The sequence below is a fragment of the Ptychodera flava genome, chromosome 15 (genome assembly GCF_041260155.1).
Source record: "Ptychodera flava strain L36383 chromosome 15, AS_Pfla_20210202, whole genome shotgun sequence".
Taxonomy (NCBI): domain Eukaryota; kingdom Metazoa; phylum Hemichordata; class Enteropneusta; family Ptychoderidae; genus Ptychodera; species Ptychodera flava.
The window spans coordinates 31,318,009-31,390,097 of NC_091942.1; the positions used below are offsets into that span (position 1 = coordinate 31,318,009).

Here is a 72,089-nt window from a genome sequence, read left to right on the forward strand (position 1 = left end):
AAACGCTTAGCAAATGAGTTAATTTTAATAAATACCAAGACTTAAGATCCATATCTATCAAATGTATAGTTCTCATGATGTTTGTAAAGAAATTTTAACATAAGTATCGATTACAAAATGACGATATCAAAATTATATCACTACATAATTTTCGAACTTTCTTCCTGTCGCTTTGAATGGTGTCATTTTGACCAAACTTGGCGAATAAAATCCTGACATAATACCATTAGTTTACACTTTTAATAAAATGGTGTCACCATGCTACTTTTTACAATATCTCCAGGTGAATGGGTAATATGCGCCATGTAAATGGGGGAGATATGTTAATTTTTCGCTCATATTGAATAAAAACCAGCTTCCTAGGGGGTCAAAATATGACAAGGTTATAGGTCACATGTATTTCTTAGAGACTGGGTCAGAAATTAGGTAAAGGCGCAATTTCAACAATGACAGGTGATGTTAAACATGCACTGCAAAATAACCCATTTACGGCAGACTGGAGTTAAATCTGCGCAGAAACGTTCTAAAGCACGTGCGCGTCCGAATTCCTCGCACTTTACCTTAAGTATATTCTTTTATATTCTTGTTATAATTGCAATTGGCAGTCAGTGTAGCCTCAAACCCTTGTCACGCTAATACAACATCATAACACAATACTGAATTGTCACAGCAAAAGAACAATAAATGATGAGTGGATCTTAGTGAAAGTAATAATGTATAGAATTAATATGGCACAAATAAGAGACAAAATTAGGCTGAAATGAAATAAAACCACCATTATCCAGATATGGGAGGAAATAATAAAATTAAATGATCATTCATATTTTAAATGCACTCTGCTTGATCGACCTCTGAAATGAAATGAAACCACCATTATCCAAATATGGGAGGAAATAATAAAATTAAATGATCATTCATATTGTAAATGCACTCTGCTTGATCGATCTCTGGTGATCTGTTCATTGCATGACTTAGGCAATCAATTAACATTCAGATTATTCATGTCAAAGTTCAACTGTAAACCAGTCTGCAATCACCATTGATAACAATTGGTTTGGGTAAAACAATGGTACTGTCGGAATTCCTCCACATGGCGAGGACAACTGATGACAAATAACCAACTCTGGACAACTACAGAAAAGCAAATTTAAAACACAACTTAGATCTGTACGTTTGATTAAAATTATCACCTTGTTACAAACAGCTTAAAGACTAAAAATTTTGCATTAAGCCGTTCATCCCATTTCCCTCTGTACAGGTCCATTTTACCATAGAAAACTGATTCAAACCATAATGGTAAAATGGTTAGAGTGAAAGCTTGACAGCTTGGTTCAGTGTTGTTTTCAATGAGTGAAAATTTTTCTTAGAATTTTGGCAAAGGTGCTTTGCTATTGCGGGAACTGAGCAAGTAATGTTGTAAAATATTACAGAGCAAGAATAGATCATGTTGTGTGGCAGGATGATGAAAAACATGGTCCCATGGGTAATGTAACATTTGTAATAAAGGACACAGATTTGAAAACAGCAATTGCAAGATATAGACCCAAAAACTTTCACATCTACTGAACTCCCTGAGTTAACAGGGATTTTTTTAACTTCTTTGAGTGAGCCCTCAGCACATGAAGTGTGTAAAATTGCTTGGGTATGCATACATTTCTTAAGTTGGCAGCATGTTAATTTAGTATACAAAGCGTACTGTTCCTAACACTCAAGCCAGTAAATCAGTCTGAATATTCTAAAGATCACAAATACAAGTGTAAATGGGAGCCTGAAATTGGCTTTTGACAAGCGGGACTTTTTCGCTGATATTCACCACATTTCAGCTAAATAATCCGCTCTTCTTCCACTTGAATGAAGAAAACAAAGTTCTGCCAAGTGAAAATTACAAAATAAGTTCCAATACGTCACAAACTCAACATATTGTACGCAGTTGTGAAAGCCGTCGTACGCAGTAACACGGGTATTGCCAGAGCAATAGCATTGCGTAAGCCACAGTCCTGCACAGTGTATTTTGGCCGATTGTTGTTGTGGATTTCGTGTATTTTGGCCGATTGTTGTTGTGTATCTTGCGTCATGAATCTTTCCTTTTAACTAGTCGGACATTATTTAAAGTCAATGATTTGTCAGGACTAGGTACTCATGAAAAATTACAAATTGATTTGGGCGAGTTGGTATTGGTTGAGTTGGTATCGGGTGAGTTGGTATCTGGCAAGTTGGAATCAGGTAAGTTTGTTCTGGGAGGGTTGGAAAAGGTGCCAGTTGACTGGTACCCTATTTGACCTTGGCCTACTGACAAAGGTGGGTTCGTCACTTTCATGTGCTGTATGTTGCACTACTCTAACCTATGCACAAAATCACAAGCCAACATATCAACAGACTTGAGCACTGATAATTTCCCTACAAAATCTTTCCTTCAAAAAGTTTCCAAAGTCATGAACCAGATTCTAAAGGCAACGGAGTATGATGCAAGTATCAGTAATCCTGAATAAAAATACAAAACACCAGTAATTCCATTCAAAATAACAATTATTTTATTTACTTATCAAAATCTCTGACAAGTGTGTATCGTTTCCATTTATTTGATGAAAGCTTCACAAGAACAAATATTGAAAAACGGCCAGGGCAGGGGCAATATGAGGCAGACACTACAGATAAACATTACATTACTTAGAAAGAACGCGACAAAGGGTTGCTACAGTAGCTTTGAAATAAACAATTAAAGTACATGAATAAAGTTTGTTAACTTGGTATGCAAAACTTGAAAGGCATATGAAGTGTATCAATGCAAGACAAAAGTCCATTATAAGACAGGTCACTATCAGATCATGCTGTTTGCAACAGAAATTACAGACTGGGAGAATGTAACATTTTGTAGTTACAGTGAATGGGTTTACACTTTTTTTATCTTTTTGTATATTTATTTAATTTTTTTGAGAAAAAAGTCAAAAAAAAGGAAGGGGGACAAAAAACCTTTCCTAAAGTACAGTATGCTTAAGAATGGCAAACAAAAGTAGATTCTTGTAGGCAGGATAAGAATGAATGCTGTCACATCTCAAAATCAACAGTCTCTATGGCACAGACAACAAACATATCGCATTGAGATGTCCAGGAAAACAGTTCATGGGTGGACTCATAGTGGACAGTAATATGAAAAGCACCAAACAAGCTAATTGAGCACTGCGTTCTTTAATTTCTCTGTCTTCCACTGTGTCCCTTGACGGTGCAATTCTTTCATTAAGCTTCAGTTGCCTGACATTCACAATTTAGTTTGACAAGCAACATGCTTGGAGAATGATATCTGGATATTTAAGGTTTTCAAAACATCTAACAATACCAGGTACACTTTTAATCAGTACTGCATAAACAATGACCCACAACTAGTGACCTTGAAATTACAATATGTTGTTTCTGATTATGATTGCTAATGGTTGAATCCTCAACATTGTTTGTCACCATCAAGGGCAAGGTCAAGACATTTTAAACAGACAGCAAAGACATAAAGCATTCTTCAGTGACAAGTGGAATTGTAAGAGTAATTTTTACGGAATTACATTCCCTTTATGAGTATTTAATTTCAACGAGGGCAGAATCTCTAATACTTCTATTGCCTTGACCTTCATAATGAAACATTTTCATTTTCATTGAAAACAATAGCCAATGTAATACAAAATATTCACTAAAAATATGGAATTATACTCAAGAGAAAGTTATTTTTCAAGCAAATTCACGTTCATAGTTCTATGCTCTGTTGTATTGCATGGAAGAACCTGCAAGTCCACTTCACATTACTGTATTTGTAAAATTTCTTCACCAAATGCAATGAATTAACAATTGTATCAACTGACTGAGATTCCTCACTGAAACTGGCAATCATTTATCATTCAAATTTCATTTGCATGAGTGGCTTCATGACCATTACATCGCTTGTACAAATTTGAGATTCAAATAAAAAGAGAAACAGTAAACAAGATTCTGTTTATTCTGGTTTTGACTAAATCACAAGAACACTACATGTGATGAATATGTCTATGTAGTGTTCAATATTTTGACAGTACAACCAAAGCTGTATCAGGTAATCCTCTTTGCTCCAACAATCAGATATCATGACAACTGGCAGTTTTTCATAATACTTTTGAACAAAAAAGGTATTCTCTCCTTTCAAAGGACATACCAAGCTTACAATTTCAGCACAAAATGAACAAAGCAAAATGTGGACTCCTGCCTTGTAACCAACAAAAGGGCTACAACTGAATTGAATACACTGTTGCACACTACTTTTTGCTCAAAAATATTCTGAGAAGTTGACCAGATTGAAACAAAAGGAAACCGTCTACCACTGTGTTGCTGGCTGTTTCTCTAGTGTTTATGCTGCAACGCTTAACAAAACAAAAGAGTTTTGACTTTTCTTGGGGGAAAGCGCCCTCACAGGTCCAATCTTCTAGAGTTCAAAGCACCCTTTACACACTGGCTACATCTACAGGTACAAGATCTCCACAAAAGAGAAAATATATTAAAGAATGCATATCCTTATGACAATAAACAATCAAAGCTATGGATGTTTGGGTATGTACAGGATTTTCAATAGTTTATATTCTTGCAACAAACAAACACCAACAACAATATTGGTTACGTGAAATGAACTCTGTTCTTATATACAGCTGCAGTATTGTACTTCATTCTTTAGACTCGGATAAAATATGCAAGAATGCTAAACTACTTGACTGCAGGCAACGCATTTGAAGCTGTCCCAGTCTTCAAATGTTCACTTTGCTTGAAGAAGGAAAAAGGCAATGAAACAAATGTGTAAACATGAAAGTAAATTACGAGGAACATGATTTCATATAGGGTTCTTTTGAATATGGGAAAACACGTTACATTGACTGGGCTTACTATCTTTTGCTACTGAGCGGCCACAGATACTGTTAAAATGAATATCTATTCCAATGTATCAGATCACTAAAAATTGACATACTTCTGAAAAATTGCCGCATTGTGATACTTGAGACAGCCTGATGTTGTGACCCTTTGCAGTGCTGTTTTGTTGACAATAATTACTATTACACAAAGCTGGGGATAAAATACTAACTCTGAAACAAAGAAGGACGTGTTTCAATCCTGAAATTGACAAAGCAAGATTGCCGAATTAATCTGCATTACATTCCAGAAACACGGAGACCCCCCTCCCCCAAAAGACATAACAAAGTTTTTGTTTTTTTTCCATGTTGTACAACCCAATCTTCATCACTTTGGCCATTTGATTCAATATCCGCCACGGTGACACACTATGTGTGTGGAGTGAACCTCTTCGCCTGCTCACGCACTCTTTTGTCATATTCTAAGCGATTTTGGCTGAAAGGGAACACCAAACAAAAACAATTAACATCTGAACAACTTTTCAAATGTGAGAGATTTCACTTTGGGTGCCTTAAAACAATTTAGCTAAACTTATTCAGAAACATGATACTATCCTATGGATTACCCCTTGACATCAAAACTTGCCTTTAGGCCTTTGTTAAAACATTGGAAGTTCGATGAGCACTAAATAAAGAGATTTCTTAAACACACAATATGATTGGACAATGTAATACGCTCATTTGAATACTACAGATCTAGTTCACCTGTAAATGGTAAATGCTTCAGCCTGAGCAGGATCTTGTATATTTGGTTCATTCAGGAGTTCTTGAATTCCCAGTAAAATCTGTAAAATGGAAAAGCATTTCGTTCAAGCCCACTGGCAGTTCTCAATGAGAAGAACAGTACCTTTGAAAAAGTACTGCACAGGGTCATGCAGTACACAGAACACTTACCTGAGTGAGAAATATTGAAAGATTGAAGAGTCCATTTGTAGAGTTAATGTTGTTAACAATATCACTCTACAGATCTGATACAAGAGCATTTACCTGTTTTATGGTGATGGCCGGTCTCCAGTCTTTTTCTTCTTCAAGGAGTGATAGGCAGACAGTCCCCGATGGATAAACATTTGGATGAAATAGAGGCGGCTCAAATTTACCTGCAAGAGCAAAGCATGTAGCCAAGTACAGGAAAATTTTCTCTTCAATATGAAGAAAAACTGAAAATGATTACTTAATAGGAAGGACAAGCTACTTTAGGTAACATATATTTACATGCACCTTTCCTTTAACATATTGCCTTCATATTTTGCACAATAAACAAGTGACAAATAAAATTGACTGGAGTCTATAGGTGAAGTGGCAACTTTGAAATCTGAACGTACAATGAACACTAATACATAACAACATACTATTACACATGTAACGACTGTATTCTGTTTTTGATAAATAGAAAATACAGCTGTTTATGTCTTGAATGCGGTATGATATGGTTTTCAAAACTAAGATGGTAAAAACCTAAACTTTTATCTAAATCACAACAGTCTGGAAAGCAAACGCAAATTTTCGGTTTAATCTGTCTCAATGAACTAATGGCCTCTCTTCTAAATTGTGCATAACTCCGCGTATGGTATAGTGAGATTTATTTATTGTGACAATCCTCTCACATATGATCGACATTACTTGAGTTGATAATTAACCCTTTCAAAATCATTTGGTATGACCCCCTTGGTTCTCAACTACATGGGTGCAACCATATGTGGGAATTTGAGATGCAACAGTAAGGGCATTGCATGACACGGAACACCAAAACGAGCATCTTGATCAGTTAAAAACCATCAAGGAGATACTGTATCCGGACATGGAAATGAATGCAAAGCTCATATCATGCTCATCACAGAAAATAAATGACACTCACTGACACTGCATTCACAGGACAACTGTACTTACATTTTGGCGGTGTTGAAGGATAGTCATCTTTGAACAACATTCTCAGTTTGTAAACCCCATTTTCCCAAGCTGTCTAAAGTTCAGAGGAGCAAAAATAAAACGAGAGTATTCAAAAAGAAAATTGGTTTATCTGTCACTGAACAAATATAAATCTCACACAAAGTTTTCATCACCGCAAAAGCTGTGCTGTGTACAAATTGATATTCATAATTGATTCATGTTTAGAGTATTTGCATATTTTTACACTGATGACATAAAACTGGTTTGAAAAGCTGTGCTGTTTACAAATTTTATAATATTATTACATTGAAAATATTTACTTTCAAAAGTACGCACATATCTAATTTAATTATCAAAATATCTATCATGACTGAATTTTTGTTTCTTTCCATGTATTTTCAATGACTGAAAGAAGAAGAGTAGCGTACCTGTTTTTTTCCTGGTATTGCTGTAAGAAAAGAGAAGGGAATACCTTTAGGAACACTACAGAAACACTGAATAAAATGTTCATATCTCATTAAATTTGAAGAAATAAGATTCCACTATCAATTAACTTCACAAGAATAAAATCATTTACTTTTGCTTGGACAAGTTTGTCAGTCTTTTTAGCTGTGGTATTTACACACCATCTATGTATGCAATGCAATACAATACAGTATAATGAACTACAGAAATGATGTACATATACAGTATACTGAACTACAGAAATGATGTACGTATACAGTATACTGAACTACAGAAATGATGTACGTATACAGTATACTGAACTACAGAAATGATGTACGTATACAGTATACTGAACTACAGAAATGATGTACATATACAGTATACTGAACTACAGAAATGATGTACGTATACAGTATACTGAACTACAGAAATGATGTACATATACAGTATACTGAACTACAGAAATGATGTACATATACAGTATACTGAACTACACAATGATATACATATACAGTATACTGAACTACAGAAATGATATACGTATACAGTATACTGAACTACAGAAATGATGTACATATACAGTATACGGAACTACACAAATGATATATGTATACAGTATACTGAACTACACAAATCATATACAAATGATATACGGGGGAAACATGTTCATCACATGATGAAGTCTTTCCCCTTTGCACATTTGTTTGGGACTTCCCCCCCTCAAGCCCAAATGCACAAAAAATATCAAGAAAGGTGAAGGAGTTCGTAAGAAAGAGCTCTCCTTATTTGCTTTAAGCAATTGTAAAATTATAAATACTGAAATGTAATCTTTGAATACAAAAGCTTGGTATACACTGGATGCTAAATCAATGTTACACATACCACACTCCCAGTTCATAAGATTCATTGTCCCATCTGGGTTTTTCACTGGTCTGGCAACAAAGCCCTATGATAGAAAGAAGTCAATATATGCGTGTGTAAGTCACTGTTACAGTTTGGAAAGAAAGTGAACAATGAATGTCACAAAATGTCTGCCTTGTGATCATTATTGTGTGGAAATTGCACAATAAATCCATCAGTCCATACTCTAGAGTCTTTGTGCAAAGTTTGAGCGGTATCAGTGAAATGCTGTCGCATATGCCAAAGCATGGACTTGAAACCAACTGGGGACCTTAAACGGACAAAGTCGGCCATTTTTCATGGATTTTGTTTGATACTAGATACTACTTATATTATTTGACATGTTGAAAGATACTGAATAAATGGGTGACCATGCATATATTTGACCCCGTTTTAGACAAGACACATGAAACCATCGCGAAAATGAATTAATGGTCATGACCATTAATTCATTCTCGCGATGGTTTCATTTAAATTGTCGAAAACCGGGGCTGAATATATGCATAGTCACCCATTCATTATCTTTCAACATGTCAAACAATATAAGTAGTATCTTGTATCAAACAAAATTCATGAAAAATGGCCGACTTTGTCCCTTTACAAAGATATATGAACAAACTTTATACAACTTAAATTAAAACCAATTACATTGCAATATGTACTATTACAGGCACAGTTAATGACTGACTTACTCTACTTTGACTTTGTGTTATTAGTAACAAACTAAAAAACCATTTAATAACATATGAGCCTTGGTCAGTAGTGCTGGTGGTGGACAGAATTGTCCCGAGGCTGTCTTTCGTCCAGTTAAGCGATGTATTTACTGGTCTGATAAAGTTTGTGCGCAATTGTGATAGTGAGTATGTTAGTGCCAGTGATTCATTAACTCTGCGGCGTCTGGAGGGGTCACAGTCAGAATAATTGTAACAGCTTAGCTCAGTTATTGAACCACACTTTTTAGGGGTGGGGATTTGGCCGAGGGGTATGACTGTGATGTCTTTGCCAGGTGACTGGGTGCATATGTTGTGAGTTTGAATTCAATCAAAAAGCTACAGACTTTCATATGCATACTTACAAATGGATGGTCCCTTCTCCATGCCTTCCTCTCTTCGGCTAATCGAGCAATTGCAATGCCAGACATATTAGCATGCTATGCTGAAGACAAAGTCAAGATAAGCCCTGGGATCTGTTCATGGGAAAAATGCAGAAAGTTGCTTTGGTGTTAGTGTTTGCCATTATTACCTCTACAACAGAACTATCTGAAATTTTGGCATATGCAGCTGTTTGATGAACACCATTTTGATAAACAAACGAGCAGCAGCTGATTTTGTACAGGCTCATTTTATCTATAACGAAAATCTCATACAAAGCAAAACTGCCGACTCCTGATTTAAATGATGTTAAATTCCTGAAGAACTGGGAGCAGACAGCCACAAACAATTTATCATTCTTCTATCAACAGCGAAAAATATCAATAATTTCTCTAGTTCGATGGTACCTACATGGTGGTGGGTTGTAAATTGGAAGGCAACTGAGTAAACCAAAACACAAGACACAGCCAAAACACAAAGCAGCCTTACCTATGCTCAAAAGCTTGAAACTGCTACATAAATGTTTGAACATCATAAGCATACTTATCACAACGTATACTCAGTCATCATGACTATATTAGCTGGTTATTGGTGATATTTTTGCAGATTCCCTTGGGCATGCCACGTAAGTGTGCATGAAGAACGTAAATTACAGTTCTTCTTAACCTTTTACAATAATGTTTGTTCAAACAAAACTGCTTTTCTGCAATTCACAAATTTGATTTTGACGTTGGTATACTTTAGGAAGTATTTCAAATTCTATGACACTTGAAACTCTCCTAATACAAGAACTTATGTTGATTTTGATACTTTTACGGCCGACCAGTCGATTTCTGGGGACACTTCACAAAATGCTCAGAGCTGAATGAATAGCGGCATATGAATGAATAGTCCACAAGCACAAGAGGACCAGTTTCGCTTAGACTTCGCTTCGCAGAACAAAATCCAAAAACAAGTTTGAGTACTGCTACTGTATACTTTGATTCTACGCTTTTGATTTCGTATATCATGCCTGTATCGATATGATGGGCAAACCGCTCATGCCAATAACGGTCTCTCTTTTGTTTAACATATGCAGATTTCGACTTTACATCATCGTACAGAAACACATGGTGCGAAAAGGAGAAATATCCGGAAGTGGCATAAAGACAGACTGCGTTTCTGCGCGATATACGGTTTAGTTTTGTAATTTTGCACCTTACTGGAAGTTTCTCTATAAACGATAAGACGGCCCTGAAATGTCACGTTTTGTCACTGTCTGACCCGGTCCAAATGACTGTTAGTCAAAATTTCCACGATGTACAACAACACATGGCGAATTGTTTGACTGCCGATCGTCAGTGACACAATGACAAGTGTTGTCAATATCACGCACTCCCAATCCTATATTGCTGTTTTCTGGGACAGTAAACACGAAATTAGAGGCGATCGGCACTGATACGCATTTGTGAACAGTTTCAAAGGATTGAGTATTCCGCCGATGGACGTTATAACTCTGATGCATCTTTCACTTACCTAGACTCGTATTGAAAGAAATACAAAAGCGAAGATGGCCGCCAGTTCTGCAGACCACGTGACAAATACCCAGAAAGCCGTTCGCAGATTCTTCGCGATCCCTCCGATCCCAATATGAACTGGTTTGACCTTGCGGTAGGATGCTCCTCTTTAAGTGATGTCATTGCCCCGATCATAGGAAAGTAGGTCTTTGACAGATAAGGAAGCAAAAAAGCACTGACGTTCCACAAATCATTTAACTGTAACATTTATTTTGGAAAACATTTGAAATATGAGGAATGGGGAAGCTATTATAAAAAAACAATTGATAATATACACCCATAAATAAGTAGGATGGTATGAAGTTCGAAGTTCGAACCATTTTATCATTGATTTACTTAATATCATAAAAAGTAAAAACTTCAAATATAAAAGTGTAATATGGTGGCAAGCTCTAAGTTTTAGGCATAAGAAAAAATTGTGTTTCCGTTAATAAGCTCTCATCAAAAGGGTAGCTTGGTTGGGAACTTTTTTAAATTCTTTATTTTATTGTAACCCATTTAACACCAGCACAATTCGGCAAAATTATGAGTGATTTTTGAAAATGAGGGAAAAAAGAGTTAAGAGATGTACCCCAGTTACGCATCTTTTTTTATTTGCCCGAAGGTTTGTGCTTCCTTCTATGTGGTATGCAGAGTTCACTCACTTTGTGAACATGCAAATTAATAAAATAAAAGAGTATATACGCCATAAATGTTTTGATGATTTCAAAGTATTTACACATATCAACATACCTGAAAGGAAGATATAATCTCCAGTCACCCCACATTTCCTGTAAGCTGGTCCAAAATCACAACAATAGCTTTGGGCCAAGCCATGGTGGTGAAAGGGTTTGAACACTTTGTATGTCTTTACTGCCATCAACCTCATATGTCCTGTCTGAAAACAAGCAATTGGTTCTGGCAGGTGCATATATATCAACATTTAGATAAATCTGATAAATGAGCTCTTTTTATGGTTTGTACTTGTGAAACAATAGGGGAGAATCATAATTGACTAATCCTAATAATTTCCATATCAACAACTAAAATCTGCCAGTGACCATGGGTGGCTCTTTCATATTGTACAAACTCCATTCTCCTCTTTGTTCACTTACTACTGTATATTGTTCTTCTAAAAGTTATGAAAGAACTGAACCAACAATTGGTGAAATTTAGTATTCTTTCTGATGTAAAAGTATTTCTGTACGACACAAAGAGTTTTAATGGTCATCATGTTATCTCTTGTTTGTAATATTACAGAGAGCCTGAGAGTAAGGAGATAAGCATGCACAGCAACTTTAACTCTAAAGGCTCTGGTATACTGCACGATAGAAAAGGATCTAGCCCTCTTTTTGAACTCATGACCATGACCACAGCTTAGGCTTAGAAATCAGGAACAGCCCCAGACTAATTTCAAAAATCAATGCATTGTTAACAGTCACATGAACAGTGGATAAATAAGTAGGCAACTACATAATACCATACCATGAGCTGCATTGTCTGTCTTTGGATTACCATTGAAACACCATTGACCTGTCTGACCCTTAAACAGCCACCTCCTGACCCTCAGAAACTTTGTTTCCTCCCAGTGTCACTGTTCTTCAAACTGTCTTGTAAGATGCACAAATTTCAGATATTTTGATGTGAATAAACAGCAGAAGATAAACACTGCTTCTACAAGTTGAAATAACTTCATGGAAGAGATTGACTTTCTGAATGTTTTGGACACATTTATCTAATCTGCCAGGGATGGGCAGTTTTGTGGCAAGTGACTACGAAGAATTTCAGCATTTCTCAGTCACTATAGAAAAGTTACGCTCCCCTTTCTCAGTTTTGTTTAAACTCTCACAACAATCCACATGCTTACATCAATAATGATAATACAGATAAGAAACCACACTATCAAAGTTTTCTCGCTTTAACTTTATTGCAAAATTCAGGACACAAATGGAGTAGACCATGTTTCATTGCAATACATACTCCCAAAAAATGTCAAACAGCAATACTGTTACAGTCAAGACTGTAACTAACAGTTCTACTTAACTGCTTCGATGAAACTTTCATTTGGAGGATTTGGAAGCAAATAAAACTGAAGTGGTCGTGATGCAGTCTTGTCCCTTTTTTCCTGCCCAACCATGCATATACACTATTCCTGTCATGATCAAAGTAGGTTATTTAATTTTGAGGTAGAATGTGCCTCAGGGACAGCTGTTCAAACTCTCAAATTTTTATATTACCGTTTTGTTATACCACTTGTGGGGTCTCATTTGGAAGCTCAAGGATTACAAATTTGATTTTTCCCCATGGAGTTAACATATATATGGCAGCCATTTTGAATTTCAAATGTTGGGAAATTTTATGTACCCCTACACAAAAATTTGCACTGTGACCCCTATTTTTGTACGTGATTTTAAAGAGAATGGTTGAAGGCTTCCTTGAGGAAAGTTTGAGCAAAAGTTCAGGTCTTTCAATTTCCATGTGCGTTCCACCTTTAATGGTATTCAATGCTTTTTTTATCTATCATCTACTGTGTTCTCCTCTCTGGTAGAGTGGCGGCTAATTTGCATAACAATAAATGTAATTGTTATGGTAATGAGTTTCTATTGTTAACTAAAAATTAAAAGAGTGGCGGCCACCACTCTATAATTGCTCTTGGGAGAACACTGACTGTACCATGATACTAGTTAATTATTACTTTAAAATCACCTAATATGCAACTTCATTCCTGAGTTGTAAAAAAATTTTAATGCCCACAAACTTTCTTTGCATAGTCTGGTCTGAGTAAGAAGACTGAACTCCACGCTGTTAACATGCTACACACATTCAGACATAGATGGTGATCTAAAGCTGAACATAGTCCCTTTGTGGAGGGACCATGATCTGAACATGGATATTTTTTACATCTTTGATCCTATAGATCCTTGGCAACTATGTGCTGGCAAGGAACAGTTTACTATATCAATTTTTGGCGCGGGTGAAATCTTATTCATCTGTCTTATGGACAAAACAGCTTGAATTTGCTGGTTTGTTGACATTAGAAAGTATATCTGGTACACAGTATGCAAGACTCAATATCAGTACAGATACTTCATTTTGCTTTGACTTGAAACTTTTCAGCCCTGCTTGCCAAGAAGTCAGGTTTTTAATTTCCACCCATTCCCCCCCCCCCCACTCATCTGCTTAACAGGCACACAATTCTTCTAGCTTCTAGCTGAAGTCGGTCTGGTACATTTGAAAAGAGATTAATACAAATGTAGAGAGCACTATAAGAAATTATCACCAAAAAGTCATTCATTCTTCTTGGATGTGGACAAAGTGCTTGTGTCCAAGAGCCATGACTCTGTTACCACAAGAACGCAGTACAACCCTTTCGGAAAAACTGGACCTCTGTGGTGAGAAAAATATGAATATATTGTTTTTCTTGAGGTGATAATTATCAAGTGTTCATTAGGCTCCAAAAATAATAGTGCACGAATTCTTCTTCAGAAATATATACAACCGTCTCAACAATAATCACAAGATCAAATCATTCTCAAGTTCACAAACAAATCAAAACTTTGTACGATGGTGTACTTTGTGTTTGGTAGCAAACTGATCAGAATTTAACACTGGTATTAGAAAGTTTCAAAGCTGGAGCAGATCACTCCGTTGACAGATGTTTCAGAAGCAATGGTGTAACTTCTGTGATGTGAAGCTTCTCCTGAAAAAAAGGCAGAAAGAAAAATCATTATTACGTCTCCTTCTATCTGTTATTTATTTTCAATATTTATAATTCATTAATTTCAGCAATACACCACACCCAGAGATAGTATACCACAGGATTTTGACCAGTTCATGACATATACGCATGAGAGATAGCGAATGCATATATGGAGTGAACTGGTCAAAACTGAATGGTATACCGTTGATGTGTGTGGTTTGTTGCTATTATATCATGACAGTATATTGAAATTCGTGGGGGGAACAGTAAAAATGGATTTTTGCTATTGCTGAGAGCTCATGCGTGTGCCAACCATGCCATATTGCGAATATAGCATGGTTATTTTCCCTTCTCTACCAATCAGATCGCTGTACTTGCACCATCAATATACTGGTATGATACAATAAGTATTAAACTCTTGGCTGTCTCTTTTGTGATATACAAGAAACAAAGAGCCATCAATTACAATCACAACCAATCGGTTGATTTTTCACAAAAGGGCTGAGAGTCAGCTTTCATACCCACCCTGAGTGTGGTATCTCTGTTTCTCATTGCAATGACACCATTTTTCAGTGTGTTTTCATTGATGATGACAGTAAAAGGTACACCCATTGCATCAAACCTACAACAGTAACACAACAGAAATCATCAAACTTATTTTGATTTTCAGAGGATGTAAAGTATTTTGATAAGTCTAATATATAATTTTGTATGATGATAGAGTCTCAGATCAAAGTCAATTTTCCTGTGCTTATTACTCTGTATAAACACTTGACAGAAAGACCTTAATTCACATTTTTGGTGCCAATATCAATATCAATATACAGGTACCTGCTTTTTGAGGAAAAATCTGATCTTATGTTCAAATGATCATGATATTAATGTCTGCGGTATCACACCTGTTTCTCACGTGAAGTTTCTAAAATGCTTGTATGAACAAAGCCTTCTTAAGGAAAAGAAAAATGTGATTATTTTTATATTAGTACATATTCAGCAACAATTGCATTTGAAATATTTCTGATTGAGTTCAAGGTTAACCAAGGTCATTCAGAATAGACCACAGTTTGTATCATACATCCTGGCATTTTTGGTGGTATTCAAAACTCATCAGTTTGCTACAAGAAAAATGTAAATTTTCCCCATGAAATAGGTTACAGCAGTAATTCAGTACAGAATTACGTGAAAAGGGCTGGTTTTCACCATGTACAATCTAACAAGTGGATTCATACCAACAAAATACCAGGATATAAGGTCATGTAAGTTATAATGGAAATGGCAAGGCCCCTTGTTTCTGAATCTTCGGAATAACAATGAAGTAAAACATGAAGTCTGAACTGTGAATTGCAGTTTGTTTATTAATACTACTGCATTGTTAGTGTGACGTAAAAATAACCACGCTACCTGACAAAATGTTGATCTAGAGTTGTTTGTGTATCACACATATATAGAGTATTCACTCCTGCCATCCGCAACTCCTTGGATAGGTGTTCTGATATCTAAATATTATGGAAAAAAGTGGTGAGTATATTCCATTGTGAAAGATCTTTCCTAACTTCTATAAAAATACCCCTGTCACCAGATAAAAGACTATGTATCTAGATAGCAATTTATTGCCTGTATCAATGTATGTTTGCATGGGTTTATTCCTCTATTTGCTGAACAATAATGTTGATCTGATACACAATATACCATGCAATGTACTACCGTTATGCACGTCAGTACATCAGAAATGTGAAAAAATAATTCAAACAGCGAACTTAATTACTTTAGATAACCAACAGCTGGTTTCATATTGGGATTCTGAGAGGTCATCGAAGCATAGTTTTGATACTGCGGCGCGGAGGTTTCTTTTCATTCAATATTCACTCACCTCTCTCATATCTCTGGTGTTCTTCAAAGGTATGACAGCTACTTTGAACGGGGTTATCTTGGCATGGAAACACAAGAGCTGAAAAAGATATAGACATCTAAATGGAATGAAGAAAAGTGGCAGATATTTTCTGTTGCGGAAAGATTTTCCCTAATTTCTATCAAATACCTGTGTTACCAGATAAAAGACTATGTATCTAGATTGCAATTTATTGCCTGTATATCAATGTACAGCTGTATATGGACATGGATTATCCCTATAATATCGGTCTGATACATACTTTGTAGAACCTGAAAACTTTTGATTAAGTAAGATTTGAGAAAAATATGCCTTTTATGACCAAATTTAGGCACATACAGCTGACAGATTGACAAAATGAGTGTTAGCATTGTCCTTTTTCAAAAAGCTAGGGTGACATTTAGCACTATAGAATAACCCTTGTGTTATAAAATAACAATGTGCAATCCCTAGGTAAAGCCAAAAACCGTTATGAGTAAATTTTAAAGTAACAGTGCACTCTTTTAAAGCATGCAGATTAAATTGGTAATTTTGTGGCAGTTGAATTTGGGCATTACCTGGTCTAATCAGTAACCTATCTCTTCAAACATGGATCCATTCATAGGACTTGTTTCAAATTGTTATGCAGATTGATAATATCAAAATGAATAAGAATAATTTGATTTCCTGGCAACCTTAATATGTTGTCAGATACTTTTCAAAAACTGCACCCATTTCTTCCCTTACTACATCTTTTAATTTCCATTTTACTCTGCAGGGGCCAAACTATGCCACAAAAAATAACAGGATAGGGCAAACCTATCTGAGGTTAAAGTGTTACACTAAGTACCATTGGATCCATGGGAATTCTTCAAATAGTTGAAATATCTGTCATTTAGAATTAATGTTTAGATTTTAAAAATATGTCTTCCCTAAAGAGTTCAAAGCATCAAAAGCCAAGTTTATTCAACAAGTCCCTTTCAGTTATAAAGATTTGAAGAAATAAACAACTGAAGAGACATTAATACCTAAACAACATGAAGGTCTAAGGTACTTAGTTTCTGTGATAGAGGTTATTTGATCTCAGCTAGAATTAACTGACCAAATAGAACAGCCTGTTCGATTTTTTCACGTACCTCACTTGGCCTCAGCTTGCCTCTTGTGTCCGTTCTTTCCTTTTCCTGATAAGCATCCAATAGATAAGCTAAGATTCCTCTGTCTAGACCAGCTGTGGCTTCAATTATCACTGGGGTTACATTTCGCCGGCCAAATTTTCCCTGATAAATACACAAAATGGGTAAAAAATACATAAAGATTTAATAATAAAACACTCCTGCCAAGTTCCAGTCTCATGTATGAGAACAGGAAATTTCCATTGATAATAAATTGGTGTCAAAATCCAGTATAAAATTCAGCGAACATGCAGACTTTTCAATCAAAGTAAAAGATTGATGCTAACTGAATACCAGGATATGAGGTCATGCAAGGGTTATCAAAAGAACAGTTGTGAATATTTGTCAAGTAAAAGTCCTATTAGAACAAATATTTACCATAAAATTAAACATTCTGTGATGAATTAACAATAACTTTTTTCTAAGTTGCAGTTTACCAGGTGAATATCAGTGTTTCTTTTGTTTATGATGGTGAAACCGTACCTGCACATTGATTCCCATCTGTTGCACTTCTAGGATGTCAACATCACCCCTGTTGGTTATTCTCTCTATCGTGTCCACTCCCCATGGGAATTCATATTGCACTTCAACTGTCTGTTGTGTCTCGCTGGTTTTGATATCTGTTAACTTGAACTTGGATGGGTGGGCTGCAAACTAAATGTTTATTGATATTTTGTCATGTCTTCATGTAGAGTAAAATCTGATGGCCATTTACACCAAAGAATTTTGGGAATATGTAAATTACCATCATGATAAACAAGAGTTATCAGTTCAGCTTGCATATACTTTATTCTCTGGTGAACTTTTGATTGTCATCTTTGTCCATACAGAGTGTGTAAATACATTTTGTGATACATACATTAATAATGACTGTGACATTGAATTGTGACAAGGTAAACTGGTACAAAATATTTTGCTGAGCAAGTGTGTTGAAATATGGGGAAAAATCTCTGGTCGGAAAATTTCATTGAAACAAAGTATTGATGTCATGGTGAACAAGCACTTAGAACATAGAAAGAAAATTGGGCCTTAAGGGTAGCATTTAGTAGAATATACTTAGGGATAGATATTTGGACCCTCAAACTTTTTGTTCTCTGGTCTATCACTTGTAGGGTTCATTTTGAAGATCTTGGAGCAGGATAGTTTTCACTGTCTTAAATTTTGAAGGTCAAAAAGTAATTTTTTCCCATAGAGTTTACTCGGCTGGCAGCCATTTTGAATTTGAAATATCGGTAAATTTCAGATAATTTGTTTCCCTTGTACCAAAGTTTGCACACTGACCCAAGATTTTTATCCAAGATTTGGGAAGAGTATGATTCAAGTTTCCTTACTGAAAGTTTGAGACAAATTTATTTTTAAGTTTTCAGTTTCGTGTATACCTTTAAAGACAAGCAATTTCTGTCTGTGGTAGAGTGAATTTGATTTTAACAAAAAATATTGATACAGATCTAGTGAATTTGATCATAAAAAATTCTGTTTGGAAAAGACAGATTCAAACAAAATTTCTCTAACCTTTGCAGTTCTAATTCTTTGCTGGGTGACTTGGTACTGTAGGTTGCTAGAATCTGCATGAAATATGTTAGATTACAACAAATGATGTTGATGATAACCTACCTTTCTCCACCACAGTATTCGTTCCCTTTGCCACACATCCATCCATTTTGTGGCAGTTTTGGGAGGCGAGTAAAACTGCAGTGACATTTGAGTAAACTCTGGTAAACTGTAAAAATCCAAAAAAGCAGCATGAATGGGGTTAATCTTGGCTCAAACCTTGATCTGAAGTGTCTTGTTTCACCTGGAAAAATTTCCATAGTGCATGTATACCAATGAACTTGTGACAATATCAGCATATTTGAATTACGACTAGAGGTAAAGCAATGCTACCATTTAATTAATGTTGATATGGTCAGCGCTGTTGTAAAATCAAAAGCAGTTTTATTCTTGACAAACTAAACTGCATAACATTTATGGGTAGCTGTTTTTCATCATGGAGGCTTAAAGTTGAATGGATAATTTTCGGACACTCAAATTTTAAGGTCTGCTGTGTTTTGTGGACTCATTTTGAAGCCTGTGGAGTAATGTAACTTTTAACAATCTCCTTTTTTTGTGAAAATCAAAATTGAATTTTCCCCATAAAGTTAACACAGAGTAGGGTGAACATTTTGAATTTAAAATATTGGTATTCAAGGTGACCTAATTTCTATTCTAGATTATAGAAGAGAATGGTTTAAAGTTTCTGAGAGGAATGTTTTAACAAAAACGTGAATAATTTCTGCTTTAAGGCACATTACCCAAATTGTTGTGAAACTGCAGATTGTACTATTGTCTTGCTGTATCAACAAATATTGATAGATGGTAATAAAAAAAAAATATTTGTGTTATAACAAAAGTATCTTGGGGATTGTAAGTTTTTTATTAGATATCTGATGAGTGTTACATACAACAAAACAGAGAATTAATTAAAATACTATTACTTACTTGAATAGGAATTTTGTGGACTCCATGTTGTCAAAATTCCTCCTAAAACAGTGTCCGATTTGAGCCAAACCAAACGGCAGTTTGTAATTAAGCAGCTTCAACCCTGCAGGGTACTGGCACAGTATACCTGATCAGAAAACCAAAGTTTTTACTTCGAAAACCGCATGTGATTTATCAAGTTATCAAATCAAGTTCTGAATGGCATTGATGTCAGATGTATAGCATTCAAAGATGTTTTATACAGCTACATTAGAAATGTGATTTTGAGTGTCTTTCAAACAATTTTTGGCTCAATGCAATTTTCTGGCTGTATCTATTAGAACAATATCCGGTTTTCTGGTATGTGATAACACTACTTGCTAAGAAGAATTCACATACAACTTTTACTGTGCATCTTTAATGTACTGACAATTTATCAACTGCTGACAAAATACAAGTGAGACACTGAATGTATGAATTTTGACCATTACATACTTACCTTTCCGGCAAGAAGGTTGTAGAAAGATATGGTCACCTATTAGAGAGCCCCTGGAGAAATGAAATCACAAATTATCAATGCCGTGAGCAGTATATATCATTTTACACCTATTCCACGGTTGTTCAACTTACACAATGAGACTACTGATGCTATTGAAATATTATGTGTATCAATATGAGTTTTGAATTTCGATATGAGAGATTGGCGAAGCATTTTTGAGTTTCTAACAAATTCTAACAAATTTGAATACTATTAAAGATTTCTACATACTGTCACCTATTTCAATTTTGCTACAGTTACCATGGAAAGAGAAAATCTAACCAATCACAGATTTTAAGCGGGTGGCCACTTTTTAAAAAACTGCGTCCTCACATGGGCATTTTGAATACCAAGGAACGCCCCTTTGACCATATATGGGCATATTTAGATTACAGATGACAGTATATACCTTTAAGTCAGCCATGAACACAGATAATTTCTTGGAAAAATGCTATTCTTGGTCCAAACAGGGTCTCTTGATTTAAATCACTGTTATGCATGTTACATCACAGAAATATTATGAGGTCATCGGTGCAGCGTACTGCCTGACGTAAAGTGGAGGGCGATGCGCGGCACGAATGTCCGAGCGCATCCTTTGCGGTATTTTCGTAATAACCTTATTATTATACCTCTTACATTTTTGACTGGGGCATCAAATTGTCAGAGTAGTGACCATTTTCGTGCAATGTCAACAATTTCCTTCCGATTTTATCGCACCAGTGTGGAACCGTTGCTATCTCGGACGCGCTTCTGCAAGTTTTGGAGTGTGTGTGCACTACACACGTATGTACAAAGCGTGCGCGAGACTTGTTCTGGCACTCATCCAATGGGTCCCTTGAAACCGATCAACAGTGTACGCACAGATACAGCAGCAGGGGATTGGGCGCCTAGAAACCGTTCATGTTACGGAACAGGTCTTTCCGTATGGCTTTTTTAACGCATGCAAAAAATTTGTTGTTCTCGATGGTAGATGTATAATAATAGACAATATCTTACCCATCTGACTCATTTGTTGAATCTTCTGAATAAGGGTTCAACACAGACAATGCCTGGCCATCATTATCATAGTCATACATCAACTGCGTACTGTCCACACCGTATACTAACTCTTGAGATAACACAGTACTTGTCCACCTATAGAAGTCACCAATGAAATATAGCTATCAGGATAAATAAACTGTACAAAAATTGTTTGCACAGAATTGATAAAAAGCGCATTTTCATCTCATCTTTCAATTTATGTATAGAAAACTAGATTACCATTGCTGAAGTAAATTTCTCTTAAGCTCTGTTCCCAGGGGTCCATACAGGTAACTTCCAGGTAAGACTTTTCCAGGCACCTCAGCAGCAGAGTACACATATCCATATCTGCTACACAAGGAAATTAGCTTCTGTAGGCTTGTCATGGCATGTCAGTTGTGGTTCAAGTGAGTGTCCTTCGTTTTTTCACCAATATTCATTTTAGTGTTGATTTTATAGTATAAATACACAATTAAAAGTCTTCAATATATCATGTGCATAATATTAAGCCACAAAAATAATTCTTTGGTCTCTGGCCATTAGGTGTACCATGTCACACAAAGATGGGTACAGGAGTCGTCACGGTGGGCATATCAAAACACACGGGTAGTTCTGCAGCCTGAAGATGGAAACACAGAAAAGTATAAATTAATCTTCGTGTTTTCCCATGAGATAAATCTCACACAGTTCAAAATCTGATGTCTTACCTGTCTTAAAATTGTTCAGGATACATTCTATCGCGGGACCGTGATTTAACACAGGATGAAGTGAAACTTATATCAGTCATTAAGCAGTAATCTTTCTTTCAGCACATGAAACTTAATAGAGCACGTGGATACCTTAATATTTCTCACTTTGTATTTCACTGTAAGTCTGCACATTACCAGATACTACAAATTACTAGTACTTATTGTCGAGTTCAGGCCTCAAGAGTTAGACAGAAATCTCAAAAGTTGGACAGAATTCCAAAAAATGTCAGAATTCTCAAAAGGATCTTGACATTGCATGTCATGCTTTGTTGAGGACAATTTACTGAGAACAAATACATCAAACCACTCAAGAAAACATGTCATGACCACTGGAAAACCTGAAAACAGCCATCAACAAACACTCATAGCAAACAAAGGGAAGACAAGCAACCTCAAGGCTGATATGGCACTGCTTTACTCTGATTTTTTTCATGTCCAGCAATAATAACAATTATCTGAAGCAATAATGGTAAAATTCTCTCTAGCGTCTGGTAGGTTGAAGGAATCTTGGGGAATCAAACAACTAAACCCAAAATGTTATTATGAGAGCATTTCCAGAGATGTTTTGACCAAAAACCGGCTCCCTGAACATAACACAAGCAAATTTTGTCATGATTTGAATAAATTTGAATAAGGGCTGCTCTAAGCAGCTAGATACTAAACAGGACAGTCATTGAACAGTTTCTTTCAGAGAAGAACATACTTTTACCAAACATTTTCAGACAGAACGTTTATTGACATTTGAACAAACATCATCCCTGTGAACCTGCACAAGTAAGTTAAAAGCTATCAGGAGTGTACCAGTAGTCAGTTTCAGTTTTGACCGAAAATGATTATCAAATTGGATTTCATCTCGTAGAAAAAGACTAGATTTCATAATCGCCGACTCACTTTGAGGTCATCTCCAGAAACAAAACATACATTTTAATGATATCTTCACATGCTAACTTTCATGCATCATTAGCATGGCGTATACACATGGCGTCCTTTTTGATGCCAAAAATGATTAAATTAGCTCACTGCAAACAGGAAAAATCATGAAGTCATCCCTAAGGGCATAAAAACAATTATTAATGCTATCACACACAAGCTTTCAAATATACGATATTTTGACTGATGTTGAGAACAAAAGTCCTAAGAATTTACCAACATACTCATTTGATCAATGTTTGGACAAAAAACTAGCGGTCATTGATAGGAACCTACAAATGGCTTCACAGATTGGTTTTAAAAAAATCCAGACTTTGTGGAACATAAAACTAGATAAGGGAATCTCCATTCATATTTGTACCAAATATCAAAGTAATTGAAGTAGTTTGTTGGATTTTTTTATGATTATTCATGATCACATTTTCTGAGTTAATATGCATAATTTAGTTATATTTTCATTTAAAAAAAATTTATATTCAACCCATGATGGCTCTTTACAAAAAAATGCTGTGGTGATGCTTCCAGCAGCATTAAAATTGTTGCAATGGACATGCATACATACATAATATATACAGACAGACCCTGACTGATGCCAATAGTACCTTCTGATGTACATACAGGTATGAAAATGGCAACTGAAAATGATACATCTGGGTTTTCCTTGGAAAGAAACAACAAGAGCAAGGAGTGTTTTTTACAGTATTTTTATTATCATACAATGAAAGTCTAGAATGAATGATGTGAATAAAAGATGAGGATAATGATAGAGAGGATGTCAAAGAATTGGATAGAGAAGAATTGAAAATGATGCAAAGAAATAAACCCTAACACACCATGTTAAAACAAAGAATTATACATGGCCACTCATAAAAGACCAATTTTACACTTTCTTGAAAACAGCCATGATGTTCCTGAAAAACTTTCAAATTCAAATTTTATTTCCACACACATAAAATCAGCAGTACTGCAATTTTTTTTAAATAATCAAACTCTTTAAATTAATAAAATCATATCCTGCTTTCTTCTCCTTTAGAGAATCAGTATATTGTCATATATTTGAATTTTCATGCAGAGATGGAGGTTTACCAAAATTCATCTGCAGTAAGTTAGTGGTGGAAATTACAAACTGGTCCTTACTCAATGTGCACTGAAGACAGTTGACTCATGAAGTGCTTCAAAATAAAAGTTTGAGCAGAAGCATAATTCAAGATTACAATCAATGAACATAAAGTAGTAGCTCTGTATTACAGAATACGTGCCTGGAAACAGAACATTTTAAACCTTTGATAAAAATTTTCCAAAAGGAAACTTGAAATCATTCTCCTTCATGATCCAGAATAACACTCTTGGTTCGATGTACAAATTTTGGGATTGGAGAAGCAAATTACCCAAACTTTACCAATATTTCAAATTCAAAATGGCTGCTTTACCCTCGGTAACTGTATGACCAAAAAGAATGAAATTATCTGTCTTCATGAGAGAAAGACTGTGAAACTTAATTTACTCGACTGGGTTTGAAATGAGTCAATACAAGCAGTGAATAGGTATTGTAAAAAATGCAGTGTCAAAAAAAACTGTCCCAGAGTGCATTCTGCATTAAGTATACTAATAAATTTGGAGTATTGCTATGTTCTTGAGGATGTAGATGGCTGAGTTTTTGGTTTTGGCATCTTGGCAATGAGCTCTGCTACTTCCTTCTTCTCGTCAAAATTCTTCCACAGATCGTACAATTTCAGGATCAGCTGACTGATTTCCAAAATCTTGTCCAAGTCCACATTCAACTCTGCAAACCAGTGCTTGCAGTCCTTCTGGAGAATGACACATGCCATGTGCAAACATGCGAACGCAATCTGGTAGGGTGGATAGAGCAGGCATGCATCAGTCCGTAGACTGTCATTGACGATGCGCCATGCCAGAGGTAGTACTTGTTCTTCCTGCCGCATATCCTGTACGTACTGGATCAGAGGTCTGTATGGATGGTAGACTATCATACAGCAGTCAAGCATCTCTAGTAGCAGAAACTCGCACTCTAAAACATGGTTGATCCTGTACGGGAATTCCTGATTACCGAAGGCATAGCCAAATTTATTCTTCACCACTGTTTGGCAGGCAGTTATCAACCTGCTGTTTGATATGACGCCAAATTCCTCAACCTTTGAGGCCAAAAATATGCAAGTTGGTGCCATCAGTAACGGATCTATATTCTTCAAAGAATTTTTGGCAAAGAACCTCTTGAAATATATTGTTGCAGTGGCAATAACCTGTTGGCGAACTTTCAGTTGTTCGCCAAGAGCCTGAATTAGATTTGCAAAAAATATCATCAGTTTTTGGTATTCCTCATCCATTATATCCTTCAGGTCTTTCTGTCTCTCTCGCATCACATCCTGTTTATCAAGAATCCATTGTTGATAGTGCGAACTCCTCCAAAAATTCCCAGCCATGGTATTTAACGGCTTTATATCCAAAACGGAAAAACTGGGCGCACAACTGCAATTTTCTAGAGTTCAATCTTAAAGACCTGGCCTTGATTAGCTTAGTATTCCTGAGCCTGGTCAAACGCACTGGTTTGTTGTGCACCGGTCGTACTGCGGTAGTCGTTTCCGTTACAGCTTTGCGCAGTCTGTGACCTCGGCATAAAATGAGATTTCTTCACGAACGCAAGCAGTATGAGATCAGAGAAGCTTCCCCACTTGCACGCCAGGTATTGATGGTATGACGACAGATGTCAAAATGTCCTCAGATCCTCCTGAAAATAATAAAATCCCCGTATTTCTGGGCACTGGTACAATGAATGACGACGCAGATAGAGAAATGGCGGCCTTCTGGAAGGTCTCGAGGTGAAAGGTGAAAGTTCATTTAATTTAGCGGCAACGATTTTGATCACCATGCCTCATTTTGATTTTACATATTGTTTAACTGATGCTTAGAAACTCTGAACACAGTTCTTATTATTTTAAAGGAGGAGGTCATAGAGGTTTTTTTGAGATCAATGCGATTCCAATTTCGGAAAGATAACAACACATCGAAAGACAATCGTGACACACTCATCCGATCGTCATCCAGATTCCAGACATACACGAGTCACGACTCGTTACCTTTGACTATTTTTAAGAACAAGTAACACGTCATGGCTAATGACACTAAGTAAAAACTTACCTAGCATCTGACGCTCGGCACTTGTACGAATGTAGCCACTTGTCCTGTATAAATTTAAAGACTTTCGGAAATGGCGCCACAGTGTATTTGTGGTGTGTTGGAGAATATCATAGGAGAATATTCAATATTCAAAGTGGCCAAGGAGGGCGCCATACAGGTTGAACATCGTGCAGTCAGTTAGGCGGAGAGCTGGCCTATTCCTCACTGAAAAATAAGCGCACAAGTTTACTGTCGTTGTTTGAAGATTCCATTTGTATCTGACATGAAAATACCAATCGTTACAGTAAGTACAAACGATACACCGTTGTGCCACAATTTTAAACACATCGGCGCGGATTTTCATTTCTGACAAGCTTTAAAAATATTTTCAGGCCTGTAGGCCTAAGCTTACAAAGACACTTTTGTTATCAAAACATTAACAGTTAGTATGGAAACTTTCATCAAGAAACATTTTAAGATGTATTCTTTTCGGTCTATGAAACGAAACTCATCATCTTAAATATCAACATTGGAAAAGAACAATTTTATTTCGGGGGTGGATAACTTTTGAAAAAAACTTCAATGTAGAGCATCAGAGAGGACGCACCACATGCATGTGTGGGTCGATTCCAGTCTAACTTTATGGGTAAATATGAAACATGAGGAAAACAGTGATCTTTTTAATGAAATTTAATGACATTCCCTATGGGAGCATTCGTTTTTAAGGGGAGGGGTTGATTTTTACAGAACAGTTTTTTTTTCGGGGAAGGGTGTCAATTTTGGCAGCAAATAAAGATTTGTATGGAATTATGTCAAAACGACAGAATTAACCGAAAAGTATACAAAACAGAATACGAACATGACTTTGTTCTGCCTGAACAGGTGATGACACATAGAAAAGAACACTTTTGTTCAAAATTAAATTGACCAAGAGAAATAAGTGTCGTGGCACTGTTCATGATATCACTTTTATAAGTCTTAGCAATTTGAATACTGGGAAAATAGCTCCCCATTTCCAAAAATGTTGTGTTATATGGAGTGTTTGCAAAGACATTGGACATTGTAATTACATACATTTCAATATAAATAAGAACACCAACGGGAACCTTACTCGAACCTAGAAACCGCGTTACAAAGCAATCGTACGAGTTATATATGAAAAATAATTTTCATGACCCAAAACAGGGAAACTGCCCCAAAGATTCAGTGACACTATATTTCGCGATATAATGTGACCAAATCTGATTCAGAACGCAAGCATCCCCTTCAGCATGTACCAAGACCAATGCTAGGTTATACAATACTCCTAAATTTCCCATGTATACCCGTCAAGAATGTGCCATTAAATACACAAAGCTATCCACGTGAGATAGATGACTACCAGCCACCTGTTCAAATACGCCGTCTTTTTGAAGCGGGAGAAATGTCTTCTGCTGATCTCGACAAAGTTGTCTTGGGTTCTCAAAGAAGTACATTGTCCCTGAGAAAGTGGCAGTTGACAACTTAGCTTAGATTGTAGAAGCAGAAGAAGCGAAACAAAGCATGTGCTTTGGATCGTGTCAATCAAGACAGTATGACAACTATGACTGGAGTGCACTGTCCAAAAACGTAAGCTGCAAGTTTCTGAACTAGACGTGTACATGAACAGACAGAACTTGTCACCTGGGTATGTAATCATGCACGTGATCATGTAGCTCTGCATAGCAGGGCTGTATGTTACCGGTAATACTCCCGTTGTGCGAGGCGGAGACGGTAACATACAGCCCTGCCCTGCAGCCCTGCTATGCAGAGCTAGTGATGAGGGTTCTTTCTGCAATTTGGTACTTAGACGGCACTTCATTGCGTCTACGACTTCCTTATTTCTGTTGTAGATTAAAAGCTAAGTAAATAAAAGTGTACGACATAAGTAAGACAGTGGCGAAAACAAAGAAAATGACCATGACCCATGGGGGACCCAGATATCTGGCTGATGTTGTTTGTATTGTTGTTTATGTTTATTAGTCGTGTTGTTGTTGTTGTTGTTGTTGTTGTTGTTGTTGTTGTTGACCAATAAAATTCAACGAACATAACTTTTGTGTTGTTGTTGCACAACTGTCGTGTTGTTGTTGGTTCAAACGTAATGTAGATGTCATTAGAAACGCTACAAGGACACTATCATTAGTTGATGACCCTATGCAACTCTCTGCCAACGTACACTAGGTATATGAGTGTACGTTACGAAAGTACACCGGAATTTCGGAATTTACAAGTAACTTGTCAACTGAGGGAAAGAAAGAAAGGCAAAACTCAAAATAGTTGAAGCACATATATTGGCCAGCAACTGTGTCAAAGAACACTGGAGAGTCTAAGCAGACAAAACCATGAGGAGGAGGAGGAGGAGGAGGAGGAAGATGAAGAGGAGGAGGACGAGGCAGTAGATGATAGGTGCATTACGTGAATCAGAGGAAAGTGGCTCAGAAAGTGATAGCAGCGACATTGAAAATGAACTCCTCCCAGTAGCAAGATCAGTTAGACTGTGTACCACATGGAAATCACACAACTACACTGACTACTTCACGGTTGACATGTGTTATGTATGTTGTATGCTGAGCATACACTCACATCTGACAGATGAACGGCAAAATACAAACCTCAATCAAAAGAATAATTGGGGGTTCCACATTTTACAATTGAATAGTTTGGAGAGGGTCATATTATAGAAAAAATGATTTTATGGGGATCGCGTTTTGCATTTCATTACCCTCCGTGTAAAAACGATAGCTGTGGAAACGTAGTTATCTGTGGCGGGGTAGGTTACGTCTATGCGGGTCATCAAAAGATGTGGCGGGGTACACCTTTTGATGACCCGTATAGACCATAGACAGTAAGGAAACTCTACTGTCTATGCATAGACGCAGCCTACTCCGTAAAAGAGAGCTGCGTTTCCACAGCTCTCTGAGTGTCCCTATCCGTGTAAGGCTTGGTTTCCTAAATCACTACAAGCACCCAAACTGTGGTTCGTTAAAAGCCTGTGTTGGCACCAGGTTGTCCCATCAAAAAACTGACAACTTCAATGGAAAACAAAAGGCTTTCACACCTACATAATCATCTTGCAGACTAGAACAAAGCGATCCCAGGGATTGCGAACAGTGCCTTTAAGTCTTGCTTTTCATAGTTGGGCATTTTATAGGGTCAAGAAAACAAAGACAATAATGGCATAAAAGTAAGGACTACTCTACTTGCAGTTCGTTTTCTAAGGGGGGATTCAGACTCTTTCGGTAGATGTCACGGTGAGGTCATGGTTAGAATTTGTTATATGACCTTGAGTTTTAAGGTGACTACCGGACCAATTATTAAGAAATATAATGTACATCCTAACATTAGAAGCTTTAAGAATCGTAGATACACACCCAGGGCAGTGAAAAAATAATCACACACTTGCCTCCTCCCTACAATCAAATAGTTTCTACATATAAACTGTCAACTACAGTATCTGAATGTAGTTGAGTAGCGTCATTTTCAGGGTCAGCTACGAATCGAAGGTACTTGAAGCTGTGGGTGGAGATGAGGACGATCCAAACTTTACGCTCCTTGTGGTGATTTAGTCCCCTGACTTATTCAGAACATCGTTGAATTTACTATTAAGTGTAACTCATGGCACAAACTGAAGGCTGTTTTGTAGCAGATGGATACGTATTTCACTCTTACTATGACAAAGCAAAAAAAAAAAAATGAAATGCGAGCAGTCGACAAATTCAACTTCAGAACCGGCGATGTGATAGTCGTTGGATTTCCGAAGTCAGCCAATACATGACTGGTTGAAGTTCTGAAAGCCATGTACAATGACTGGGGACTAGAGAAGTACCAGGGCTCGAAATTAGCGGTAGTCCCGAGTCCACAGACTACCAACTTTTCTCTGGGGCTACCAAAACCGATGACATGGTAGCCCACACGGACTACCAAAGCCTGGGACATGAAATTACTTAGGGGAGAACCATTTGATTTCTGGGGGGGGGGGTATGGAGGATTTTGAGAAAAAAAAATTGTCGCCAGGTGAGATAGAAGAAAAAAAAAATTGATCCTGCCATGGCCTGAGAAAAAAAAATTGTCATAACAGACAGAAGTGAAAAAAAAATTGTCACAATGCACCAGAAATTAGCAAAATTGGAAACCTTATTCTCATGTATTCTTTGCCGGCGCGCCGCCATAGGCGGCGCAAATGTTTTTACCACAAGCAATTCTTATGTTTTTTTCCCAGCACTTAAGATATAAGTATGCACTACATAGGTCTACTTACACCTCAGTGCACTCAATGTTTTCCTTCCCTTTCTGACCCAAGAAATCATATTTCAGGATTTCTGTTGCAATCTCTCAATGGCATAGGCACTATCTAAAGGGGACTTTTTGACTTCTGTAAATTGTGAAAATTTTAAAACACAAGACAGGAGTCAATAAACTAGTGTTAAAATCAATATAGTATTCTCTTAATATAAATATGTTAGGAAGATGTACAAGTTGACAATGAAAAATTGAGGAACAACAAATGTAATGAAATACAAGGGAGAGGGTCACTAAAAAAATTGAAAACTTCAGGGGGCGTTACTCAAAATGTGGAGAGGAAGAAAGGGGACGGGTTACTCAATTTATTTTGGCGAAATAAATTGAAACACATCTCAGATTGCACCATTGCACACATCCATTTCTCAAAATTTTAAATGCGAGAGGGGGGCACCCCCTCTCGTGCTCTCCCCCCCTTGGCTCTTCTAACAGTGTTACTGGTAAAAGACAAATTTAAAATACCTATCGGATTGCACTACACTGCACCGTGGCGCACATCAATTTCTCAAAATTTTCACAGGATCTAGGACAAAACTGAACTGTTGTGAATTCATCCTTTATTATCACAGAGACATGTTTTCATTTACCTCAGTTCAATGACCATTTTGACAGTTAAACATACCATATTCATGCTTTTCATTAGAAGCTGGCAGCTGGAGAAATGACACAAGAAGGTCACAAATTTTCGGTTCCTGTATATTTATTTATCTTCAGTCTCTGGCAAACAGAACTCTTTTTTCACAAATTGTATTGTCATTGTTTGGTTGTTGAATATTGTGACACAAACACTGATCATGCATAAAATGTAAAAATATTGCAGTGTTCAATGTCATTTTCAAACAGTTTTACCAATGCAAAATAACCTGAAACTCCTCTGAGATTGCACCATTAAACACATCAATTTCCCAAAATTTCCAATACGAGAGGGGGAAACCCCTCTCGTGCTCTCCCCTTGGGGTGTTCTAACAGTTTCACTTAGTAAAAAAAAAATTAAAAAACACCTCTCAGATCGCACCAGACTGCACCATTGCACACATCAATATCTTAAACTTTCCATGAAAGATAGGGGAATTTGGAAAGCCCCTGTGACACTTTCCCCCTAAGCCTCTCACGTGTTCTCCCCCTGTACTTTCAAATTCTGCCCGGTCAGATATCCTAGTGAAAACCTTGTCATAATACCCATCCAAATTAAACAATATACTATATGGTTAGATACTGCGTGAGCTTTATATCTTTATTTTATTGTGACTTGCAATTTCATTTTGATGGGTTCACCTTTTTTGAACCATCATGAGATAACTGATGATAGTCTAGCAGAGTACATCAGGATTTCAAAGGTCTTTACTGTTAAATTGCTGTATTTTGTAAATTTTACAAATACATTTATTTGTATTTAACTTTTCTAAGTGGGGGGGATCAGTCAAAATTTCAGAGTTAGAGAGGGGAGTTACTCAAATTCATCATGGTTGACGGGGGGGGGGGTCACTTGAAATTTCTGAGTTTCAGGCCGTAAATAATGACGGCTCCCTTATATACAACGCATCACAAACTTGATGACAAAGAAAAAAAAATTGCATTGCTACTCCATTTGAAAAAAAAAATGATGCAGCTCTGACAGTAGAAAAAAAAAATTGCTGTCACTGTGACAGGAAAAAAAATTTGCTCCCATACCCATTTCCTCCATACCCCCCCCCAAAAAAAAATCAATGGTTCTCCCCTTAGTGGGCGACATAATGTTGATCGCAGTCAACCCAGCAGGACACAGAAAGGTCAGACTACGTCGTTGTTAAGCAAATTAAAAGGGGACCGTGCAGTCGAATTTGTTGCGACAATCTTTCAATAAAATACCATTATCTGAACTGATGTACTTGGATGACAGGCTCGGGAAATGATGGCAAAAGAAAATTAATTTTCATAGTTACAACCGCGGCAAAGCAAGTGCATAGATAACTGATTGTAATACAAACAGAAACTACAATAGCAACAAGTACTGGAAAACTTTAAAGTATAGAAGCGGCATCTTTATTTTACTGATAAAGAGCTAATAAACCACGGGGTGCTTGGTTTAGATATGAGAAGTCTCCTTGCCAAACGTAAATATAAGAAATCACTTGGCATGGACTTCCTGAAGACAGTACCATTAACGCCACCCTGCTGAGATTTCTTACTGACAGCGACAAAGTATAGATAAACAAGGCGAAGTTAGACTACATATTAATTACTGTTAGTGTTTGTATTACAATCAGTTACCTAATATGCACTTGCTTTGCCGCGGTTGTATTTAATCACAATGTATCAATCACAATTAAACACTAAATTATTCAAACTGGAAAGAAAAAGCTATCGGGTCATCCACAAATTACGCTTTCCGAAGTGTACGAGATCATCCCATGATAGTGTACTATGGTGGAGAAATATAGCCAAAATTGCCACGAAAGAATTAGGAACATGACTGTACCAAGTTGTCATCCTGAAATTCATAGCCAATGTATTTTAGCTATGTTATGTTTACACGTGCTGAGTAAAAAGTCGTTGTCATGGCGAACATCAAATTTGCTTATAAGCTCTGATTATGTGTGAATAGGTCGTCAAACTTTGAGGTGTCATCAGTGTCCACTATACATGCTATACCGTTCTCCTAAGGCTATGATCTGCAGGTATTGATGTCAAATGACTAGAAAATTCACTTCCTGGATAGAATCGTGCAAAATAAATCTTGCATTGTCTAGTTATAAATAAAAATATCCTTTACAAAAAGCTTCATTCATGCATGGGCTAACCAGACCTTGTCACTAGGCTACCAACTTCAGAAAATGGTAGCCCAATGGGACTACCAGCCGGCAGGGAAAAAAGTTAATTTCGAGCCCTGAGTACGGAGGGGCAGAATCCCCAGTGTTCATAGAAGAAAGAACACTTTACCGTGATACGTCAACAGGTTGTTGAGACATTCAAATGCGAGGATATACCATCACCACGTCTCATGAAGACACACCTACCAGCCACCTTATTCCCTTGTCATCTCTTGAAAGACAAAGGGGTAAAGGTGATTCACATATCTAGGAATCCAAAGGATGTCTTGGTATCAGCTTATTATTTCTGGAAATCATTTGCCAATGGAGCGTTCTCTACAGGAGATTGGAAACAAACTGTGAATGACTTTATTGAGGACAGACAAGCGTTCACACCCTGGGTACGACATGTTGGAGACTGGTCGCTGAAGGGTAAAGAAGATAATGTATTTCAAGTCACTTATGAAGAAATGAAACAAGATCTGCCGGCAGTCATCACGAAAATAGCCAATTTTCTCCAGCGTCCCTTGACTGAAGAGGACATCGAAAGGGTTGTCAGAACCACCACCGTCGAAGTAATGCGGAACAGTTTGTCAAAAATCCTCCTTATTATTCCAAAAGGCGAAAATCCATTCGTGCGAAAAGGGATTGTAGGCGATTGGAAGAATCATTTTACAGTTGCACAGAGCGAACTCTTTGATTCTAAAATCGGGGCGAAAATTAAAAGCATAAATCCAAACATCCCCTATCAGTAATTTTTGCAAGAATTGTTTTTCGTTTGGCCCGAATATCTGTTGTTATTACATATATTGCAGTGAAACAGGGGGGCCACGGGATTTTCCTAGACTTTAAATTATATGCATGGTTTATCACTCTTTGTCGGATTACATTCCTACAATACAGAAAAACCGATCAAAATGGAAGAATTATCGTAATAACCAAGTTAAACAAATCTTCAGTAAACACAGCAGTCGTATCGCCGAACATTCTTTTTCTTCAGTTCAATAATAAGATGACAGTTATAGCGTCGCAGAAGCCAGATAGATATATTTTGTCGTGTCACATGATTTAATAGTAAACTATTACATGTAGATGGTCATTTGATATACAATCGAAATACTTGGATGTTGGCATTATCATGTCCACATATGTAACGTTCAGCCCTAAGGGCTGTCTGCGTAATTTTGTTTCTCATGGACTGATTGAGAACGTATTATGTAATTCGTAAACTGTCGTTTTCAAGTGTGCTATATAGCGATAAAAAGTTTATACCATTCTGAGGAATAGTCGTCTGCAAATTGGTGATGCGAAGATTTTTGTATCAAGGTTGTAGAATACGGTTACATTTTTTTGTTAAAGATAAAGGGAGCCTTTTGTTTTTACGTGGCGGCCGTGGGGGGGGGGGGGGGGGTCGGCGAAAGTTAAGCTGAGTTTGAAATGCAACGATTGACCCGCCAAAATTATTTTTTGTTCAAAAATATGACCTCGTTAATCAATGGTAAATGTGACCCTTTCCTGTTTACCCGGTTAGATTGATCAAATGATATTAAACTGTTATCAAATTACATTAAACTGTGTAGTTTGCTTCTCACCTGTAAGATAAGTTCACATGTACTGGCTGAATACTATGCACCTCAACAGGCTTCGGGAGTTGAACAAGAAATTATTGTAGTTGACATGAAAAACATGGTGAAAAAAATCGCCAAAGGTTACAGTTGCTGGCCCTTGAAGCGACATTTTTATAATAAAAACATTTTCAACGTAATTATAAAACATTCTAATTTCTATGCAGATGTATATTTTTTGCTCTATAAAATTAACTCATCTGAAACTCCTAATATCAAATTTATTGTATAAATTACCATAGATATTAGATATTGCCTTGAAATATTACTGTAATGATCAACCAACTTTAGTCAGAAAACTAAGATAAGATTCTTTGTATAATCAGCTCGTCTTGTTGGATGGATTTCTAGATATTACCAGCCTAATTTTTACTTGTGAGAGTGAGCATTGATATGGAAAAGCAACTTCAATGGTCAGAAGTCATTTTTTCACAATTTTCATATTGCCCTGCACGTTAGACAGTTTAGATATTGCCTATGAAATATTTGAACATATTTTATGACTGCAAATTTCATGTTCGGTGCGCACATTGACATTTTAAGGGCTCAACACCATATTAGTTGCACGTTAGGCATTTTAGACACGTCACACTTGAGTCTTTACGTTGTAGGCAACCCATTACAATTTAGGGCTAGACCATTTGTTATCCTGGGGGAGCTTGGAAGAATTTGGAAAAACGATTTCGAGCGGTTGCCTTGAAAAAAAATCCATCCAAAGATGGCAGAAGAAAAAGGATTGTCAGCATAAATGAAATAAAAATAATGCATGAACGGTTACTTTAAGTCTTTAGTTTTCGTTTTCGGTGCGCCCCATTTTAACAGCATCTCTTATATTCGGCATGCCCTTCTTGCACACCAAAATATCATATTTTTATACTATTCACTCTCATTTCGCCTGTGCAGAGCTTCGTCAAAGTTGGACTGTACATGTCAAATTGTACTGTCGTAGTGCTATGTAACATGTGCAGCTTGTTTTAGGGTGTCTGTCGATGTCGGGCTTACGTACTATATATGGGCCCAACATGAAATCTGCCCACCTAAAATGTGCCGAGGCTAAGTTGTGTTAAATGTCTAACGTGCAGGGAAAATGAAAAAAAAAGAGAAACTAATTGACCATGGATTAATGTTCCTGTCCGTAGGGCTCAGGTTTTACATACTGTGATTCATCTACCCTTGGTTATTTCATGGTCAAGTAGTGTGCGAAACTCATGAATAATCTCTATTGGCCGAGCGGACCAGTAACTTTAATAAAAGTGAATAAAACCAACATGTATAAAAGTGTAACAGATTTTATACGAAAAATTCGACATTAGAACGCACGCAAAATCAACACATGCATTCATATTCTTCAACACAAACCCATTCCAACCTACAGCTTATCAGCATACACAGAGACACACATTTATATAAAAGAAGAGAAACCCGACTTGAACCAAAGCAAACAAACGAAACCGCGAACGCGGGTCTACTTTTCATAATAACATACTGCCTATTCGTCAGGACAAAGTAATGAAACAAGCCCTCATGAAAAAGTGGATGAACACGGAAAAGACGGAGCATTGAGAAATGTGTTCCATGGAAACAGATAATCGCATACAACAGAAACAGAAACAGTAGCAACACATTTATCAGGGAGTCGCCAATATTTACAGCTGGGGATGAGAACTCGTTTCCAAGTCCGAAAAAATTCAGTAACATTCCCGACTCGAGCAAGCGATCTCCGTGGTCTTCCATCAATAAAATGACAATGGGGACGTTTTTCCGTATTCCTACATGCAAGGCAATGGCATTGGCTAACACTAAGCTGCCTATTTGGAAAAAGTTTGAGTAGCCACTTTCAATTCTGAGAATTTCGAGTACCCCCCCCCCCCCCGCCTTGTATGTAGCTTTTGATTTTTGTGTGACACCCTCAGTTCTTTCGACGAGCCGGGTGTAAATAATGTCGGCTCCCCAAACGTCAGAATGCCGAAACGAAACAATTGTCCCATTTGACATCCTAGCTCCTTAATGTGATGAACGAAACTCAGATGAAAATCAATCAATCAATCAAAGCAATGAATTGCATGTAACTTTCGAAGAAACTGCTTCACCGGTTTCGAAGAGGACTTGTGACAGTCATATAAGACTACAGGTTCGTTTGGCCACTGAAACCATGCACAAACAACGAAAGTATGGGCGATGTGTGGAATCGCTTTCCCTTTTTAGCTCACGTGTTCACACACGTGAGCTAATGTGGCAGCGATGTCTGTCTGTGAGTCTGTCTGTCTGTCTTTCTGTGCTCGATATCTCAAAAACGGCTCATCAGATCAGAATCAAATCTGGTACACAGATTAGTTTTTGGTGGGTGTGGCTTGCTTACTTTATGCTCATTTGTGAGAACGACGGCACACAATTTGATGAGATTTGCTACAAATGTTGATCACACCAAGATATATCAGCTGTGAAAGGTATTCAGGGTGAAAGATAATGGCTAATTTGCATATTTAATGAACTTTCCTAATTAGGGATATATCTGAATTGACTCGATCAAAATTAACGAAACTTGGTATGTATATTGAAGATACTATGATTTAACATTATTGAAAGTCATGTTTATTTCACCCAATTCCTAATTTGCATATTTAATGAACTTTTGCATTTTGGATATATATATTTGAATTGACTCGACCAAATTGATGAAACTTGCTATTTAAATTAAAGACACTATGATATAACATTATTGAAAATCATTAAGCAGTTTTACTTCAGTCAATTCCTTATTTGCATATTAAATGAACTTTTCTAATTAAGGATATATAGCTGAATTACTATAGCCAAGGATATTTATCTGTATTGACTAGACTAAAGTTGACGAAACTTGCTTCGTACATTAAAGATACTATGATACTACATTATTGAAAGTCAATTAACATTTTTACTTCAGCCAATTCCCAATTTGCATATCTAATGAGAACATTTCAGTCAATCCCTAACTTGCATATTTAATAAACTTTACTAATTGGGGATATATACTTGGATTTACTTGATCAATGTTGGCAAAACATGCTATGTACATTGATGATTCAGTTCAGTTTATTTCGCTAGAAATATAAACTTACATTCACTCAAAAGACACATGAAAAAAATAATAAAGATAGAGAAATTGGTACAATTGCTAAATTTATGTTCTATAATTTAGCAGGTATTATACCAGGTTATTCCAATATTGAAAGTGATTTCGCATTTTCATGTCAGCTGATTTATAATTTGCATCTCTAATGAGCTTTCATAGTTTGGTATATATAACTTGGAGGACTTGACTGAAGGCAATTACACGTGCTATATAAAGTGGTGATACAATGACAGAAGCCAAATAAATTAATTATTTTTATTTCAACTAATTACATATTTGAATACTTAATGACCTTTAGAATTAATCTGATGTGAATATTGTTCATTATGTTGATCATAAAACTTTAAATGAAGTTGCAAACATGTGGCAAAAGTTTAAATGTACACATAACTGCAATAGATAATGAAACACGGGAGCATTTTCAGTTCATATCTGGTTATTTATCATATTGGATACAACACCTGAGTCATGACAGTCAAACCTTGATTAAATAAAGGAAAAGATACTGCTTTGTGAGTTAGCTGGCCGTTGACTAGAGTAAACATAAACTTAACATTATTATTTTTCGTTAGTTTTCTTTTAAATCGAATAACAGGAATAACAAGGATGACTCATGAAAAACTAAGTGACCGGAACCCAGAATAGACGAATTGGGGTTATCGTCAAACAACCTATTGACACTGCGTCACGAAGACAGCAATGCTATCATTTCACTGCAACGAGATCTTGAGCATTCGATGATACCTAAAACATATGCAGAACGTTGAATAGCACCGCCACAGTCGTAATAAGTAACCTGATTTTACCGATATATCTTTGGAACTTATTTTCGTAACTTGATGATTTGCAAACCATCAAAAATGATTAAATTTTGAATTTTAAATAGTTTTGTTTGTCAGGTAAAGTTCACAGCAGAACAGTAAGATGGGCTTTTGTTAAATGACCCAGTTTACCATCATAAAGCAGGACAGTCGGGTCGGCATCTTTTGAAAGTTACTGACCCGGCATGGCAACCAGCTACCTGATATTGGCATTAATGTCGGACACAGTGGTTTGACATTACAATTGGGGTCAAGGAGAGCCAAATGATACAAGGAAGGACTAATCTACTTGCAGTACGTTGCAAAGTGGTTGGAATTCAGTCTCTCTCAACAGATGTAACTGGGATGTCATGACCTTTGGTATATAACCTTGAATCTTGAGGAAACTATTCGACCATGCATTAGATATAAAACACACATCATAAAATCCAAAGGTTTACAAATCATAGATTCGTGTTCTCACCCCCCCCCCCCTCTCAAGTAAATGGTTTCCCCTCAAAGCTATCTGAACTCTGCACTACAGTACTTGGGGACACAACCTTCGAGCGGGAAGCAAATTTCAGTGTACATCGTCAAAACTACAGTCAAGTGAAGTTAGAAATGGCGCAGTTCGAAAGCTGTTTCGTAGTCGATGGATATAGATTTCTACCTTACCATGACAAGGCAAAGGTAGAATCCCGAGCAGTCGACAAATTCAAATTCAAGCCCGGCGATGTGATAGTCGTTGGATTTCCGAAGTCTGGCAATTCATGGCTGGTTGAAGTTCTGAAAGCCATGTACAATGACTGGGGACTAGAGAAGTACGGAGAGGCAGAATCCGCAGTGTTTATAGAAGAACGAACTCTCTATAACAGTTACTTCAGCGAAAAACGTAAAGAGTTTGTTGAGACAGTCAAATGCGAGGATATGCCATCACCACGTCTTATGAGAACACACATACCAGCCACCTTATTCCCTTGTCATCTCTTGAAAGACAAAGGTGTAAAGGTGATTCACATATCTCGCAATCCAAAGGATGTCTTGGTATCAGCTTATTATTTCTGGAAATCATGGGCCCATGGTTTGTTCTCTACAGGAGACTGGGAACAAACTGTGAATGACTTTATTGAGGACAGACAAGCGTTCACACCCTGGGTACGACATGTTGGAGACTGGTCGCTGAAGGGTATAGAAGATAATGTCTTTCAAGTCACGTATGAAGAAATGAAACAAGATCTACCCGGAGTCGTCAAGAAAATGGCCGACTTTCTCCAGCGTCCCTTGACTGAAGAGGACATCGAAAGGGTTGTCAGAACCACTACCCTTGAAGTAATGCGAAATAGTTTGTCAAAAATCCTCGTCACAGATGACGATATGATTCCTGAAGGCGAAAATCCGATCGTGCGAAAAGGGATTGTAGGCGATTGGAAGAATCATTTTACAGTTGCACAGAGCGAACTCTTTGACTCTAAAATCGGTGAAAAAATTAGAAGCATAAATCCAAACATCCCCTATCAGTAATCTTTGAAGATTTTATTATTAGTTGCGTAATTACAAATTTTACAATTAAACATGGGGATGTATGGGATTCGTCCAGACCTTAAGTTGCTTATGCTTTATCAATATTAGTCGAATTATACATTGCCATCACACATTAAAATTGATCAAATTGTAAAAATTATTACCAAATCGAACAAATCCTGAGTAAAGATGTCAGCATATATCTGTTTCTTCAATTACAAGCTGACAGTTACAGCGTCGCAGAAGTCAGATAAATTGGTTTTGTTGTGTGACGTTACACAAATGTTAATGCTGTTGGACAAAATTTCATGTCCGCATAATATGTACTTTCAACTCATGGGGATGTCTAAATAACTTTGTACATGAACTGATGGGGAATATGAAATGTAACTTGTGAACTGTTTATAAATGTGAAAATATAAGAATGATTTTACCGTTAAACATTTTAATAACATTTTGTCACATGTATTATAGAATTACAAACTTACAAATTATTCTTCCGACGATGATACAGACATGTATTATTTCTCCATATGAAGTCTACACAGTCTATACCAGTCTGAAGAATGATCGTCTGCCCAACTTGTGATTCAATTGAAAGTTCTTGTAAAGGTTAAGGGAGCTGTCCTATGAAATATAAAATTTAACCAACAAATATTACTTCTTCTAAAGTGTGACCCTCATTCATGAATTGTAAATGTGACCCGTAGTGTTCATCTGATTAGATTGATCAAATGATCTTAAACTGCTTGTCACTTGTCAAACAGAGTTTAGTGTGTTAACAAGTGTCAGAATGAGTTGTACGTATCAACATATCACCAAGGCTAAATCACTTGACAATGTAGACCAGTACACGTTAAAATTAGTTTTGAATATTTTATCATTCAGTAGAAAAGATACAGTTGACACTTGACACTCGAAGTGACTCATCAGAATCGACTGATGTTTTGTAGACAAAGTATCATATTAAACCAGAAATATGTTTTAACTAATTCTTGTTCATTTTAAAACTGAAGTAGTTCTTTTCATAGAAATACTGTTAACTTCTACCGCCATATTCATTTAGATTGTCAACCCCAGTGGGACTATATTTACTCGAAAATTTTAAATAATGACAATTGAATACAGAGATCGCATACTGCTAAGGTTGTACTCTTGTCCTGGATTAATGTAGCATGCATTCTGCTGACCGAGCTTTTATTCAGGCCAGTAGTGCATCAGTATCAAATGTTGATTATCCAATTACATGTAGTTTTGCCAAATACTGGCATTTGTACTGTTTGTTGTTTACTGACCTATATAAGTTATAACCAGCACTAATGAGTAGAATCTTGTTTGTTTTGTCCATCTACCGAATAAAGCCATCTTCTATTTCTGTAGTGTAGAAGTTTCGTTCAATTGTGTCGCTATTGCCATAGTTCCATATAAATCTTATGTACAATATGGTCCTAAAACTTTCTATTGTAACATTCGATAACCCGACACAACCGTTTTGTGAAACTTGGCCTTCGAGTAAAAATGAGGGCGCCCGAAGCTTACCTTATAAAGCTGTGGTGAAGTGGTCAGATATTATGTACCTCATTGATCAAAATTCAGCAATACATTCATAGCTCATATCACCTTTGACCCTGACGGATTACCAATTCCCGTCGGGCACTCACTGCAGAACTGGGGAGTAGGTTGTGCTGTTGATCTCTACCACACATCTGACACATCTGAACATGACATCTGTCATCTTGGAGCATGGCAAATTGCTAGCTGTGGGTCCATAGCTGTGGTGTTTTCAGACGGGATTCCTGCCTTTTACGGGCTGGTTTTGACTTTTACGATTTTTAACCCCGCCACCACATGTGGTGGCGGGGTTAAAAATCGTAAAAGTCAAAACCAGCCCGTAAAAGGCAGGAATCCCGTCTGAAAACACCACAGCTATGGACCCACAGCTAGGCAAATTGCCCATTGAATTGCGGCAAAACGGGTACAGAGTTCTGCGACTGATTTTCGACTCAATGACATGACGGTGTTGTCAGGACAACCGACACTACGGTCTAGTAGCACTGAAAGCTGTGCATGATTCATTACAGCCGCCCCTTTCGCAGAACCAGGTCACCCCTCAACATGCATCTCATACCATTTCGGATAAGGGAAAATACATTTATTCCCTCATTGCAATCCGAGATATTTCTGATAAAGACATAAATGTATTTGCTACCAACAGTCTGCTCTCCGTCTACTTAAAGGCCCACTTAAATATCAGATTTATCCGATCAGACTTTGTTAAGTTTGTCCATAGTTTTTCTATGGTTTTTCACAATTTCAATGGAGGTCAAAGTATTGGCAAAGTGTTAATGAACACGACACACCCGCTAACAGTGAACAAAGGGTTAGAGAGAGCTTATTTAAAGGGGCAGGTCATTTATCAGCAAAGACTTCAACAAAATATCCAAACGACAGTGTCCACTCTGGTTATGAGCAAAGGTGGGAGATACCAAGGATACAGGCTCTTGTATAGCGAGTAAGAGGCGGAATTGTGTCTTTTCCTCGAAGTCATTTCTAAATTACGTGTATTCCCTATGCTAAACTAGCCAAAATTGATAAACACGGCTGAAAACGAATTTTCATCATTTTCTAAATAGCCTTCAACATTATAGATTGGCTGAAGTGTTGAAAGTCGGGCCTGAAGTAAAAACAGTTTTCAAGAGATATATCGGATATTTACGATGATTATAGCTTTCTAAATAGCCTTGAACATTTATAATTTGCTGAAGTTTAGAACCTCGGGCCTGAACTTAAAAACGTTTCCTAACGATATATCGGATATTTCACGAAACTATTTGTTTGCTTGGTTGTTTTGATTTGGTTTGTGTTCTGTTAATTTGTATTTGTTTGTTCGATTTGGTTTATTTGTTTGGTTGGTTGATTGTTTCAATTTTGTTTTCGTTCGTTTTGTTTGTTTGTCTATTCTGGCACCCTAGTGGTATATCCAGATTGGATGTCCAAAGAAGATGACAGAATTTCGCTTGGGAGATAAGTTACTTAGTAAGCCCACAGACAAATAGAAAGATAGTGTTTCTGTTTGTCTGTGGTAAGCCCAGAAGAAATTAGTTACCTTCATCTGCATAAGGTTTGTTGGAATAAGTTTTCGACAGTTTTTTTTTTCCTTTTTTTTAAGCATAACATCTTCTCCTTGTCCGTAGAACGCGTGCATGTATTGCGTAAATTTTTGCATGGTTTGGTCAAAACTCCTTTTCTCAAACTGCTTGTCTGATAACTGTCAAATTTTGTTCGCTTGGGATGACTTATTCTGATCGGAGTAAATAATGGAATTTTCCATATGGAAATGTTATGGCCCAGGGTGTTATTTTTTGTGTCAAATTGTCACATATTTTGAAACCCTTCAGTTGTCTGATAGCTCTTAAACTTGATTTTCCAACACTTCATACCCAAAACTAATTTTAATACGTACTGATCTACATAAATACTTTAACTCATACAAAATAAAGTAATTTAGCCTTTGTTGTTTGTGTCAAGGTACACCTAAGGTCGTATGTTGACACATATAACCTTGGTTGACACACACGACCTACTTGGTTGTATTGTTGACACACCTAAAACTCTGTCTGACAAGCGACAAGCAAATTGCAGTTTAAATCAAATAAACAGGAAGGGTCACACTCACGATTCATAAACGAGTATTGTAGAAACAGTAATTTTTGAGGGTTAAATTTTGCATTGCATACGCAGTTGATATTCCGTCGACACTCTTCGTAAAAAAGAAAGCTCCCTTATCCTTCACAAGAACTTTCAACTAAATCCTACAGACACCCTTTGTAGAAAAATCACGAGTTGTGCTTATTTAAGAAAAAGTTGAACAAACGATCATTCTTCAGACTGGTAGTACAGACTTTTTACCATCATCCGAAGACTCATTTGTAAGGCTATAATTCCACAATACAAGTGACAAAATGTAAAATGTTCACCGGCAAAAGCGTTCTCGTATTTTTTACATTTATAAAAAGTTTACAAGTTACATTTCACATTCTCTATTTGTTCATGTACAAAAAAAGTTATTCAGACATCCATTATCAGTTGAAAATACAGATGCGAGCATGAAAATTGCGATTGCACCCAAAGAACGGTCACCAATAGTAATAAGTTACGTCATATGACAAACATATTTATCTGAATTCTGCGACGCTGCCACTGTCAGCTTGTGATTGAAAAAAAATATATGTTGACATTTTTACTCACGATTTCGCTGTTTAGTAACTATTCATACAATTTGATCGGTTAATTGACAATGTGTGATAGGAATTTAATTCGACTAACATTGATAAATCATAAGCAGCTAGGCAAATCCCTTACCTCCCCTTCTTTCATTGTAAAAGTTGTAATTACACAACTAATAACGGGTCCAAATCACATCAATTCTTGCAAAAAAAGATTACTGATAGGGGATGTTTGAATTTATGCTTCTAATTTTTTCCCCGATTTTGGAATCAAAGAGTTCGCTCTGTGCAACTGTAAAATGATTCTTCCAATCGCCTACAATCCCTTTTCGCACCATCGGATTTTCGCCTTCCGGAATAATATCGTCATCCAGGACAAGGAATTTCGACAAACTGTTTCGCATTATTTCGACGGTAGTGGTTCTGACAACCCTTTCGATGTCCTCTTCAGTCAAGGGACGCTGGAGAAAGTCGGCCATTTTCGTGACGACTCCGGGCAGATCTTGTTTCATTTCTTCATACGTGACTTGAAAGACATTATCTTCTATACCCTTCAGCGACCAGTCTCCAACATGTCGTACCCAGGGTGTGAACGCTTGTCTGTCCTCAATAAAGTCATTCACAGTTTGTTCCCAGTCTCCTGTAGACAATGCACCATGGGCCCATGATTTCCAGAAATAATAAGCTGATACCAAGACATCCTTTGGATTCCTAGATATGTGAATCACCTTTACACCTTTGTCTTTCAAGAGATGACAAGGGAATAAGGTGGCTGGTATGTGTGTTCTCATAAGACGTGGTGATGGTATATCCTCGCATTTTACTGTCTCAAGAAACTCTTTACGTTTGTCGCTGAAGTAACTGTTATAGAGAGTTCGTTCTTCTACAAACACTGCGGATTCTGCCTCTCCGTACTTCTCTAGTCCCCAGTCATTGTACATAGCTTTCAGAACTTCAACCAGCCATGTATTGCCTGACTTCGGAAATCCAACGACTATCACATCGCCGGGTCTGAATTTGAATTTGTCGACTGCTCGGGATTCTACCTTTGCCTTGTCATGGTAAGGTAGAAATCTATATCCATCTACTACGAAACAGCTTTCGAATTGCGCCATCCCTTGACTGGTAAATTCGACGATGTACAGTAGCACTTTTATGTTACAGGTAAACTTACGCTGAAATTTGCGTGCCGCTGGAAGCTTGTGTCTCAGGAATACTGTAGTGCAGAATATTCACACACATATATATGTATATAGCTTTGAGGCAAAACTATTTACTTGAGAGGGGTGTGAAAACACGAATAACTGTTCAACATCGTGAGTATGTATCTGTGATTTGTAAACCTTTGAATTTCAGGATGTGTGTCATATATCTAATGTTTGTTCGGATACTTTCTCCAAGCCTCAAGGTCATATAACAAATGTCATGGCATCCCAGTTACATATGTAGTGGAGAGAAGCTAAATTTTCACCCCTCTGAAACGGACGGCAAGTATATAGAGCAGTCCTTGTTTGTCCTTGTATGGCCTCTCCTTGACCCCAGTTGTGGAACCACTGGGTGCCACATTGACGCTGTTAAGGTTATTGGCTTGTTCAAGGCCTGACGTTGTAAAAAATGGTGAGTGTTCAGGAAGAGAGGCCGGTGGACTCACACGAGTGATTACTCCTCATGGCAAGGGCGGGGTATGCTTTATTTCATATGTGGAATTGTATTATAAACTTTTTAAAGTAACATTCGTTGACAGACAAAAACAAGTAAACAAACAAACACCATTGACAAACATGAATAAATATACAACTCTTTATTGGGTCTTTATTACTAAGAATTTCGGATCACAACCTTCCAATAGAATTGGGTCGAAGGTCAATTCCCAAAGTTCTTGCAAATGAAAGATTCTGCAAACATTGTAAGTCTTTGGTTGAGGATGAATTTCACTCTGTAATAGAATGTCCGAAATACGGAACTTATCGAGTCATTTTATTTTCATACACTAGTTTGTATAACCCTGGCTTATTTTATTTGAATGACAGAACAAAAAGTTCACGTATACATTAACTCACAAAGACAAACTACCTCTTGTGAAATTTCTTTATATGTACTTTAGTTCATCCCCGGCAGCTGCTTCATCAAGTGTTTGTTGAAGATTGCGTCTTTGAGTTTTGTAATTTGGCTTACCGCACTCCCTAAGTGTGTTGTTGAGCAATACAGTAAAGTAAAGTTTATTGTATATGAAATAATTATACACAAGTAAGAAACAAACACGCATAAACAAACAAATAAACAAACAAACAAACAACGGGGCCCTGAGTTCCCTGTGATCACAGTCGCTTGTGGCTCGATACACGACGGCCGCTGTGTGGTATGGATTAGAAAAGTCAACGGATTAGAAAAGTATACTTTTCAGAAAAGCAGACTTTTAATCCATTCCAAACAGCGACAACTAAGTTACTCGGGGAAAGATATTTGAACTTTCAAATTTCTTTCTACAATTGTTTTCTGATCTACCACTTGTGGGGGTTCATTTAAAAGCTCTTCGAGAAAGAAACTTTGGACCGTCTCAGTTTTTCGAAAATAAATTGAATTTTTTCCCCCATCGAGTTAACACGAGGAATTTTTAATTTCAAATATCGCAAAATGTTGGGTAATGTGTTTCTCAAGTTCCAAAATTTGCACGATGATCCCTCTGATTTGTATTGTTGATTTAGTAAGAGAATGGTCGAAATTTCCATTTAGGAAATTTTGAGCATAAGTTTTACGGTCTTTCACTTTCGAGCCGCATACGACCGCGGCCTTTGGCCCGCAGAACAACCTCTAGAGGGCTAGCAAACAAGTTCACAAATACGGTAAAATGTTGATATCACAACTGTCAAACCACGACTTCTACTCCAGTGAGTACTCCAAACTGCTTTCTGATGACTGTCAAATTTCGCCGCCTTGGAATGCTTTCTCTGATCTGAGTAAATAATGGAATTTTCCATACCGGAAATATCGTGGCCCAGGGTGTTCATTTATGTCGAAATGTCTTGGTTTGGAGGTTCCTGGATTATCTAATTTGTATGTTTCTTGATAATGATATTGTCATAACATTATTCTTAGAGAGAGTTCCGAAACGTTGGTTTTAAAATATTATTAAAGATCGTTTGAAGATGTGAGAAACTGGTTGAGCATGTATATGATTTCTGCTCACTTTGAGACTTTGGTGTACTCTGAGCGCTCCTTCCTGATAACTTCAATAGCTGCAGTTGGACTGAGTCTATTCTCGGAATACCATTCAAAAGTGAAGGTTAAATAATTATGTATTGATGGATATGATAAAGAGGATATTCTGTGAAATGTTCCTCTTTTTCTTAGCCGACATTGTGTGAACTAACTTTTTGGCACTGATAAGAACAAAACGATGTGTGTCCAGGCTCCTGAAGCAGTCAGACCATATGGAGGGGCTATGGTCAAACAAATTTGCAGCCGAGCATTTTCCTCCATTACATTTCAAAAATAAAATTGTCTTTTGAAAATCCCAGTTATTATAAAAAATGCAAATGAGCTCCAAAATGTAGAAATGGTAAAGGATCGAAACCCGACGGACAACTGATTCGATTCTATAATATTTTGTGGCTTTATTTCGGGTGACGCTCCCTTTTGTAGAAATCGGCATAAGTTTTTTCCTAATTTAAAAAAAAACGAAACACTTTTTCTCTTTTGCGCAATAGCTTTTATAGGCTCCCAATGATAACCTTGAACTAGACTTTTGAAATCAAGATCAACATTTTCAATTCTTTAGGCCAGTTTTCTCGTCTTTTGTCATACATTTTATCTAAATCAGGTCCCTATTAAAGAACATCTTCATTTCGCTTACAAAATTATTAAAAATATGTGAATGTTTGGGACCTGTTTTCCATTTTGGTTAGGAACAAGTTCTGCTTCCAAAGCACCTATCAGATTAAACTCTCAAATTTGTTTTGTACATTCCCAGTGATGAGACATTCAAGGTTTTATTGAAAGGTGATAAAACTGCATATTTAAACTTTTGCACCCAATTCTCCGACTGTTCATCACAATATATGATGATTTTAATCGTCAACTTTCCGATTTTTTTGGAAATCTAATGATGAACCACTCCTGTTTGGTCACCTTGTCATGAAGAACAAAAGAAAAAGTTTCCCTTATTCAAATTCGCCTGTTTGGCTATGCCTTCTTAATCATTATTGTGGCAGATTTTTTTATGTTTCTTGTTATTTTCAAATTTGAACATTTTTCCCAAGAAAATGTTCAAGGGAGCAAAAGGAGTGCGCTGAACGCCCTATAAATTCTTCCTCGGTGGATATTGTCTTTTCAGTCAGTCGTGGCGATATGTGGAGGAAGGGGTCCAGGATCGAGATCAGAGTACGGTTTATTTTGTGTTCAAAGGATTTTTCAGACTTCACTTGATCGGTTGCATAAGGGAAAAAGTTGACTTGACATAAGCAGCAGACTGGTGTTTGATCTCACCGAAGGATGCCTCCCCTGCACCAAAGTACCGGTCCCTCCACAAATGTGCTGGTATATAGACTCAGTTCAAGTTGGTGAATTAAAACAAATAAAATCGTTTGCAACAGCTAGCTTCTCCGATGTCTCGTCTATTTCATACAAACCTATTTGAAATTTGGCATCCCAGGTCATTTTTTCCTTGCGATTGAGTCCCATTTGAGTCTGGTCAGTAGTGAGTTCGTTTCTTCCGGATTCGGGTGAACCTCCCCTGTATCTCGTTGACCGCACTCATTGTAATCACCCACTCACACATTTCATATGAAAACAGATCACAAATCATCACGTTCACCCCAAACACGTTCACATATCAGACTGGAACCAAGTCTAGCGTGCTGGATTTAGAACTCGCAAACATGGTTCCTTTGGGCTTCTACATTGCTCATGACGGAGGTAGACATGATTTAACCTTGTATCCATAAATGACTTCTATTGCCCTGCTCCTATTTCTTGTATTTGGGTAGTTGATGAAGTATCCACACCTCAAGGACTAGCCTCCAGGACTGTTGATCCCGGGGCTATACCCGGTGAGAGCTGATCTCCTGATTTGTCGGACAACTTTCCTGCAAACTCTCCATCTTGCAATTGTACATACTGTAGCAACCACAATGTTGAGTATACGCTATGCAGGCCATTACGACGTAAATCATTGACACAACTATCAACGATATCACTCAAAAGTTTAGCAGACAAAATTTTGTGTGAAAATAAGGTTGTAAGGTTATATATGAACACAAAACTGCAGCATGGATGTAATGTGAGGGTGGTTTCTTCAATGAATCTATGTCCTGTTGGGGTGGGAAAATCGGGTCTGTGATAAACATTGTAACAACTTGTGCAATGTGAAATTTTGCATTCATGTGACCAGTGTAAAATTAATTATTCCATTAAAAAAATTTGGAAATAATCTTCCAAACTCTGAAGGGGGATCACTAATTCACCAGGACTCACCTATTGAAGTGCAACCAAATAAGAAAAAAAAGGCTTACGCGTTTTATGTATTATGAAGCAATCATCAGGGTATTTATAGCAACTAGAGATCAAGAAATGGATAGTTCAAGCTTTTAGAGAGGTACAAATTGTGCTTCTCAAATTGAATCCCCTATAGAGATGCCCATAGCACATTAGGTTATAAAATGTAAAACATGCATTTCCACCAACTGTTGGCAATAGCTCTAGAGTACTTGTCATTGAAGGGCAATATTGTGGGAAATATGTGTGATGGAGGTGGGGGGGGGGAGAAGTGTTGTAATGTGACAATCAACTAAGAATTGACGACAAGACGCATACTTTCATCAAAAGATCTCATCTGTTCATTCATTGTATTCCCAGGCAATTGTACAATCAATTGAATAACTTGAAATGCACATAATGGAAAAGCATCAAAAATATTCCAAATATATTGACATAGAAATATTGCATAAGGCAAAATGACCAATGAACCCTAGTGTTGAAAAAGAGATTATACTGCAGTCAATAGATAGAGCAATGAAATACTATCATATCTTGGTAAAGATTGGCACCATATGATTATGAATGTTAGCATCAGGACTGAAAATTTGCTCACATCTACAAAGTAACGGTGGATCTTGGTTAAAGCCTTTCACTCCATTTCCCTGTATGTAGGCCATTCCATCCTATTTAAATAATAGGAATGCACCAAACATCTGTTGATATGTGGGAGGAAAAGTAATTGAAAGATCATACTTGGCTCATTCAGGAATGCCTTGTGTTGTTTCTTGTGTTTTAACATTGATCTTTAATGTATTCACTCCTATGTGGTACATGTCTGTCTCACCTCACCATAGATGCAGTATTATGAAATATATGGTGCTAGAGGGCGCTCTTTACAGGCTTCATCTAAAACCACTTTATGTAGCATGATAAACGTTTCAAGGAAAAACGGTTGACACCTTGCAAATGCAAGGACCAGGGATTGAAGAGGACATTCTCTTTCAATGGGCTGATAAAAAAGAAGAGCTCTAAAGACAGATCTTGCGATCTTCAGGACGCTGCTGCTTCAGTCTATACAAACCATTTAATCCATGAAAATTACACAGAATTCTCATTGAATGTCTAAAGTCTACATGATCAAAGATAATTTACAGATCGGATACCACTCTCAGGTAAAATTGAACTTTGCTTCTTCCTGTACAGGACAAGTCAAACTGCATTTCATTAAATGTGTTCCTAATCTTCTGGTCAAGTGTATTATGATACATCAAATAGCTATTTTTGAAAGTTATTTTTCTTCAAGATATCTTGCATTATTGGTATTTCAAAGGCAAGGACTCACTGCATTTGGTTTATGTTATTCTAACACTCATCATCATTCATATGAAGAGATCTATGCATCTTGCTTTGCTTGTTTAACTACAGATCATAGCATTTTTCTCAATCGTCTTTGGTTTGACTGATATTTGGTAAAAATTATTCTTGTCTTTGTCTGAACGAGTGTTAAATAGTTTTCTATATGTCTATGCGAAGTTGGCAGCCATATTTAGAGGTTTACCAAGACTGGAAGGTCCATCATATGAGGGTGCTCCCCCATTCCAAGAAGAGGTGAGCTAGGGAGCACCAATGTACAGCAGACTTTCCAGTCTAGAGATTTTTTGAGATCTTCAAAGTGTTGCTGGCGTTTTTTCTGTCAAGCGTTACAGATAAATAAATATCTTCAGGTATGTACTATGATATTGCACGAAAATCTTGTGAAACTAAAACCAATCCGACATTTGGAAAAAGAACAAAGCTAATATGATGAAAGCTTCATGGATCACATAGCTTGTTGTTAGCTGCTGACAATACAATCCATACCCAGTATGGAGTAAGCTACCTTTAAGTTTTTTCAAGTTCACAGCAGTAGTTTATTCTTCATACAGATGGCACAGGTTATGTAAAACTGATTCCACTAAATGGTGAGCAAGGTAATAAAATTTTCAGTAGTATATTGCTATTGCTAAACACAGCTGACATTCTTCCAATGTCGGCTGTGTTTTGTAGAATTTGCATATTGTTGTATCCAGTTGGTTCATATCTTATGGCCAGCAGAGTATGCTAGCTTGCACCTTTGAGGAGGCCTGAACCATTGCTGTCTTTTGAAGTCAAATTCAAAAGATTCGCAGCAAAAATTTGTCTGCATTGGATTGAAAAGGTCAGCCATTTTCAGTGTCAACTCGACCAGGGAAACATTTGATGAGTTTGCATGGAATGAAAGTGCATCTTTTTTCAGTTTTGAAAATACATCACTCATCTCTGAATCCTTTCAACCCCATTTCCTAGTGCAACATTCCCTCTACTCTTGTCAAGAACAGTTGGGATGTACTAAGATTTGGAGGCAATAGGGTTAAAATCAGTGAAAAAAAAGAAAAGAGTACCCTTCACATTTCTGAAAAGGTTGTGCTTATTGCATAAAAGGTATACTGTCACCTGTTCCAATTTTGCCACTGTTACCATGGAAAGAGAAAATCTAACCAATTACAGATTTTAAGCAAGTGGCCGTTTTAAAAACAGCGCCCTCGAATGGGCATTTTGATACTAAGGAATGCCCCTTTGACCATATATGGGCATATTTAGATTACAGGTGACTGTATACCTTTAAAGTTGACCTCTTAAACAGTACAAGAGAAAATATTGATGAAACTCCAAAAAAGTGTACTTATTTATATGCTACGAGACTGTATTGAAAATACAAAAAACTTCATGGTTTGCAAGAGGAAAAATATTCCAGGCACGATGGAAAAGTGATTTAAGATGTGATGTTTACTTCTTGTCCTTTTTTCCAGATATGTTGAGGATGTGATCACAGAACTGTCTCACTGCTCCCCTGCCACCTTGGTTGGTTGCTATGAAACGAGCTGCATAGCGTACTTCTGTCTGGGCGTCTGCCGGAGCCGCACCCAGACCGCTCTTCCTCATTGCATCAATATCGCTCTGGTCATTCCCTAATAATGGAAACACAGGTCATAAAACCAGAATCACAGTTAGTGAAATTTTAAAATCATTGCTTGTTACTACAGTCAAATCTGTCACAGAACTGCCTACATGCTACCCTGCCACATTGGTCGGCGGACATGAAGCTATCAAATGTATCTCAGTGGTCACTCCTTCATTATAGTGAATTTCATGCCGTCTTATAGTGACTTTCATGCTGCCCAATAGTGACTTTGAAGCAGTCCAATAGTGACTTTGAGGCAGTCCGATAATGACTTTTAGGCAGTCCAATAGTGACTTTGAGGCAGTCCGATAATGACTTTCAGGCGGTCCAATAGTGATTTGAGGCAGTCCAATAGTGATTTGCAGCAGTCCACAAGTGAATTTGAGGCAGTCCAATAAAGACTTTGACGCAGTCTAAAAGTGACTTTGATGCAGTCCGATAGTGACTTTGAGGCAGTTCAATAATGACTTGAGGCAGTCAAATAGTGACTTTTAGCAGTCTAATAGTGACTTTGAGGGAGTCAAGTAAGAGTTTACATAGTACAAACTAGCTAGTATAGCAGCCCTATCTTCTGTGTGGTCAGTGACCAGCTGTAAATGCTCTGCTTTGGCAGATGAACCTCTGTGTAATGGTCAAAATTTCTGACTTCAATGACAAGGGAACATTGAAACTCAGAAAACAACAGACCAGTTTCAGTTTGAGACACGTTTCATATCTTTTAATATGAATGTTGCATTGGAAATGTTGTGACCTGGTCATTTTTAACATTTGCTATTCATTACATCACTTACCCAAAAGATGGTGCCATAACCACCCCTCTACAGAAAAATCATCTAACATGGTGCTCACTTTTCCTTGTCCCTTGATGACCTGTGTATACAGTTTTAACATACCTTTGACTGTATCTCAGGCACAGAAAGACATTTAATGAGAGTCAAGTTGGCAGGAAAATAATTCAAACTAGCTTACCCATGTAGGTGACTTGATGCCACTGCAATCCAAGATCATTAACCCATTCACTCAAAACCTTGCATTTGTCTGTGACATTGGCCTTCATTACACAGCCTGTCTTGTCACCAATCATCTGCACGGAAGAACCGCTGTCTTCTGAGACAAGTCGGACTTCAATACCAGCTGACTTTAATAACCTGAGACCTTCGAGATCACTGCAGTTGTAGGAACGGAATTCTTCACCTTTTCAGAGATATAATACCAAGAGATGTTGTAAATTTACATTTCGTGACAGAGATTATTTCAGACCATGGTGAAGAGTTTGTACATCAAAATTCACAACTCCAAAACGGTTGCTTTACCAAGTTGGTGATTGGTGAAATATTTTTCACTTATCCTTTTCAATTAAAGTCATTTAAAACCTGTACAAAATATCAATGTATATAGAAGATACTATCAGGTCAAATCGGTAAAAATCACTGGATTGTCTGGTAAAAAAATACAGTTAAAGGCTGAGACTTAAAGTATCTTGTGTGAAACATGCTGCACTTACTGATCCTGACAAATTGATATGAAAGGGACAGTCAGAACCTGGTACAAAAAGGGTTTAACTTAAATTACAAAAATCCTTTTCTAGATCTTCATACCTTTCAAAGTAACATGCACTTGGTTGTCCGTGATAACACCATCCACATCAAACACAGCCAGCTTTACATCTCTGTTCACCTCTTTGCCGACATAGCCGAATCTTGTCACACGCTGCTCAGCAATGGGCCAGTCTAGATCAGTGTCGATGTCCACGCTGTATTGAGGTTCCATTTCATAGTAACCAATTCTAAGAACAGACAATTCCTTTTTAACAAAAGCTTTGATACTTATCACCCTAGGATGATTATGATGAATTATATTATGAAGTTTTTTCAGATTAGCAGTGAAGCGCAACTCTGAAATGGAGATTGCAGTAGTCTTAGCAAATACATTTTGTTATTAATGTCACTAGTGTACCTGCAATGCCATTCTGTATAGAAGTTATCTCCCAGGCCAAGGAACATGAATAAATTGTTTCTAGAAACTGCAACTTCTATTTTAGCCAATTTGGACATTTTTGAAACTTCAGCAAATATGTCTTTCCTTATTGCAATATTTTAAGTGTTGCTGGTTAGTCTCTTGAGTTTCTGCATCGGTGGGACTTTGAATGAGACTTTGTACACAGAGTCAGGGCGCAATGACTATCAACAAGTTGCACAGCATCAGTATTTTGACGTGGTACAATGCAATGGGAGGGTCAATGGTCTCCTGCCCCCAAGGTACACAGTCCCCTGTTTGGGTTATAATGTTTTTATTACATGCCTCTCTTACATAGTTTTCACTCCAAAATTTTGGGTTTACATACAATTGACGATTATATGCTCTCTTTCCATGTTAGTCAAATATTTGTTAAAAATATAATAATTATCATCATCTAATGGCACTTTGATATAGTTAAATCACTGTTATGTGGTTTATCGATTTTCATGCATAATTCTCTAAAAACTGGATATCCTGCATTCTTGGAAACATGCAATTTGAACATTAATAGCATCAAGTTACTCTAAACATGAACAAGCAGTGTAATATTTGTTTATCAGAAAAGTTACACCTAATCAATGCTAATAAATCTATACTGTTAAACAAATATTATTTGTCTAATTTCAACACTACCCAAACACCACCAAAAACTATAGTAGAATGGTACATCCTAACCATGAGAATAAAGACAATAGGAAAAATAAATATGAAAACTGCTAGATGCATGAAACATAAAGTAACAGATATAATTACTTTGTACTTAAATTTGTGTTATAATCTCTCTCTCTCTCTCTCTCTCTCTCTCTCTCTCTCTATATATATATATATAAATAACAAAACAAAAGAACCTTGCTAAGATGTTATCAGCACTCACTTTCCCCCTTGTAATAATCCTTTGTTCAATAGGTCCCTTGTAAAGAAATAGAACTGGCCATTCTCATACAGTTCACCATTCCAGTCTTGCCGGCGAGGTCTCTGTCTAGGATCTAAGTTTTCAGCCTCTGTTGCCATATCTGGATTGAAAAGAAAATTGGGGAAAGAAAGAATACAAAACTTTAAGAAAAGTCTCATGAAATTAAATCTGGTAAATGCCATCATGCTGGTTTTTTCCAACTTTTGTTACAGAGATGGCGAGAATACATTTGTAACCATGGTTGATGTATCAACCTCAATCTCCAGTTGAACTCCTTGCTGATTAAAGGGAAACAGTCTTTGGAACTGCGCCTGTGTGAGTTTCTTGTTTACAAACAATGTATTTCGCGCATGACACCTAGATGCACATCAGCATCATAGCTGCAACATTCAAATTATACAATGCAGATTATGACAGACATGTGTTAACTTTCATCAATCACCATCGTACCTTGGATACAGTGTTTACATTGGTCATACGACCTTTGAGCACAGTTCCGACAACTGCCTCCCTTTAAACCTATCCACAGGAACAGTATGATCACTCTGTAAACCTGAATTCAGATTCAGTTTAACCTGAATTCAGATTCAGATTACCCTTTTTGTGAACAAAATAGTTAAAACACCTTGTTTATCAACTTTATTTAGAATCACCTTCATCAACTTGATAAAATTTCAAAGGAAAACAAGGGACTAGCAGCATGTAAATAGTAAACGTCAATAACAACTGATCCAAAGACCAGGGATTGAGGACTGGGGCTTTAAGATTGCTCATCATTCCATCTTATGTGCCAAGGTTTACAAAATCTGCATTAGAGCATTCTGCCTCAGCATCATCACCAATGAGGAATACACTTACTTTTCCCAGACTCTTTCCACCGGAAAATGTGTTTCCTGGTGACAGCAAACACAGAGTCAAAGCCGTCTTCTTTCATCATGCGGACCGGTTCCCGAAGCATCCATGGATGAACCAAAGGTGACGTGCACTGAATGATGCAGATAACGTCAATCTCTGCTCGGATGGAAAATACAAAAGTTTCAGACAAGGTGTTCCAATATTTGGAAAGTATCGCTTCAGGAGATTGCAATGGAGAAGCTTTTCCCTCTTATTTATCACATAACATGGACAGCAAATATGATCATGTTTTCACTGAAGAAAATACTGAACACTTCATGAAGAAAATACCAAAGTTTTTCTCTGATGTTATTACCGGTAACAAGCATTAACTATGAGAGAGCAGCTGCTTTACTGGGCCTTGTAAATTCAACAGAAGAAAATACTTTGTTGCTCATTCAGCACACATAAGATGCAAAACTTAAAAAAAGTCACAAGATTGATTGAACTTGAGGCATCATCACCAAGTATTACAACAAAATATCATCTTGTTCCATGCCAGTCATCAATTATTGCATGAAATCTGTTCTACTCCAGCATGACAATTTCAACGAAATATCCTGGTCACATGAGGGCTGTTGGTTGAACTTTTTACCCTTTCACCAACATGGTTTGGCCAAGCCCCATTGTTTTCAGTGGTGAATGTGGATCTGTCCACAGGAAAATGGGGTGGAATAGATTTAAGTGAAAGTATTCTTACCAGGGTGGCCTTGTGCAAACTCTGTGATTGTTTCCAATGCTGAACTGGTATCTTGTGCATATTTAGGGTCTCTGTTATGTATCTTGGCACCCCATTCGCCAGCTATGCGTGCTATCTCTTTGTGATCAGTTGACACCCATATACTGTCGAACGCTGGAAAAGAAATAATAACAATATCTGTGTTGAAAAATTGTCACAGGTTAAAGGTGAACTTTTTTATCAAATTAATGTGGCAGCAATATGCAGGCTACACTGATGTTTCAATCATGAAGAATGGAAATCTACTGCCACTTCTCAATCCTATATAATTAAACTTAACATAGAACAAACTTCATCCTGAGGACGAAGTGATTTACAAAATTAGAATGTCAAAATCAATGGAATGATAGCACACAGTAATGTGATTATAATGTTATCTGTATGATGATAACATTTAACCAGTGCCATGATTAAGCCTGCACTAAGCTCAACATACACCAGCTTGCATGACAATCAGACATACATATAATATTTTACCATCAATACATGTTGATGTAGAGTCAAAGGTACTTTTTCATTAGTGATGATATTTTATTAATGTTTCGATTTGTGTGTCTCATTTGACAATGCTCCCTTTGTCCTTTCATCAATCTTTCCAAAAGTTGTTTTAGCTTGATAAGGCTGTGTACTCTTTGATAGACAAAACCAACATTTCAGTGACATCCGTGACCTTTCCCATTGTGTACATGGAGATGTGGGAATACTTCATTTAAATTAGGCAAGATGCTATCATACACTAGACATTCTCAAAATCAAGCGGGATTGTTAGTGTGACTTCTAATCTACAGTACTTCAGGAGTAGTTAAAGATCCATAAAATACATTTCTAGGAAGTTGGGACACATTAAATCCCGACAGGGAGTTGAGTAGATCCCTTTCAAATTTTGAACCAAATTCTATTTCTTTCATCGTCACTAAAAACACCATTGAGCTATTGCTTGGCAGCACATCGATCAATGTCTGTCTGTGATGTTCACAATTCTGTTAGTGTAGCAAAATGAAAGACAAATCATGAGGCCTTGGCATTCCTCTACGTGTATACAATTTATGATTGGTACTAAACATAGTTATGCAGTTGTACACAAGTTTTTTACAGTCTTGCTCAGCTCTGCTGGTTGAGGGACTGTGAATCCATGAAGGCTGCCACCTCATCAAAATATCAGCTTACATAGTTCAGTTGAGAGACGTGGCAATGATGAATTTAGTCAAGGATCTGTATGTCGTTTTGTAACCCAGAGTGAATGGCAACCAATAGATGGATCCTAGTCTATAAAACTATGAAGAACTTGGAAGGATACTCTGTCAATATGCGAATTCTGGCAAATCTTACAATGCATAGATACCAAAATTCACCCAAGGCTTAGTTGCTCTCTGTCAATATAACACTGCATGAGCAAGCAGATATGCTATGAGATGGCTTTGGGCTGATAAAATCCATGTGTCCACACATAATTATTTCACAGAATGCACCAAGGTGTTGCTATCTTGTTTTGTATATCACCGGAAGTTAGAATTTTGATATTATTTCAGCATTCTCTTTCTTTACAGTTAGCCAGTGAAATGCTCTCTATCAGACAGAGGTACAACCTGTGTAGCAATTTCCTTAATCCCAATATCATCATCACTAAATCCCAAAACTATGCCTGTCAACATACACATATATGTGCACCAGATGCTGTGATTTTCATTAGACCCTGTGTACGGCAATATAAAACCATACTTGAAAGACCTTTATTTCACAGCTGAAGATGCAGCAGGCAGCTGTTGTCCAAGTTATTATGTTTTTAAATATAAATAATGTCACTGAGGTAATTTCCTGTCACGGTACACCACTCTGAATATACTGAAAGAGCTAGGCTCTGTTAAGTGGTAGGGTGCAGACATTAATGTTGATTTTTGCTGGTGAAATCGTGTCCAGAAACCATGGTATATGTAGGGAGGCCAACAGGTCGCTCAGGACGTGCTGAATTGACACTCAATCACCAGTGACTTAGTCATGTTCAAATTGAAAAACATCGATAACGGGAAAGAAAATTGTGGAAAAAAATACATGAGGCTAAAAATTAAAAATGCAGCTATTCTCTCATATGTTTTTTATTTCTTTATATGAACTACTTACTTTTTGAATAAACTGCAAAATTGAGCTAGAAACGGTACCGGGAACGGCGATCTGAAACATGGCAGCACCTAATATTTACATCACTGATTTTGAAATGCATTTTTGAAGGTGAGCCAATCAAAACATCCCTTACATCGAATACTCATTTGAAAGCCCAGATCTCGCTCTTTCTCGCGATATAAGGTTCTTCACCAACATAGGGCAGTGTATATGACCAAATCCAAGACAAAAAATTGAGAGCGATTTTTCCGAGACCTAACCTGACCAACTCTCAGTGAAACGTCCTCTAGTACGCAGTTTATCATTATTTCTTTTGAATTTTTGCTAGAAAAATGAGAAATTTTGAACAGCTCACGTATTTATTGACGGAGATATTGACCACGCTTCACAGTAAGTGAGGCTACCCACAATTCTCCATGATCCGTACACACGGAGATCACTCATTGAACTGGAGCAAATTTCTTCTGTACACAGAACAGCTCGGTCCATATATCAAAATTCTGGGACCATAGTTTTGATAATCATAATTCTCTAATTTCTCACGGTGAATAATGAGAGGATCAATCTCTTTTGCGCAGAGGAAATAGCAATTTTGTGATTTTGTTGACATAGATTTTTGACAGCCATACACAATATTTTCAAGGAAACTAAGGGAATAAGTTGCATCTGTGTTGGCAAAAGAAAGGGTATTGATTTTTTTAAATGTTTGTAACAAAGGAAATTTGCATGTCTGACAGGTGGTATGATGAGACCATCTTAGTTGCTGATAACTTTACCATGACAAGTATGCAATTTTTAGCACCTCCAAACATCGACTTCTCATTCAATTTACTCCTGAATTTTAAAGATGATCAATAATTTTGGAACATAGTTTTAACCAATAATCCTTAATTAAATTCTAAGTTTCAAATTGTTCAGAAACTGATAAATTGAAGAAGCCTTTACCAAATAATGTCAAAACTCCACATGGCCCCAGTGGTGATGTTTTGAAAGCCTTTATTTGGATAAAATACTTTTTGTAGGTAGTTTTAATGCAGTAGAGCTATTCAAAAGTGTCATCAGCTCAAAAAGACCTTCAATTTGATATATCACTTATGCCATTTGAGCTTAATATTTTCATTTTGTCATTTCTCGTTAAGTGTCGTTCATCCGTTGCCATGGATATGGCCACCATCGTAATCGCGTAATTTTAGGATACATTTGTGTGTGCTATTGAAATCTATCTCCATGCCAAATTTGGTACAAAAAGATGTTTTATTAACAAAGTTACAGCAAATTTACTGTAAATTTCAGCTAAAACTCCTTCATTTTTGTCCCATTGTTCCCATTGTTATTATATGTATTGTCTTTCTACAGAAAGAGTAAAAGTGAATGTTTTAAAAAGCTATAAAATTGTAACTGTTCATCCAATTTCGAAAATTAAAAAAATGTTTAGCTTCTCTCATTGAAATCTAAAAAACTACATTAATTAAAATGCAGATTGAACATTTCAAAATTTCAGTTGGCCTCCCTAGTATATGTTGACAAAACCACTGAATTAGTGAAAATTTATGTTGAAATTGTTAGAGGGCTGGTGATTTCACATAAGTTATGAATAAGTTTAATGCAATTCTTTATGACAATTTTCCAGCAATATGTTATTTTGACATGAATTTTGAGACTGCAAACAAAGCTTAAAAAAAAAACTCCAATGAGATAGGTGCGGCCAATGCTTGAATCCTTACATTGATCATGTTGAATGTTTTCCTCATCTGAGATCTGCATTTAACATAAAACAAACCTTTTTTACAAGCATTTCATTATGTCATTACACTATGTAAAACACTATATAAGTAGTTAAAAGAGAGGTTTAGATCATGAAAAATTAAAAATTATCACAAACTATTATAATAGGCATACAATATTGTAAATATTAAAAGCATCATGGACTGGAAGAAAAAAGTGAGTGAAAATGGTATTTCTTAGCCACATTCTCTCCGAAAAACCATGACCCAGTGCACAGACCACGTTGATTCTATGGTAGCTAATAAGATTTCTCAGTCGCTTTGGAAATCAAATACTCAAATAGTTTCACTTTGTGGACATATCAATGTAGCACTGTTGCAATACATGACCATATGTCATACAAAAGATTTGCAAACAGTTTTGCCTCATTTATTACAATCTTATCAGTAGTTTTGATGGACTTCAGAAATGATAAATGCTTGAAAATCAACAGATGTTAAGTCCCATTAAAATCATGAAATGAAACCAGATAGAACAGCTTTATTTTGTGTGATGTGTTCTATACACGATTCCTTCTTGTACAGTATCTCTCTTTGGACAAACTCTGATGTATGAAAATAATTCTGATGTATTCTTTGTCATCAACACGAATAAAATGAAAGATATGTGCTATATCTCATGACACACTGCTGTTTGCTGGAAATGTGAAAATGTGAAATTGTAATACTGGTACAAATCACACACCTAAAAGAACAGCCCCTCCCCTAATAAAAATGCCCATATATGGTCAAAAGGGCGTTCCTTGGTATTCAAAATGCCCATGGAGGGCGCTGTTTTTAAAAAGCGGCCACCCGCTTAAAATCTGTGATTGATTAGATTTTCTTTCCATGGTAACTGTGGCAGAGTTGGAACAGGTGACAGTATACCTTTAAACTCCACTAGGAACTGTGATACACACAATTTTTGGCCACTCATGTTGCATTGACAAATGATGGATGTAGCGGCTAAAGTCATTTGAGACTAAATTTTCCTCTTGCCCATCCTAGATTCTATTAATTTTACTGTTTAATATCCAGGTATTTTAACTACTACGTAGTAATTTGAATTTTAACCACGGTACCTCCAAAAAACTTTACAAGACCTATGATAACCCAGTGAACATTACTACAAGTGTACACTACTATGCCGAAATGCTACAAAACCACCGTATTATAACTGTCCCTTGCTTTGTTACAGTGATAGGCTTACGTAATCTATAATACCGGGCTATGATATCGACGCGTTTATCAATATAATAACCGGTTAACCATACCTACGAAAACAGGCTATAAACACACTATGCTTTGCGTACGGTTTACCGTTTACGGTGTAATCAGTTTCCAACAAAGTTTTGGTTCGAGGGCTCGCCCTATTAAAATACAGACAACACCCACATGATGACAATAGAGGTTCTACCTCCATGGCCGCACTTTGCAAGGACTGTGACCGTGCCCACACCATGATAGAATATTGCTCCGCCCAATTCCATGCAGGGAAGCCAAGTACAGCGGCAACTTGGAACACAACATGGCATCACTGTGTAACCATGGACTCAGGTACAAGCGAGACCTACATAGTTTAACTTACCTTCCGCATCGATAGCAGCTTGCAGGGCCCATGATATTAACGGCCGACCTGCCAGAATTTTTATGTTTTTCAACGGAATTCCTTTGCTGCCTCCCCTCGCCATGATAGCAGCACCGAAGTGCCGCCTGTCCGACTTACTCTTCTTGTTGGGAGGGCTGTTCACAGTGTCACCTTCCATCTTCTCTCAATTTTGGGATAGGTATAGATTTCTAGGAGAAGCAACTATCTGTGTACTAGTAGCACGCCGCGTGACCTGTTGTATACGTATGTTAGTTGATTGTACACGCGTCACTCTACTGGAGCGCTGAATTGAAGGCCACGCCAACTTCGTTATCACAGCAACTTTGACACTACTCGGGGTTAAAGGTCACCCGTACATAATATGGAATAGAGAAGAGTAGAATAGAATCTTCATCATGCCGGATCGCTGAAGGCTCTAGCTCAGAACGACATCGGATTGCACTGACCATGGAGGTAGTAGAGAGCACTGACACATCGCCAAGGTTAGGAGCCTGGCGACAGCATGCAACTTTTCGGAAATTGACTACTGGCGCAGCTTGGCAGGCCCACAGTCGCTTGTGAATCGATACACGACGGCCACTGTGCCTATTTTTCTAATGCATACCACACAGCAGCCGTCGCGTATCGATTCACAGGTGACTGTGGGCAGGGCTACCAGCACCACTGGCAGGCTTGTCTCACATATCCGTCCCGTGGATCCCACCACATCCCATTCCCACATCCAAAGGTAAAACCAAGGGGAAGCCAGGATAAACAAACAAGCAAAAATCAAACTAAAAAATTAAACAAACAAACAATAAAACAAAACATATATATATATAAACAAATAAACAACCGAACAAACCAAGCAACAAATAAATAACAACAAATCAAACACACAAGTAAAAATTGAATAAAAAATAAATAAATAAACACATAAACCAATACAAACCCAAATGCACAAATAAATAAATAAATAAATAAATAAATATGAGAAAACAATCATTAAATTGAATAAGAATTGAAATAATTGACTGAACAACACATGCAACGCTACCCACCGGTAGTGATACTGACGTCGCATTTGAATTTGTAACATGTGTTCATTGATCAATTATTTCACTTCTTATTCAATTTATTGTTTTCCCTTCTATCTATTTATCTCCTTGTTTACTTTTTTATTTCTTATTTGTTTAGTTATTATTTGTGTTTCTGTTAGATAGGTTGTTATTTATTTTTCTATGGTTTGTTTGTTTTGGTTAATTTGTTTGTTTGTATATCCTGGGTTCCATATGGTAAAACACACAGCCAGCCATGTTAAGTGGATACCAGACACTTGCATTCATTGACACGCTGCGCTGACGTACAGGACGACGCAGTGTGTAATCTTGCGTCCGCTCAGATCTCGTACACTCCATTCTATATGCTTTGGGGAGTAGTACAGGTGTGAAAAGCTGTTCATCAGACAATATTTTTCAAGAATATCATTTGAAATGACAAGCACCTGTAAACTTGAATATTGCCATACTCAGCATTCACATGATTTCTTGGAGTGATAATAGTTTGTCTTGTGATCAGTTGGTACTATACTTATACATGACTGGTTGTGTCAAATATCATGAGTACATAATAAATACAATTAGTAATTGGGATTTATCGGTTGACAAATCTCACAAAATTGATAAAAGAACATTGTGAAAACCACAGCTACATTTTAGGCCATCTTACTGAAGTATCATTGCCATGGTTACATGATGACAAACAAAGGGAGTGAGTACTCAGAAAGAATGGTGGACACAGTAGTGCTTTGACTCCTTATAGCAGAGGACAGGTCTGCTTTATTGAATTTGTGGGATTGTACTAGAATTTTAATAAGTTACATAATTAGTCCTATAATATAATCGTAAACACAAAAATAAACAAACTAAACAGCTCTTTATTTGCAAACAAACATGAACAGAAATACAACTCTTTAATGATTTTTGTCAAGTATATTGAACACATAACAGACACACAAACAATCAAAGAGATGGGATTGTAAAACTTGTGGCCCGTGATTAGTGCAACAAAAGTAAAGGAATTGTCCTTGAGCAGTATTTATGAATGGGACAAGTATGTGAGAAATTTCACATGGCTGAAGTGTTTCATACTATTTAATAAGGCTTGGTAGTTTTGCATCAGTGTTTTGTCATCTGGATTATTTTGTGACGTATATGTTGGATTCACTTATTGATACTGGAGTTACTATCATTGGTGGGATTGGTTACGTGTCGTAGTGAGGTGTTCAGTAGGATGTCATGGAATAACAAGAAACTCATAAATTTATTGAGGTTGAATCACTGCAATAATTAGTAAGTGTTCAGGATTGGAAGAGATAAACACATACAAGATATGTGTGTATACTCTCTTGATGTCAGTAAAATCTTGGACTAGTATTCGTCCCAGGTAAAATATAATATTTCATGGCAAAAGCTGGGTGGGCAGGTTGTAAAATCTGATTTGAAGCATGAGCTTTATTTATATCTTTTTTGCAAAGTGGCTCCAGATATGGAAAAGTCATTACAGAACAGCTGCCCAGCAACCCTTGATCGTATCACAACACATATTATTCATCAGAGTATATATTGTCCTTGTATAAATATTAAATGAATTTGGTATATGCATATCTCAGCAATGTTCCTTGACATGTAAAATAACAACAAAATGTGCCTCTGGCACCCATATTGGACCATACTGCAACAAAATTGACACGCATATACATCATAGTACATTGCCCTTAAACCAATTTTGAATGAGACCTGTTTAGGCATGTCAGGGCTTTGAATTTAAAAAATTGAAGCAAAATGGCCGTTTGGCAGACATATGAGGTATAACAATAAATAAACATGTTTATGTACCTGAATTGGTAATAATAATGGGTGCAGATGGACATACAAACTGACAGAGCCAAATCTATTTTGAGCAGAGTCCCTTCCCTGTCTGCATGGACTCATCGAAGAACTATACAACCAAACACATATTAGCACACATAAACAAGTGCAAAATGTATATATTTTCTGTGCAAATATTAGTGTACTCAAATGCAAACACTAAAGTATCCAAACCAATGAAATTTTTAATTTAGTTAAGTGCAGTTCCTAGCCTAGTTACCATGGTCACGCATGCAGTGTTGATCACTGCCATATGCAAAAAATTAACATATCACTGGTCAGCCAGACTACGGGAATGGCAAATTTACTGGTTTCAAAAGCGGGGAAGAAAAGGTTGGTACCATCATGTCTCATACAACAGAATTTGCAAACTGCTGTAAAATTTAAGACCACACTAGACAATTAGTTTAAAAATATTGAAGTATTTATTGAGAATCTGATTGATACACATAAAAGTTGTAAACATTAAAAGTAGCTTCTGCATGGCCAGCCATGGAAGTGCTGCAAGATGGGCATGCACATAAAAAACAGAAGAAAATATCATCCAATTATGACTATTTTGCAGAATGGTTTTTCCAAGAATCATGGCCACATAGACTGTCTATAAAATGTAAAGAATGTACGGTAACCCTTTATGATATGCAAATGTCAGAGTTCAGCATTGAGACACTGAGGTCAAAGTTCAATAATAATGGATAGGTGTCACTTTCAGTCAACAGGTCATCAAAATATATGGTACTTTCAATTGCTACTGATATACATCTGTTTGGCATGTATTCAGTGGCTGTCTCAGGTGATTTTGGTAGATCAGTCAGGTGACATCCCGAGAGGTCAGGTGACTTCTACAGTTTCAGGTAGTTCATTTTTGCAAACCTTCAAGCAAAATCCTGCAAGCTTTTGCAAAAATTTTGTTGGTGAAATTCTGCTAGTTGTCAGTTGAAGTGATAGTAGTTGATTCCCTCAGTCAAGTTCAGCGACGCCAAGTTTGCCTCAAAGTTTCCTCCCGTCAGATCCTGCAAAAGTGACAAAATCATTCAGGTTCTTGTTTTGAAACAAATGTTACAGTTTTTTGTGGAAGTGTGTCACTTGAATTTCATGAGTAACTTCTGCCTTTTCATTCAAATTTTTCCAAACATGTTTCAAATTACACATTCTGAATATAACACTGTATTTCCTGCTGTACTCGTTGAAGTATCTCTCAATGTTATACATGTCCACATATCTTTTTCAAACTTTGAATTGATATTTATGATGTCAAAAATAATTAAATGCATATCTATGTACTCCTATAACCAGTACTATAAAGTTATACACAAAGCTGATTCCTCTTCGCTATGTCAGGAAAGTTAGTGTGTGCGTCCATTTATGGAAGAAATCTTGCCAGGGCCACCTTTATTGAATGTGGCGCCCTCATGTGGTGAAGACAAGGCTATAGCATTCTTGAAGTGAGGTCATTTCGATAAAACTTTTGACTTTTAGTCTTACCAACTTAACACAGATTATAAATGGTGGCTTTGCATCGGAGAAATGGATGATTGGAACTCTGGGTTTGGGTTGCTCCTGAAAAATAAACAGATACTAAATGTAAAATAATGCAACATATTTATCAGTCGTTATCTATTCTCGAGATATCAGATTATCTAACTATTCAAAATAAAAGTCAGAAACTGTACAATTAACAGCCGAATCACCTTTGGCAGAAGAAAATATCCATTTTTAAATGCCTGAGATAACCCTTCTATCAGACATCTCAATTTAGAGAAAAATAATTCAGTTTATCACCTTGTTGATATGAGCTGCAATGAGTACATTTATCAATGGGTATTGACCAATATGATATGAGTGGAAGTAGGATTATCAATGAGTTATAGAGATTTTGAATCTGAAGTTGAAGTCAACAAGAAAGATACATGTAAGACATGACTGCTACTGAGAGATAGGATAGGTATCGGAAATGTATATATGTTGATAGGTCGACATGATAAATAAACAGTTTTGATAGAGGACGAATTTAGAACTTGTAAAATCCAGGCTGAAAATATCAATTCACTCCGGCAAAATATCAAAGTAAGTCAAGCATCATGTATTCTTATTTGCTGGTCCTGTACATAGTCTCTATATTAAAACAGGTGTGTAGTATTTAATTGCCACTTGGACCAGTACAATGGACAGTTCATTGGTATCTGTGAATAAAGCGTTCGTCTCTGACTGACCTTTAGCAAATGGATTTTCTCACTGTTGGAAACATTTCGACTTACTTTGGATTCTTCATAAATGTACACTCCTTTTGTAATTTTCTTGATGTCAACATCACAAAATGCAACAACCTGACGGCAATATACAAAATTAAAATGAAATATTACAAATAACCTAAATCTTCTATCAAGAAAAGACACTACACCGGTGTAGGAGATTCTTGTACACATTCCAGTAGATTTATCACAACTAGTTGATGTCAACTTTAACCCTCGTCTTGAAAAGGCAAGGAAGATATTGCAGCCATGGCAGGGACGGGGTCTCACACTGTATGGGAAAGTTGCTGTTATTAAATCTTTAGTCACTTCACAATTTACATATCTCTTTATGTCCCTTCCATCACCTGATATTGACTTTTTTAAGAAGTACGATTCTTTAGTTTTTAGGTTTCTATGGGAGGGTAAGCGAGATTGGGTAAAAAGAAGTACTATACACAATACTTATGAGTTTGGTGGTCTTAACCTGACCAACCTACGGGCTTTTAACTTATCATTAAAAGCAGCTTGGGTTATCAGGATCATGCGTAGTAGTAGTTTATTTTGTAGTAAATGGTATAATTTTATACTTTCTAAGATTGGTGGACCTCTTATTTATTATGCCAATCTTAAAAGTTGTGACTTTCGTATTTTGGACCCTATTAATTCCGTTTTTCTAAAAGAAATTATTTCAGCATGGCTGCAATACAATTACAACACAGTTGATTGTAAGGATGATATTTGTCAAGAACTAATTTGTAATAATTCTGACATACGCATTCATGGGATGCCAATTCCGTGGAATATTTTTTTCTGATAATGGCGTTGTATTTATTTATGATCTTCTTGATATTTATTGTAAGTTTTATACATTTGATCAATTTGTTGAAAAATATGGTAGTATTTGTACTTATTTAGAATATAATCAACTTTTATCTGCTATACCATCTGCCTGGAGGAAGATGATCACAAGATCAAATTCATCAAAGTTATTAGTTTGTAAACCAAACCTTCGAAATGATAAATGGTTGTCAGGTGAAAAGATTAATAGAGATATGTACATTTATTTTATGAATTTAGAAACACCTATTGGTATTCCTTCTAACATCTTAATGTACTGGCATAATATTCTGGATATTGTTATTCCACTTGACAAAGTTTTTTTGCTTCCTTTCAAAATAACTATTGACACTAAATTAAAGAATTTTCAATACAAACTTATTAGGAAGATTTTACCAACAAATCGCTTATTACACATTTGGGGATCGATTGAATCGCCAATGTGTTCATTTTGTAAACAAGTAGAAGAAGATTATTATCATCTATTTTGGGATTGTGTACACACAGCTAAATTTTGGAACTCTGTAAAAAAGTGGATTTACGACGTTACACAGACAAAATTATTGTTGAATGCTATTAATTGTATCCTTGGTGACATAGATCCTATGGCTAGCTCAATTATTAACTTGTTTTTCTTATGGGACGATTTTATATATTCAAATGTAGATACACAAACTCTGTTCCAAGTCTTGTTAATTTTAAACATTATGCAAGGTCAGTGTGCAATACAGAAAAATGTATAGCATTGTCAAATGACGCACTGGAAAAACACATACAAAAGTGGGGGACTTTTTGTACACATTTTGCTTCATAGATTTGTTTTTTGTAAATGTTTGTTTTTGTTCTGTCTGCCTTTGTTTGCTTTGTTGTCTTTCTTTCTGATTAAATGTGAAATATAAAAAAAAGTAAAATGATACATCTGGGATGTTGCTTGCCTGAGCAAACTAGTAACTGCCCTGATAATTACGATATATCATGGCAGTTATTTCCCCTCTCTGTTTACACTACCGCTGACAGCACTTCAAACAGTCACACAAATCAATGTAAACAATCTCAGTGAAGTCAGATTCTGAGTGGATTTTTTTCAAGAATATGAAAAATCTTTTGACTTTAATTTTTAACAATCTCTGAGAAAGAGAACCAGTATTCCTTTCATTACAGGATAATTTCTACAAAGTTAATGCTGAATGGCAAGAAATTATTTGAAGTATTTGAGACGTAAATGTAAACTTCTCTTAGCTAGTCACATTATTGCAAGGTACAGAAGAATCCTTGGACAACAAAATAAAATGAGCTTGATTACATCACAGAGAAACTTCATCAATGCTTAACTCTCTGACACAACAAACAATGGTACACTAGGTGTCCCTCTTTTAATGACATACCTTTTTCTGATTGTCTTCATTCAAAGCCCTGTAGAACTTCCTGCCTTCCTTCCCAGCATTCCATATTGTGAAGGTCTGCCATCCGCTGAGAACCCTTTCCTGGATTGCCTCCACACGGATATTCCAGATGGTTTCACTGGAAAGAAAATGCAGTGTGCTTCCTGATTTTTGTAGTCACTGAAACAGGATACTGTACAATACTGGCGTAATGTTCAGTTGTATCACAATTCACAAAATCTTAAGGGGTATGTGTTGTTATTTACATAAAAGCATAAGGCACCCTAGGTCAGGTAAATTAATGCAAGGATGATGATGGAGCCTGGTATTCTGCAGATTCACATGATGGTCACATTTTGTATTTCCTTACAGCGTTTTAGCCGATGTAAAGTTTCTTTTGGATCATGAATTTGAAAATGTCATCTCTTTCAATCAAGAACATACAAAACATATGCAATATTGATGGCGTGGCAATTTGAAACGAAAATCCAATTAATCACAGAGATTAATTGATGAATGTTTGACATTTGTACAATCATTTTGAGCACCTCAATGTTTCCTCTTCTAATTCACTTTCCCTTTCAACATTGTAGTTTGGCAGAACCCTCATTTTTCACATACACACACTCAGGTAAATGGGATGAAAGTATTAAAGGTACCTGAAAATTAAAGGAATTCTCCAAACAGAAGCTAAAGTTGACACAATGGAAGTACTCATACAACAATGACTGTTACCAATTTAGCCATATCTCTGCAATATGACAGTTTGTAGAAATGTTGTTAAAGTCTTTCTTTTCTGACCTGTGAACAGAATGAGTAGCAGCATCTGGGTGATATCGATACATCAGTAAACACTGATCCACTCTGTAAACACTGCCGCCATGTTTCAGATGATCCAGAAAGAACAGCAGGTCTTCTGGCACTCCCTGGATGTGACAAAAAATCATATATACCTTCCATATTATGACAACAGGAATTGATTTAATATTAGAAAAAAATATTTCCTTTAAAGCAGAGTCCAAATTGCATGTATTGTATCATCTTTGATTTCAGCTGGTTGGTTGAAAATACACCTTTGAATAATAAGCATGTTACATGTAAAAAGTTTAATTTGTTGTTTTTTGTAGATAAAGAAACATATTGGGCCCTGTTTGTTGCCTTTGTTGGGTTAGAGAATTGCGAAAAAGCTAAAGATATAGTTTATATGAAAAGGTATTGATTTAAAGCACACCTTTGTCAATTCCATGAAATCCAAATATATAGCTTATCTCATTGGCATTTAGAACACAAGATACACTTTTTGTTGTATTTCAGGTGTGATCTTCACATTGCAATATACAAACGCATCTCATTTAGATACTTATATCAACATTCATACCAATTAATGCTTGATAGAATAAGCAATCCATTTTCCACTGACCTTACCCCCTTCATTGAAACCACCGATTCTGTCAAAGACTTCACGGGAACAGAACCAAGTTGGCAT

General features: G+C 36.8%; 7 protein-coding genes across 7 annotated transcripts in view; 1 reads left to right on the forward strand and 6 right to left on the reverse strand.

Moving 5' to 3' along the window:
- Window positions 1-5,121: 5,121 nt before the first annotated feature.
- On the reverse strand, window positions 5,122-10,893 carry LOC139151867 (SUMO-conjugating enzyme UBC9-B). The gene is made up of 8 exons (XM_070724897.1): window positions 10,754-10,893; window positions 9,223-9,333; window positions 8,130-8,193; window positions 7,229-7,248; window positions 6,801-6,873; window positions 5,901-6,010; window positions 5,619-5,698; window positions 5,122-5,349 (listed from the first exon to the last, which is right to left on the reverse strand). The coding sequence occupies exons 2-8, from the start codon at window positions 9,286-9,288 to the stop codon at window positions 5,283-5,285; spliced, it is 480 nt and encodes a 159-aa protein (XP_070580998.1). The 5' UTR covers window positions 9,289-9,333; window positions 10,754-10,893; the 3' UTR covers window positions 5,122-5,282.
- A 1,792-nt stretch (window positions 10,894-12,685) lies between these two features.
- LOC139151899 (DNA polymerase subunit gamma-2, mitochondrial-like) lies at window positions 12,686-26,465 on the reverse strand. Its single transcript, XM_070724937.1, has 12 exons — window positions 26,363-26,465; window positions 21,768-22,146; window positions 21,504-21,641; window positions 20,469-20,518; window positions 19,991-20,117; window positions 19,127-19,232; window positions 17,996-18,166; window positions 17,477-17,617; window positions 16,344-16,421; window positions 15,875-15,969; window positions 14,999-15,095; window positions 12,686-14,473 (listed from the first exon to the last, which is right to left on the reverse strand). Exons 2-12 carry the CDS (start codon window positions 21,911-21,913, stop codon window positions 14,414-14,416), a joined length of 1,209 nt encoding a protein of 402 aa, XP_070581038.1. The 5' UTR covers window positions 21,914-22,146; window positions 26,363-26,465; the 3' UTR covers window positions 12,686-14,413.
- Window positions 23,895-26,026, reverse strand: LOC139151900 (cyclin-C-like). Its single transcript, XM_070724938.1, has one exon. The coding sequence runs from the start codon at window positions 25,645-25,647 to the stop codon at window positions 24,832-24,834; it is 816 nt and encodes a 271-aa protein (XP_070581039.1). The 5' UTR covers window positions 25,648-26,026; the 3' UTR covers window positions 23,895-24,831.
- Window positions 26,466-39,605: 13,140 nt separating the features above from the next.
- On the forward strand, window positions 39,606-40,505 carry LOC139150773 (sulfotransferase 1E1-like). The gene has a single exon (XM_070723168.1). It carries the CDS (start codon window positions 39,606-39,608, stop codon window positions 40,503-40,505), a length of 900 nt encoding a protein of 299 aa, XP_070579269.1.
- A 4,441-nt stretch (window positions 40,506-44,946) lies between these two features.
- On the reverse strand, window positions 44,947-45,846 carry LOC139150774 (sulfotransferase 1E1-like). The gene has a single exon (XM_070723169.1). It carries the CDS (start codon window positions 45,844-45,846, stop codon window positions 44,947-44,949), a length of 900 nt encoding a protein of 299 aa, XP_070579270.1.
- A 4,696-nt stretch (window positions 45,847-50,542) lies between these two features.
- Window positions 50,543-63,714, reverse strand: LOC139151869 (N-acylneuraminate cytidylyltransferase-like). The gene is made up of 7 exons (XM_070724898.1): window positions 63,221-63,714; window positions 57,713-57,865; window positions 56,977-57,129; window positions 56,080-56,218; window positions 54,785-54,972; window positions 54,156-54,380; window positions 50,543-53,193 (listed from the first exon to the last, which is right to left on the reverse strand). Exons 1-7 carry the CDS (start codon window positions 63,396-63,398, stop codon window positions 53,012-53,014), a joined length of 1,218 nt encoding a protein of 405 aa, XP_070580999.1. The 5' UTR covers window positions 63,399-63,714; the 3' UTR covers window positions 50,543-53,011.
- A 2,838-nt stretch (window positions 63,715-66,552) lies between these two features.
- Window positions 66,553-72,089, reverse strand: part of LOC139151871 (queuosine-tRNA galactosyltransferase-like) — a 12,908-nt gene continuing 7,371 nt past the window's right edge. Inside the window, exons 7-12 of the mRNA XM_070724900.1 lie at window positions 72,024-72,089; window positions 71,405-71,529; window positions 70,607-70,742; window positions 68,409-68,477; window positions 67,636-67,710; window positions 66,553-67,163 (exon numbers count right to left, since the gene is read on the reverse strand). The exon at window positions 72,024-72,089 is cut by the window's right edge and continues 30 nt beyond it. Of these exons, the coding sequence (XP_070581001.1) occupies window positions 67,083-67,163; window positions 67,636-67,710; window positions 68,409-68,477; window positions 70,607-70,742; window positions 71,405-71,529; window positions 72,024-72,089 (552 nt within the window). The 3' untranslated portion in view covers window positions 66,553-67,082. The remainder of the gene's footprint in view (window positions 67,164-67,635; window positions 67,711-68,408; window positions 68,478-70,606; window positions 70,743-71,404; window positions 71,530-72,023) is intronic.

Coding starts and splice junctions, on each gene's coding strand:
- LOC139151867 (XM_070724897.1), bottom strand. CDS start 9,288: ATGTCTGGCATTGCAATTGCTCGATTAGCCGAAGAGAGGAAGGCATGG. Junction 7,249..8,129: donor TCTTATGAACTGGGAGTGTG/GTATGTGTAACA, acceptor CTTTTCTTACAG/CAATACCAGGAAAAAAACAG. Junction 5,350..5,618: donor GAAGCATTTACCATTTACAG/GTGAACTAGATC, acceptor GTTCCCTTTCAG/CCAAAATCGCTTAGAATATG.
- LOC139151899 (XM_070724937.1), bottom strand. CDS start 21,913: ATGACAAGCCTACAGAAGCTAATTTCCTTGTGTAGCAGATATGGATAT. Junction 20,118..20,468: donor ACAACCTTCTTGCCGGAAAG/GTAAGTATGTAA, acceptor TTTTCTGATCAG/GTATACTGTGCCAGTACCCT. Junction 17,618..17,995: donor AGATGGGAATCAATGTGCAG/GTACGGTTTCAC, acceptor TGTATTTATCAG/GGAAAATTTGGCCGGCGAAA.
- LOC139151900 (XM_070724938.1), bottom strand. CDS start 25,647: ATGGCTGGGAATTTTTGGAGGAGTTCGCACTATCAACAATGGATTCTT.
- LOC139150773 (XM_070723168.1), top strand. CDS start 39,606: ATGGCGCAGTTCGAAAGCTGTTTCGTAGTCGATGGATATAGATTTCTA.
- LOC139150774 (XM_070723169.1), bottom strand. CDS start 45,846: ATGGCGCAATTCGAAAGCTGTTTCGTAGTAGATGGATATAGATTTCTA.
- LOC139151869 (XM_070724898.1), bottom strand. CDS start 63,398: ATGGAAGGTGACACTGTGAACAGCCCTCCCAACAAGAAGAGTAAGTCG. Junction 57,130..57,712: donor GTTTGCACAAGGCCACCCTG/GTAAGAATACTT, acceptor CCATCCGAGCAG/AGATTGACGTTATCTGCATC. Junction 54,381..54,784: donor AGTGCATGTTACTTTGAAAG/GTATGAAGATCT, acceptor ATCTCTGAAAAG/GTGAAGAATTCCGTTCCTAC.